Source organism: Mytilus trossulus, chromosome 6 (genome assembly GCF_036588685.1).
Source record: "Mytilus trossulus isolate FHL-02 chromosome 6, PNRI_Mtr1.1.1.hap1, whole genome shotgun sequence".
Taxonomy (NCBI): domain Eukaryota; kingdom Metazoa; phylum Mollusca; class Bivalvia; order Mytilida; family Mytilidae; genus Mytilus; species Mytilus trossulus.
In genome coordinates, this window is record NC_086378.1 from 74,546,771 (window position 1) to 74,607,718 (window position 60,948).

At 31.8% G+C, this 60,948-nt stretch overlaps 1 protein-coding gene across 1 annotated transcript; it reads right to left on the reverse strand.

The window, feature by feature from the left end:
• Positions 1–30,905: 30,905 nt before the first annotated feature.
• On the reverse strand, positions 30,906–48,406 carry LOC134721840 (uncharacterized protein C20orf96-like). The gene is made up of 12 exons (XM_063585091.1): positions 48,246–48,406; positions 46,287–46,434; positions 45,616–45,761; positions 45,260–45,318; positions 44,661–44,760; positions 43,882–43,981; positions 42,602–42,681; positions 42,006–42,083; positions 40,634–40,735; positions 38,729–38,794; positions 31,783–31,925; positions 30,906–31,121 (listed from the first exon to the last, which is right to left on the reverse strand). The coding sequence occupies exons 2-12, from the start codon at positions 46,405–46,407 to the stop codon at positions 31,061–31,063; spliced, it is 1,056 nt and encodes a 351-aa protein (XP_063441161.1). The 5' UTR covers positions 46,408–46,434; positions 48,246–48,406; the 3' UTR covers positions 30,906–31,060.
• Between the last annotated feature and the right edge of the window lie 12,542 nt (positions 48,407–60,948).

Below are 60,948 nucleotides of genomic sequence, written 5' to 3' on the forward strand. Positions count from 1 at the left end.
ACAATGTAAAACAATCATACACATTTCTAATCAATGGGTCAATATAAAGTGAAGCAGTTCGTTTGTCGATACGTTTGCCAAAACTAAACAAAATCACTGTATTTCAGTTGTGGAACAAACTACAGGACAGAAATGTTCTTTATTTATTGTCGTCGAAGGCCTAGAAGTGATTGTGGATGTAAAGGCTGTTGTTGGGGGAAATTGAATTGTCGATTTGGTAGCTGTAGAAGACACAGAAGGGATAGACAAAGAGGACGAGGGGAACGAGGTGGACGAAGGGGTCGAAGGATTTCTAGTTGTTTCTGTTCGCAATGTGGTAAGTATTATCAGTAAAATCGTTATATTTTGACATTCTGGTTATCCATATTATGATATTTCAAGTATAATTCATTTTCAAAAATATAAGAAATATCAAGAAGGTTAAGTTTGATTCATACATATAGTATGGATCTGGTTTTAGAAGTAATGGTAAATACTTAACTCAAACAACCTGGTTATGGCAAAGTATTCCTAACTGAGCAAGATTTTGATATACAGTTACATTTTGCTTCAACAATTCGTTGAACTGTACTTAAACATCGAAAAAATGTATAGTTTATTCTTCTAGAAATACAATTGATATGAAATGTAGTGAAAGAGGGCTTTAGATGCAAATTTATGTAAAAAAAATATCTAAAAGGCGGTGAGATGTGTGTATTTCAGACATGAAATTGCTTTGACTCTAAAATTCGTCCAAAAAATGTTGTTTTAGAAATTATATGTAACTGTTGTTATTGTTATGAAAATATTCTAGGCTTTTTAAAGTTGAAATCAATAATTTAGACTATGTAGCGTGTTATGAGGCCATAATTTTAACATAATCATCAAATCGTTGCAAAATCGTATTTGTTTTATTATAAATTTCAATCATTACTCAAACTTTAAAGAGCTAGAATCGAAAGAAATCAAATTAACATTCAAATTCATAAGTTAACTAATATACAAAGCCATGGTTAAAGAAGAAACAGACAAACAGAAGTACACAACAAACACAGTAAACTAAAAAATCAGACCAACACATATACCACCGACAACTGGGGATGATCAATTGTGCTCATCCTGCTCAATATGTTGAAACCATCACAAAATGATGATGAAAGTTGAAAAAAGAAAACACGATGAACCCTCTTATTCTCACATTTTTCAATTTTGATCACAGTTTTTAATTTTATTTTTTCATTTATAAACGACTGCATTCTCTAAAAGCTGTAGTTTTGTTTTGTGACTTTTTTGGATTTCTTTTGTATGTAAACAGTTCACAATTTATCTTTGAATCAGATTTGTCTCTCTTATTTTGCTAGCAATAGTTCGATACAAATAACTTTATATTTAAACGGAGAAGTGGTTTGATTGCCGATGAGAAAACTCTCCACAAGAGACTAAAGAACACAGAAATGAACAACTATAAGTCACCGTACGGTTTGATTATAATACATTTCAAATACATAAGAAACAGGGTTATATCTCAAATTGAAATAAAACCACAAAAAAATTACCCAGACAGTTTTGTCAACTATCAGCACAAATCGAGTTAAACACAATAGACAAACTATATAATAGGTCCGCAGTAAAATCATGCTTGGATAGATTAAATAAGAAAAGTATTTATAACGATAAATGTATATCTAACTCTTTCAGAAGGAGGAGGCCGACGACGTGGGCAGTCAGGGGAGGATGGACCTGACTAGAATTTTAAAAAGGCGATATAACGATACTGAACACAATGATATAAAGACTAGAAATAACTGTCTGTAATATTTCTTTTGTTATTTTTGTAAATGCAATCATTTGGTTTTCTAAATTTTCCCAATGTCTTTTGTTTGAGAGACGATAATACCTTAACGATAGTCTATTCTTGTAATGGAATTAAACTCCCGCGTATAATCGGATTCTATGGTTCCAAATACGAAGACAAGGGACGGGGTTGTAGAAAAGAAAACATTATGACCGTGGCTACTTGCAACTTCCGATAATTTTTCAAAGGAATAACTTTATCTTTATTATTTAAAACCTTGATATACGGTTGCGTTTTAATCAGTAACTCTCGAAAGTAGAATATTGAAGGAAATGCAAGATCTAAAATATTCTAAAAATCTCTCTTATTTTTTTGCAAACAAAATAAATTTCCTCCAATAATATATTTTCTGTGTAAAAAGCATTGTTGTAATCGTTGCCAATCTTTATGATAATATTTTTTAATATATTCAATCATAAAGTGTTCCAATGCAAAATACATTTGCCAAGTGCTGTACCACAAAAAATATATCTGAATATCTTCAGGAAATAGTAATTATACTATTTAGAAAGCAATTCCATAGTTATATAGGAACAATCAAATAGTGTCGGAGATAAAATGTAATATCAGCTGAAGAGTTCGACTTCAAATGCACGCATCATATATAAATCGCATGTACGAAATAGGTCACAAGCATTCATTGTCAATCATGTTTATGATTTTGAATGTAACCACTTAATCTTCAGTCCTGACATCGGTTGAGCAATATGAAATAGGTAAATAGCAGTAACTACTACTGAAATAAAAGATATAAACAACAAGTGTAGTAACAAATGAAGTCACTTGTATGCAACAATGTACGGAATTTCTTAACGTAAAATAGTTTTATTAGGGGAAGGGCCGCTGACTGACATCAAGGTGACAGGCAGCTCTCCAGTCATGTGGCAGTGAATCCCTATATAATCAACCATATTTTCCCCACAAAAATAGGAGGCCTGAATCCGCCCTTGTAATTAATAAATTATGGTTATCATATGACTTGGCTGCGGATGACAATGTCTTTGCTACGGACGATTGCCTTTAGAGTGTGTATAACATATATATTCCATTTGTATTTTTGTTTTTATTTATGTTCAATAATATACATAACTGTTAATGTTAGCTATAATAGTGGTAATTAATAAATTTAGGTCATCATACGGATGAAAATGCATTTTGCAGTCGTTCCTATTTTTTTATTCTGATCAATGATTTAATTTTTTTCCAAATTAGAACCCTAGTGTATTGTACATATATCAAGAATGTTTACAAATACGAGGAGGTCCAGGGGCAGATCAAGCTATTTTTAACCCATAAGATATGGGAGTCCAATCCTCAGATCTTCCCTTCCCTTATCTGCCACTCACGTAGACAGGATTCTTGAATCGAACCCTTTGGATGAGATGGCGTTAGGTTGGAGGAAATTAGAAGTAGGGCGGGAACCAGTTGACGAGGGTAGTAAAATAGAAATATTTCATGCTTCACAAAATAGTAAAGTTGAAGGAAGTGGGAATTACTCCATGTTTTCCCCCTCAATTATAAAGGCTGGAACCAGGTGAAGAGGTAAGGAGTTAACGTATGCCTCACTGACAAAAGAATTGTAAAGGGCGAGTGAATTTGGAATAATCCCATGTTCACCTCTTTAATTACAGTGGTCAGGGTATTAAGTCACTAAATGAATTGAAGAATAAAGTCACTTAACTAATTGAAGATAATTTTTAATTTGTTTTTGTTTCTAACAATTGCTTTACCCATTTTTAACAATTTTATAGATAGTAGTACTTTTTAACTCTTAACCAAACATCAGATAAACTTCAAACTTTTAAATTTAAATTTTTTGAAGATTTCAGCTTTATCTTTTTTTATACGCCTGTATTTGAAGACGGAACAAACTATAATATACCGTTTTCTGATCGTTCGTCTGTTGTTATCAGATGGTTCAATAACTACAACCTGATGTCACCATTTCACATGAAACTGTAGTGAATCGTTTATAAATAAATATCTATTGATATAAGCTCCCACTTGATTTTTAGAAATTTCAAATTTCATGTTTTGGACAAAAAGGGGGGGGGTGCAGTTTTCAGACTATAGCTCAAAACCTCTTTCATCAATTTCTATGAAACTTAGATGAATAGTTCAAATCTATTCATGTCAGGTCCCTTCCAAATTTTATAAACTTCAGATTTTACGACTGGATCATTTATTGGACTTTATTTATTTGTTCTCATGCATAGGATAGGAAATAAGAATTCAAATTTTCTTTCAGTTCTCCACTATTAAGCGAAATAGAATAGTAAAGTATCCGTTCTGGAGGGTAGAAAATATGAAAAACATTATCTGTGAAACTAAGGAAACGAATGTATTTTGAAGATGTTAATGATTTGACGGTTGGCTAATTGGACTCTGAATCAAACCACAATATGGGGTTGTGCTTTTCTCAGTAATCAAAATTATGCCTTCTTTTTCTGGATAATACACGTTACTGTCACATCCGATAAGTGTACCAATGAAATCGTCCTTCATACACATGTACCAGTTAGGTCGATTTCTTGGAGACAAGACATATTTACCATTGTTGATATTTGTGACTATCCACTGACCTTCAGTATCTGGTCTGGTTTTCGTTGATTCAACTCGTCCTCCTGTTTCTGTCATATAGACATACCAGGTTTTCCATAGTGCTGACTTAATATAGAAATATGGCTCATTCATGATATTGCGTTCAAATACAAATAAAAACCCTCTTCCCCAACATTTTGTTCACGGCCATGAAGAACACCTTTTTGATCCGATCCCATAACGATATACCGATCATTCCATTTGTCTGTTCGAAGCGACATGTTTCTTCCAACAAGAAAATCTAGATCATCTCCTTTAACCTGGAATAGGAACAATGCCGTAAGTACAAACAAACCTAATCCTTTCGCCATCACAAATACAGGGTAATTGGTACCAGTCTTTTAGTCTTCTATAAAAAGAAAATATGTTTTCATATAATATCCGAAACACATTTTACAAATATTAAGAATGTATTCAAAATAACCTTTGAACTGTAAATTTAATGAATCAATTACAACTATAAATTGTGAATTTATGTGAAATTGAAGCTGTCATAATCGACTAGGGACTCAGTCTGTTAATTAGAAATCTTCATATATAACAGACTTAACAGTCATCTACTGAACAAAAACTTATTAAAGATACGTATACCAGGCTTATGATTTTGTACACCAGATGCGCGTTTCGTCTACAAAAGATTCACACTGACTATCAAATAAAATATTTAAAAGGCCAATACAAATACAAAGTTAAAGAGGATTGACGACCCTAAAATTCCTAAAGGTTTTGCAAAAATAGCTGATATCTTTCTTGTGAAAACTATCCTCAGTTTATCGCACCAATGAGAGTTTCATAAACTGTTATTCATAAATATGACCATACAATTGATATGTAATGTCAACACAGAAGTACTGAATATCGGGCTGCTGATACCTCTACCAGCAGTGGTACCGACCCAGTGGAGGTAAAATATACTCATCAAATATACCAGATGCGTGTTTCATCTATAAAAGACCCACCTGTGACGCTCGAATTGAAAAAAGAAGTCCAAACTAAGTTCGAAGTAGAGTGCTTTAATCACCCAAATACTCCCTAATGTTTTGTCCAATAAAGCTAAAGGAAGCTATTTCTGCGGATAGAAATGAATAGTTTTTCCAAACAATTCAGATTTTTGTAAACTGTGATTTTATAAATATGACCATATATCAGAGATATTTCATATCTTCACAGACGTGCTGACTACTGGGCTTGTGATACCTTATCTAGCAGTAGAATCGACCAAGTGGTTGTTAAATTAACGCCCAGGCTTATTATTTTGCACGCAATATGTGCGTTACAAAAGATTCATCAGCGACACTTAAATCATAAAAGTTAAAAGCCTAGTGGAAAAGTGTATGTGTTTTTTTTTCATTTCAAAGACTTTAATTCAAACTGTCTGCGTATTAGTTAAGCGCACATCAAGACATGTGATTTATTGAAAAGGGGAGATGCGTTGTTTAAATTCCTTTTTTTTTAAAGATTGATTCCATGGAAAATAAAGGAATGTAGGAAAAAATAACACTGGTTCTATTATTGTTTTAATTTTAGTAAGACACTAGAACACACCCGTTATATCGCGGGTCCGTGACTGAATTAAAATATATAACTATCCGTATGCCTTATTTTAGTATTGGTATTGTCATCTGATAAAGTCATGCCGATTATAAGATGCACAGTTTTCTCTACTTTCAAATTTTTTCTGTTTAAACCCGTCGACCTGAAACCTATCAATTATTTATAATATTAATAATTTGGAAAACAAAAGGGCCTTGAATGGAGTATCTTTTACTAAACAGTATACAGCAAAATTATAAATACACCGTTAGGTGGTGCGCCTGTCAGGTGCGGAACGTACAGATAAGGTAATAGGTAACAGGTGAATATACTATTGGTATCGGTGTCGGATTCGATCCGGAACTTCTTAATTATTGGCAATATTAATTACGTGGAAAACAAAGGGGCCTAGAGTGGTGTAATTTTTAATCAACACTATTGTACTATATTAGTTATATGTAAAATTAAATTCTTTGATTCATCGTTTTTACGTGATGACGGCTGACAAATTGGACCTCGTAATTTTAGTATTATAGATGTTGGTTCCATGACATCACTACCGCAACGAAAGATGGAATGGTTCCACTTAAATTTGGTTGCACGATATTCGACGAATATTCTGGCCTGGTAAAAACTGAGCAAAATCACATTGCGCAAGAAAAGATTGATATATAAATACTCAATCCTTCAAAATACAGGACGACGCAGAACATATTTTAGTGCAAGAATGAAAAAAATCGTTATATAAGCCGCATAATCAGCAGCACTGGGTGAAAATATAAAATTTCATCCGCAAAATAACAAGTCCAGTTAGACTCATCCCGTAAAATAAAAATGTCTGTCCTGAATAGATATAGGAAGATGTGGTGTGAGTGCCAATGAGACAACTCTCCGTCCAACTAACCATTTAAAAAGTAAACCACTATAGGTCAATGTAAGGACTTCAACGCGGAGCCTTGGATCACACCGAACAACAAGCTATAAAGGGCCCCAAAATTACTAGTGTAAAACCATTCAAATGGGAAAACCAACGGTCTATTCAAACTTGTATAATATAAAAATAAGGAGATATGGCATGAATAACAATGAGACAACTACTCGTCACAATTCAATGAAGAATGAAGAATGAATGTAAGCAATTTTTTTAAAGGAAACCATGCGGCCTTGTTAAAACATTATGAAAAAACAATATCGCAAAATCGTCTATTTAAGAGCTCGACATACAAAACACGAAACGAAAAATAAAAATAAGAATAATAAAATATTTTACGAAAACAAATATATAGACCACTGAACCACATGCTCCTGAATGTTTGTTGTAAAATTTTGAACTAGTTTATAGAAACGAGATGAACGTGTGAGACCCACTTGATACAAGAGTCATAGATGATAAATGTAAGTCCTGGTTTATCAAACACATACATGTAATCTCTGATATTGTATGGAGAACTTTCGAAATTTAATCATATGTGATAAAAAGAGAATCTGTTTAAACAAATCGGTGGAATGAATTCTATGAGTAATAAAGTAGGTGGACTGTTTAAAATAAAACGATAAATGAGAAAAAGTATACACGTATCAATATATTTGACCTGTGATACAGTAGTTAAAGCTTTGGTGATGAAACAATTCATGATAACGAACAGTCCTGTTGTGACAAATTAGTAGAAAGTAAAATCACACAAATACTGAACTCAGAGGAAAATCAATACGGAAAGTCCATAATCACATGGCAAAATCAAATAACAAAACGCATCAAAAACAAATAGACAAGAACTGTCATATTCCTGACTTGGTACAGGCATTTTCAAATGTAGAAAATGGTGGATTAAACCTGGTTTTATAGCGCTAACCCTCTCTCTTTAATAACAGTCTCATCAGATTTGTGATTCAATAGTTAGAGATTTAGGAACGAAACCATACAGAATAAAAGTTAGTGCTGGTTTCACAATGCATTTTATTGGATCTGTGATATAGAAGTTGGCGCTTTTGAAATGAAACGATTGATGCTAAAATTATATTTAGGTTTTAAAAATAAGTATATATATCAGAAGTCTGAAACGACTTATACACAGTGCCTTAACAGTTACAATTATAGTATAGTAGTTAGTGCTTGGAAATTAATAAAATACATAATTGAAAAGGTATTATCGATTTTGTGTATGCGATATATCTGGTTCATTGCAGAAGAATACTATGTATAAGATGCACAATACAAATAAGATATTTGATTTTTAAAATGACTTTTTGATTAATAATTTAAGTTATATATAAAAAAAAAGAAGATGTGGTATGATTGCCAAAAGAGACAAAATCCACAAGAGACCTAAATGACACAGACATTAACAACTATAGGTCACCGTATGGCCTTGCTAACATTTTGTTGTTATAATGTAAAAACGTCTAAAAGTCATAACTGTCAACCGATATAAACGAACAACTAAAAGCATGCATTGTACATAACATCAAATGATTTTTTACACTAGAAACAATTTTTTTTCAATATGTGCTTAATCATCAAATTTGATTTCAAGTTTTGTTATACCAAGTTAATAAATGAAAGACAGGGAAAGTTTAGGAAACCGAGATGAAATGATATTAAGATGTTTAAGTGCATCCTTTTAACTTTGGAAGGTCCCTACTACGCACCTAGCTAGAACATGGTAGGGACCCTCAACATTTCAGAGGACGCGATAGCTTTTTACTTATTTCCGTAACGCACAAAACAATAAATGTAATAAACAATTTTTATAACTTCCGTGTAGTATCTAAGAATCAATATAATGAAGTTAAAACATGTCCGAACTCGAATTAAATATATAGTTATTTATGGTAATTTGTAGGTGCCGTATGTATGAAATATTACATTCCTTAGTTTGTCAATCATAAAATCCTCTATTAAATGGTTATTTCTATAACAAGGAAATATTAAGCTACTGTTGTTTTTTGTGTGTGAACATTGTAAAGTCTGCAACAGATTAGACTTACATGAATATGATGAAACATGCTGGGAGGTAATCAGATTCGCAGATTACACAAGAAAGCATGATTTATTATTACATCATAAGTTGTCCGATCAGTGTTGCAATTCACATTTAACATAAACTCAGCAAAGATATCTTAAGATCAAAACGGAAGAAGTGCGTTTTGTCAACTCATCAGTGTAGTTTTAAAATAAAAGTTGAAAAGACCGAAATAGAATACGAAGTTGAAGAGCATTAATCTGTTAATGACACACAATTCCAAATGATTTGCCAGATACGTTTAACATCTTCTATATCTGTGGTAGAAAACCCATAGTATTTCGAAATTCCAAAGTGTGGTAAACAGATATTTTTTACTTATTGCCATATCAATGATAATTTAAGCTTTTTGTCTTGCATCGATAAGTTGTAAATGTGAAGCTCGTTTTCGTTGTTGTTTACGTCGGCGACATCACTATTTTATTTAGATTTGATATTTATTCAATTTGAAGAGAATCACTAATGCTACGAACAGCGGTATTCTACTGTTGCCTTTATTTATGTCTATGATATTTTGTTTCAGCTAGAGTGGCATTGACATATTTCATGTCCATGCAAATCATCGGACTAAGTTCATCAGTCATTGGGTTTGAAACTTTTGCTTTTTTCAAACGTTAAAGGTTACAATTATATCACTGATGATAAGGACAGTTTGCGGGAAGCACTACTGATAAGTCAATGATATTTGGTATGACGTTTCATTGTGATTGACATATCTAATTTCCATTGAGATTATTAAAATTTCCCAGAACTCGCGCTCCATTGACTTGAATGCAAATTTAACGAGTTAAAGTTTGTGAGAATGTCAGTTTCATGTGAACCTCTCACATGAATAATTAGTTAAATTATGTGGTATGCGAAGAGGTGGAGGGTCGAGATCTCAAATAAACTCATCATACGTATTACCAAAGTTATTTCAACTGATCGGGCGGAGCTAGGTTTTTATTTGCATTAGGACAGTCTATGTTTGAAGATGTGTTATGAGGATGATTGCCGTTATAATTATTACTGATTTCTAATCACTTATCAGTGTTATCAAAGGAATTTACAAAAGAATTACTGGACACTTCATTGATGAGTTTATTCTACTACACCTATCTATAGATGGACTGGTTTATTATGAGCGAACCGGTTAAACTCCGCCCAGTCAAGTGAAATAAATCGAGTAATACCAGGATTAAAATTTTATGTTTGCGCCAGACGCAACATACTAAACCCCGTCTGGTTTTTGTTTCTGTCCCAAGTCAGGAGTCTCTGGCCTTTATAAGTTTTGTATGTTTTGGTTCTTTTTATCTTGGTTCATTTATCAAAATTTTAGTGTTACGTTCTTTTTTTTCTGAACTAATACCCAATTTTGTTTAGAGGACAGCTTAAGCCCGATTCCCGGTTTGGGATTTTCAAGACCTATGGGTTGCCTTGGGCTGTTTTCTTTTATTTGGTCGGGTTGTTTGTCTCTTTGACACATTCCCTGTTTTCATTCTCAATTTTTGTGTTATGATTGGCATAGAACATTAACAGGGAGATTATTTTGTCCCGAACCTTTAATCATAGATAAACCCCTTAGATAACAATTCTTATATCAACATGCTATACTACACTATCAAAATAACATACATGCAAGATATATCACTATGCCAACAATGCATTTCATTAAACATTATGTATCAATGTTCAAAGTGATAAAACTTTTAGCACAAACAAATACGATACAATTTAATTATATACAGGAAATACAAGGAATGTTTTAGTTTAATCAATTTCTTTTTTTTAAATATTCAAATAAGCATTGTACAGCTTATTTAGTTATCGGGATTTTGGATTATAAGTCGGAAATTTTGATAATATTATAAAACCGTTTCGGATAAAAATGATAAACATTGTCAAAATGTTCAGGCTGAAATCAAATCTGTATTTGGGTAGGTTGATACAAGTATTACGTTTTATACTATGTTAGACAAATAATCTTTAACATATAACTTTGTAAACAGGTTAATCATGAGATATGAAAGTCAAGAATTTTTCTGAGTAAGTTTAAACAAATTTCCAAACAAATATTCTTCACTGTGGGTAAGCATTCATCAGTCGTCACTATCCTACATATTAACAACTTTTGGTTATATTGATTAATTTAGAATTTTCATTGAAGGTGGAGCACGAATGTGTTGTCAATTAATTCATTAATATTCAAAACTGGTATTCCTTTGTACTATGTTCTAATTTGTAAAAGGCAATTGACGCTATGCAAGTAGTGTCTCCCTTGAACAGGTTCATAATTTTGTATTTATGTATAATTATTTTAATTAACTCAAATAATTACAAAATTTATAGATTCAATAGATTTCAGGTTTTGTTATTGGTTTATCAAAGACATTGATTCATACATTTAGTTTTATTATTTTGTTTTAAAAAGTTCAAACTTATTATATCCAGCTGTTAAGAACCTTGCATATTTTTTAAAGGATTATTCAGTTATGAACGTGACAATAAATCACCGACCATGTAAGACTGACACGTGAAATTATGGTCTTTCTTAACTTCTAAACTACAATAGACTTGGGTTAGGCCGTGTTCACATTGACCTAATCTCTATGTTGTGTTAGTGTAACTCACACGTTAACTATACACAGTTACGTTCCCATTGATAAAACTTAATGTTTACATGTAGTTTAAATCATGTTTTGTCTACATGCAGTCGATAGTCAATGTAGGCTTTGTGTAGGTTATGTGAACACAAATCTAGGCATTGAGAACATTAATATTACCATGTATATTTAAGGAAGAAACGATTTTTTAATAAAATTGATATTTATAACAATGATTAATAAAGTTCTTTATAAAAATATTTGTCTTCACTTGATAATTTCATTTGTTCTACAAAAAAAACTTCAAGTAGCTTTATAAATCCCTTATCGACAAGACTCAAAACATCATCACTGCTAAATACATAATTCATTTGCAAAGGTCTTTCCGAATCGACTGGACGTACACTGAAATGTTTGCTTCTGGTCTTTACTCAAACAACGATTCACTCATAATTGCATTACTGAAAAAGTGTGAGGTAAACATGTGTTTTGTCTAGTATCTCAGATCCGTCAAAATATACTTAGAAATAATTCTAAAAAAAACACCATCAATTGCTGCATACTCCTTGGAGAAGAAATTTAAAACAAACAGGAAAGATAGAAATGTAGTGATCCTTAACATCTCAATCCTTTTTCTTCGTCCGTAAGCACGCTGCTGCAGCCTACATTTTCTAATGTGTAATCGAGAAATCTTTAGTACAATGTATCTTTAAACTACTGCAAATCATCAAAATGGCTTTCATAAAGAGCTACAACTTAACTTCCAAGTATCAGAAAGGAGGAACGACTTAACTTCAAAAAGGGGGATGGTGTTTTTTTTTTGCGCGGACGTTTTTATTCAGTTTTTTTTCAATGCTGGCAATCAAATATTTTTTTTCAATATTCAACCCTATAATGTATGCGGAAACTCTGGATTTAGAATATTTTTTAATCATCTGTATGACCAGATTTTTTTAATTTTTTTTTTCAAATACGGTATCAGAATATTTTTTTCAGAAAAAATCCATCCCCCATCATTTTGAAGTCAAATGATCGTTCCCTAATATCTAGAAAAGTTGTCCGAAACGAACATTTAAATGGCATATATTTTCCAAGTGTGAACAAATCTTATGTACAGGTAACGAAACAAGTTATATAGATGTGAAAAAAAATAATGTGAAACTAGTGTACATTGCATTAAAATAAATGTAAACATGTTTACTATACATGGCGTTTGGTGTGAAGACGGCATTAGTGAGGCAATGTACTGTAACAGTGAAGTTTGCCTCAGACACTCACAGTTTGTTGCACATGTGTGCCTGATTGTACTAATAAACTTGTATTGTATTGTATTGTTGATAATATGAGGTAAAACATTCAGGTTAACCACACCCGTGTTAATAGACACATGTAGTCATTCTGCTGTCAAGGAAACACTGTTTTAAATTGTGTTTACATCAACTAACCTGCAGCAGCATTACTCCTGCTGCTTTTAAAAAGCATTTATTGTTTTAATATGTTGTATATAATTATGTCAGAATTCAAATGAAGCAGACATATTGTTTTAGTATGGTTGCATTACTTGATTCCATAAAGACAAATACATGTATGCTGTGTCATCCCTAACACAAGATGCATGTACACACAGACTCAATGACAGAACATCATAATCCCCATTTTATTCCTGAAACTTCAAACTAATGTCAAAAGCGTTAGTGAGGAGTTATGATTAGAACCTAAATAAGCATTTGAATTTTTATGAAAAAGACTATACATGAAATTATCTCTTGTTATATATTATATTGTTGAAGTGTTAGGAAAATTCACTAGAGTTATCTTACATTAATCACAAAGAGGGACTAGCAAACAATACTTAATTTGAGCCTTATAAGCATAACAACAATTTTCCATTAAAATTGAATGTTACTTTATTCAACCATAAGGACTTAGTTACCCATATCTACTTATTGTATTTGCAATTATGAATTTTGGTGACTTTAGATAAACCTGCTACATACTCTCAATTTTAAATACTGCCACTCTGAAATCGTAATTTTTCATACATGTACATCAGAGAAATGTATAGCAAACTATACTTACTTGAGTTGGATTGATCAATTAGATTTTTTCTCTTGGACTACAATTCGCCGAATCTAAAGGACTATGGGTAAGATCATTGACACCAAAATGAAAATAACGTTACGTCATTGGTCCAATTTCCATTGTTTTAGAAGGTTGTTGACCAATCACAAGGTATTGGTGTACGCTTTTTAAAATATTACGCAGTATACATTAGATTTCAAAACGGCGAATTCAATAAACCATGTTTCCAAAACTACTTTCGTAACCTTCACTGTGATCTATTAATGCACGATGCACATACATGCAGGGATTCTGGGATTTTCAGCAAATTGAGATTAAATAAAATACATAATACTTTTTTTCTATTCTAATTGATATACAATAAAAAAAAGAAATAATTCATTAAAGCTTCGGAAATGTATTAAATTAAAATTTAAATAAAAATTCCGCGAAATTTCATGAATGATTAAGCGAATTTACGTCATAGAAAAACACGACGTCATACGAATAAAACATTTCAAGGGAAAGATTATTTCGTTATCTGTACGCTTCAAATTCGGGTTATATCTCATTAAAATGAAGTTTTTGAGGTAGATGCTTTTTCATTTTAGATTCTGATGTATTTATTGAACATTTATGAATTTTAGAAAGTCAATATGGCGGCCAACTCCTTAGTTACGACCTGTCAATTGTGTATTTAATGGCAATTATAGTAGCCATTACACAAACAATGTAAAAATCGCAAATATTTGGCTTAAGAATTATAAGGATTAAACACATTTTTTTCTAGAGGCTTTTATTCAGTTTGCGCGCCAATCGCCCCAGTTTACACATCAATAGCCTCTTGAAAAAAATGTGTTTAATTGTATAGAGATATCAAAAGTATACCAAGATGGCTGCAGTAAGATAAGTTATGATGTTATTCTTTCACTTTTTTATTTCCATATATATGACACATATTTGACAACAATTAATACAGTAATATGTTATGTTCCTGTATTTGCACGAATCTCAATACAGATGTTCGAATGAAATCCTCTTTTACACATTTTATTAAACACAAAAGAATAGCAGGATTTAAATACAAATATAAGTATAACATGTTAACGATTGCATATGCAAAACAAAAAAGCAGAAAAAATTAAATCCTTCAAAAAAAAATGCACAACACGTTTCACTGATAAATCATTATCTAATTATTTCTGGGATATATAAAGTAAAATATGGCCAATGAAATTAAACGCTAATAAAGAAGTTTATAAAAGGTATGTCTTATGCTTTTTCTTTTCCTTCTGTCTTTCCTTTTTGATTGTTTATTGTTTGTTTATTTATCTTGTATTTGTATATATATATTATAAAGAATAAATATCTGTTGCAGAGCAAATATATCTGCGAAAACTTAGGTTTCTAAACCATAGGCAAAATTTTATATGCAATGTTATCCAATAGTAAATTTTATGACACATATCATCATTTAAAACTGGGTTTTTTTCTATCGATCAAAGTGTTGTAATTAAAATAAACTTTAACTTCCGTTTGCTAAATGGAAATATTTCTGCTAGTTATTGTAAGACCTGCACAAACACATAATTTGTATACTGTTCTTTAAATACAATCCTACACAAATTCGATAACGGGTTTGGAAACTGAACATAGTTTTGGTAATTTGAAATGCATAATAAGACTGTCATACAGGTGAGAGTTTTAGGTAGCTATAAAACCAGTTTAACCCAAATATTTATGATAAAATATTGAATTGAACAAAATAGATTATGAAATAAAGTCAAATACTAAGAATATGTATTGGTATATATAGGATTGGTTCTGGACTCGTTATATCTCATTCAAGTATCTGAACTGGATTGGTTCATGTAGAGAATATTTTATTAGAATTATCTAATTAGTAATAAGAATAACCAAAAAGATCTTGGAAAATTGGAGTATATACTTCACTGAGTCAGACATGAGAATACTTACAAGAGTCAGAAGACACAAAGGGATATTAATTGTCATTAGACGAAAACAGACTGACATATTCTTCATTTTATACAGGCATTATCTTAAGAAGTTGTGGCCTAAAATGTACTTGGGACATCGGTGGCCGAATGGTCTAAGAAGTCGACTTTCTGTATCACTAGCCTGTTAACACTGAGGTTGTGAATTTGAATCCCATACGGGACAGGTACAACCGACTCCATTCTTAATTGACTAAGATTGTTAGTTTTCCAACCGAAGGACGCGTGTTTTCTCCAGGAATTCCGGGTTCCTCGCCCTAAAAAAAACTTACTGCCAACTTATAGCATAATAGATATTTATTATAAATCCACAGACACCCATCAATACTTAAATTTTCATTCGTGTCATCCGTCCCATACAAAACGAAATATACCTTACTGTATGACCAGGCGAATTTGTGCTATAGTATCGGACAAAAACATTCGAGAAGTACGTTTGAAAGAATTAAAAGGCTATTTGACACAACAGTTGTACCCAGAGGGACTAATTGAAAGTGGAATACGAAAATCAAAATTTCTCACACTTCAAGAATTATAAACCCCGAAAGTAAAAGACACGGATGAAAACTTAAAGAAAATACCGTTCGTCAGTACACATGACCCGTATCTACCGAACGTTTTTAATACAATAAAATCAAACCTTCCGATTCTAAATGAACTCAACTGTTTTTAAACTGGTAATTTACACAATTTATTTTACTTAACACTTTGTGTGCATTAGCGCCAATCACATGTCAGAAGTAATGTTTCATTTCAAACTTGATTCAGTTTTTATTTTTCATGCCAAAATACGTTACTTATAGTATATATTTGCCTACCTTTATTGTACTGTTTTATGTATTTGCATCCTTACATTTTCCTTTTTTCGTACGGAAAAGTGTAATAAGCCTATCGTAATTTCTGCTTCTTGCTATTTTTTGTCTAGTTTTAAAACAAAAAATGCAAGATAAACTCATAAATCGTGTAACTATATATAAGGGGTAAATAAATACGGCTGTCAATTCTGATGCCTGTTGTGGTTTATTTTGGCTATTCCTACATTTTGAATTTTATTAGTAAATTATCAAAATGGTATGTAGGAGTTCCCCGAATTTTTATGTAAACAATGGGATTATGTAGGATTATGTTGTAACAACACTAAACTAATGAATCAAGGGAAATCTAGGTAGTTCTTGTCTAAATTGACATTAATCATAGCACTCACATAGTAATGCATTGCACATAATTGAACATACAAGAGAATACAAAATTTTAAACAATGTGTAGGAGATGTGAAATAGCATCTCCATACTCGACTGGAGTAAGCTCATTATCCTGTAATCTTGTTTTCAGTGTTTGCAGTCTGTCATCTACTTCCCTGTATTTTCTCTTTCTTGGAAAACGTTTCCCACCGGCTATGTACTGGATAAGTGTGAAAGCATCGATGGCAGGCTTCTTCTTGTCTCAACAACTTGATTATGCTGAAGATATTTGTGTGAGGTGCCCTAACTAACTTTTTAAGTTTCTATGCCAACCTTCTATATAGTTTGTTATTCTAGGACCTTCTGTTGTGTAGTGGTTCCATAGGCTTTGGTTGTTCTCTACCCAGAAGTAGGTTAAGTAGTCTGTAAAGATATGGGTTGGTGTGTTAGTATCTCCATCATCGATGCCCTCCAGTGCGTTAAACCAAACATCTACAACTGTATTAGGTGGTTAAAGTGACAGAACTGCAGCTCTTCGAACAAGTGAGTGAATGACGCCCTTTTCAATGTATTCAGTCTGCAAACCATACTTCTGTGCATTTCGCCAGATACAGTGAGTATATTGGAAAAAGCATACTTTAATGTTGATTCCTGTGGAGATTGAAATGTCTGCGTTTCTGGTCGTTATTTCGTTATCGAGGAATATCTTAGCTTGTTGTAGTAGAATGTTGAATTGGATACATAAATCTTGAAGAAAAGTGAGTAGCCTTGTGTTTATCTACTGATCTTTACGAGTAGGAATCTGTTAAGGTGTAATACCACCAAATCATGGTAGGTCACATCCGGATACATACGAAAGTAGGTCTAAAAAAATATTCCCTTGAATTTGACCGTTGTAGGTAATTAATCCTACATTTTATTGCAGTAAAACTATTTATGAGTCATAAACATATGTCTTGGGTATTTCAAAACACCATTATTTTTTATTTGTGATTTCTATAGAAAATTTTGTAATCTTGAGGTTACATGGTGACTAAACCTTGTTCACAGATAGAATAAGGGGAGAAATTTGATTGGTTAACTTCCAATTATGGTTATTTTCTTATATGCAATGAAATGTTATGTGAAACTTTTTCTATAGAACTGGACAGGATAAAACTTTACTCATGCCAAGTATTTCTTTATTTGAAACAAAGATGAATTCTACACAATTTTTTGAAAAGTGCAAATTTAAAAAAGACTAATAGGGGAAAATCAATGGTGGTATTACACCTTAACAAAATCAAAGTTAATTAGCCTGGCTTAATCTATTTGGCCAATGTATACACTTATCTATAATAATTAAGTACTTTTAGCATTACTTTTGATATTGAATTCATTTAAAAAAATCAATAAATGAAATTAATAAATTCTTTGAGGCTGGAGTTGAACGTGTGGTTTACTTTTGATTTTCTTTTCTCTACGTTTTTTCCCGACTTTTCAATGCTTTTATTACTTTTTCTTTTAAATAATTCTATTTTCCGGACTACTAAATGCTTTTACTTACTATTCTTTTGAATAATTTTATTTTCTATAAATTACATAATATTAAAAACAGTTCAGGGGGATAAATAAATTTCAGCAAAAAATTAAACCTTAATTTTTTTCATTACAAATTTTATTTATTACACTATTAGTTATTACTATAAGATATAGAACAAAAATCAACCCAAAAAATTGATTAGGTTTGACCCCAGATGACTTTCAAAATGTTTAAATCATTGAAAAAGCTCCAAATTACTTCCCTTTGGTGCAAAAATTACATTTTTTGGAACTAAATTTGAAATATCTTTATTTACTCATTGGTGACCTATATTTGTTATTATTATTTTCAAATTAGCTGTACATAAATTAAATAATTTAAGCAATTTCTGTAATTGGGTTATTTTTTTATTCCGATATTACCTCTATTTTCCTATTAGTTCAAAAGAAAAAAAGGACATTAAAAAAATGTATGCTTCCTCCGAAGGCAGATTGTGAGCTTGAATGAACGGTGTCTCCATTTTTTTATTTCATTTTTCTTTCAAGTATATGATAAAGTTCATTTATAAAAAAAAAATATAGCGAAATCCTATTATAGAAAAAAAAAAGATTTATACCCAGGAGCACCCTAAAGGAAGCCTGCTTGTCATGTGTTGGATTTTTTGTCAGATTTTTGGAATCCTCTGGTTTTATCTATTTGAATACCTCGAAAAAAATTGCTGGTCTTTTTGTACATCTTTTACATGTATAATGATAAACCATCTGTGAAAGTCTTATAAAATTTTAATTATTTCTTTATAGTTTTTAAGAACTTAAACATGTCAATGATAAAACTATGAAAAGTCAAGAGAGGAAAGTTTCCCGCCAAAATTTCAATGGCTAATATCTCGAAAGCACGGTAACCTATATATATATTTTGCTCTTTAGATTCCTTTATTTATCCCTTATCAATATAAAGTAGTGTTTTGAAAAGGTAATTGTTTTGAAACTGAGAAGCGAACTCCCTTAATTTTAATACTTGATGCATGTTTCAAACAAAAAAATCCCATTTTTTACAGGTAAATTTACCTTTGATCCAATTAGAAACTAACTATCAAAACAACATATCTTGCATAAAAAACATTTATTGTTCTTCTACTAATCTCTTATGAAGGAATAGCCAGAATAATAAAATACAAAATGTAGGAATAGCCAAAAGACACCGTCTGTTCTATCTCGGCATTGGTAGTGTGAATAAATCATCCAAAGTAGAAAATGATAGGTTTATTAAACTTTAGAACGGCTGATATATTTGCATACATGTTCTAACAACTATACAATTACCATAAGAAGCGTATGTACTAAAATAACATTATTTCTAGTATGTTTTGTAATAAATGCAAGGCTTACAGCTATCTGTGCTGCTTCTTATCTCCCTACTATGACGTTAACTTAGAAGTAACGGCGCGGCATACAGCTAAATGCACTGCTTCTTACTTCTAAGAACCACCGGGATCCTTGCTCTAGACCAAATGAAAACGCAAAGACTGATGGACTTGGCTTTGTGCTGGTAGCTATTATAATTTACCGGAAGTAAACATTCAAACTTATCTAGATATTAACTCTACCAGTTGCAAACTCATCAGTGTACACTTTCGAGTTAACGCTTGAAATATTAACCAAGTGATGACCTTTTTGACTTTAACAACAGATGACAAAGTAGTGCCATATTTTGTATTAATTACTTATTACAGCTTATTACTTAAAGAAAAATGTACTCAAATTGCTCATTGAATATACCTAAAACTAGGAATTACTTCTGATAACGTATATTAAATCTTAAAATACAAACGGTACAATATTTCATTCTTTTGACAATTACCCTGCAGTGTACATATTTACAACAAAGTCTCACAATTTTCAGTATCTACCTCAAAACTGTAAATGGCAAAACTGTATATGTATCATATTGAGTGAAATAGGAAATAGTAAGATGCAATGATTGATTTTTGACTCAATATCAAGAACAAAATAAATGATAAAACTTTAACTCTAGCCACTTTGAAATTATATGAAAGCTCAAATGTGATAGCTCTTCATAACAAATTTATAAAAATAATCAAAAATGGAAAAAAGGAAATATAATTGCGCAACATATTCAGGTAAAACAGAAAGAATTTTTTTTATTTAGATTTCAAGATTATCTATTTCTGAAGCATGCAGAAGATTCTACTTATCCTTGTTCCAGTTTTGCTCCTAGCTGGTGAGTTACACATTATTTTAAAGTTTATTTAAAGTATTTGAAAAAAGAGAGGAAAGGGTGTCAAAATATTGAGGAAAGATTGAGTACCTCAAACTTATTTTATCTTAACATGTCTGTGGTGTTGCGTTGACGGGTTGTTGTGACAATGACGTACACCTTAATTCTCCTTTTATGCAAAAACGTGTCGTTAATAATCATTATTGCAAAATTACACCCATAAGGATCGAGCAATACAAACAAACAATTGTACATTTTAAATACAATGCAATACAAGACAATGAAATACAATACAATATAATAGAACAGATTTTAAGAGTTCAAATTATAAATTGATGTATAAAACACAATCATGAGCTTGTCTGACATGAGTCTGACCCCTCAGTTTTTAAAGACTGCTTAATGAATTTCCAATATGACAAACAAGTTCAGGGATGGGTTTTATAATGTGTTTTAGTTTATTAAATGCATCAAGATGTTGAAATAATGGTACATAGTCTTTCATAAAAGCAAAAAACAATAGAATGCAATGATAGGTTAAAGTCACAATACAACAAGAAATTAAAGTCGTCATCTAGGTCTCCACATTTTTTACATAATCTTTGTGTTCTTGGAATGTTTATGTACCTTCTTAATTCAATACCTAGGGAATGATCACTAAGTCTAAACTTTGGGAGTAACTGCCAATGTATAAAAGTATTGCAATTTAAATATTCCTCAGACTGACAACTAGTTTTTAATTTCCCAAAAAGACAAAGATTGGATGAGGATTCCAATTTTGAAAGTTAACTTAATGTAGTTTTTTTCGTATTCCTCTGAAACACACTTTTTTAATACTCGATTTTAACACATTGTTTTTATTGTTTAAAAGGTACATTAATATTAGAGTAATTTTCTGAGTTCATTTTCATATCTATAATTTTTTAATATGCAAATGAGTACCAAGAATAAATTCCTGCGGAATGTAAATGTATGTGTGTTTGTAGATATTCTTTAACCAGGGGATTAATATCATTACAGTTTATTCTATAAAAATACATGAGTGTTTCAGTTTTTATAAAGAAAATCTACCTAATTCTGATCTAACACCTATGTTAGGGGCTGTCTTTTTCAGTCCTAATACTGTTTTACAAAATTTAGAATGAACCTTCTCAAAAGGATATTTTTATAATTGAATGACTATTTATCATTATATTTGTTTATGGGTTATACTCTCGACGATTAACAAACAAAAACATCAGAAGCTAAATGTAACAAAACAGTTGACTTCTATGGCATCTCTTCGACACGTGCGCATGAAAAATATTGAAAATTAAAAGAAATTCAAGCTATAGCACTTCAGCATTAACACCAACGTACTTCGCCTTAATAATATTTGCGAACTTCGGTTCCTTGCAGAAACAACTCGTTATATTTTGAATGCATCATTATCTACTCTTAGTACTGATTGGTGACCCCTATCTAGACGTTTCATATATAGACTTAGATTGACCTTCAGTGTCCAATGGACATTGGTTCCTTAAATCGACTTTCAATGTTATGTCAGGCTCTCAAACCCTGTCCAATATTTTACCCCTATAGTCGACATTCAATTTGACGTCATGCATTTCTGAAATGATCGAAGTCTTCACTTATCGATGCGACATGCTTGTGTTCATGCATGTTAATACCAATAGACAGAATAAAGTTGTACAGTAATATTCTTATATTTACAGCTCTTTTTTAGTGTTATGATCATTTGCATTTGGAAAATGTCTGTAACAAATTAGGAATAGGACAGGTTTTTTATTGAATAAAGTTAAAAACAAATTGTGACGTCATTGCAAATTTCCGTAAAAAGGACGTTGATTAGAAAAGACAAATAGTTTACGTCTATTTGTGAACAACAATAAAATATAAAAAAAGTCATATAATTGGCCATCGATTTGAAATCGCATGTTATAATGACGTAAGGTTTGGTAGTCGGTTTGAAGAACGTACATCGATAAGAGACCGGACTTCTATCTGAATCAAGAATCCGCGTACAAGCATATCTGCAGTGAATCAGTTTATTTGAAGTGAGGCAGTACGCTTGTCGATATATCCACCTATATACTAAACTTTATGACTTAATTTCAGTTGTCGAACAAACTACAGGACAGAAATGTTCTACAGAATATTGCCGTAAATGGCCTAGAAGTGACTGTGGATGTAAAGGCTGTTGTTGGGGAAAATTAAATTGTCTCTACGGTAGATGTGAAAGACGATGGGATTTTCAAAGTGGACAATCGCTTTATAGCTGTTTCTGTTATAATTGTGGTAAGTATCATTAGTGGACATATATTTTACATTCGAAGTTGGTTGTATTTAGTGTGAGCTTGAAAGGATAAGTCATTTTAAACAAACAACAAACAACAACAATTTTATTTTTCAATTAAGAAGCCCCGAGAAGCAGTACAATTATAGTTTAAATTAAAGAGTACAAAAAAATTCGTATTCGTATTCGTTATGAAGAAAGAGCTGCTTTTCTGGTCTTTATCAAACTACCTATTAACTTTATTATTATGTTTTTAAGGTTTATGACCCCTTCTGCAGCCCTTTTTGAACGAACTTTTCAAACTTTAATTGTATCAAAACTACAGATATAATGTATAATAGAGATAGGCCATATTGTACATATTCCAATGGGAAACTTGATGCAAAGCATTATTTTTTACCATTTCATTGCATTTAATAGAAAAAAGAGGATTTTGTGGCAAATAAATCAAGATTTTTGTAGAAAATCCACGTGTTGACCTTGATTTCATTAAAAGTAACTTATACAAGCATAAGTTTCTTTATTTACAAAGAAATCAAGTGCAAGTGTTTGCCTAAAATAAAAGGGTTCGATCAATCTTTCCTAATTTAAGGGCAACTAACCAGATTAGTTTCATTATATGTCTTGAACTTGCCATTCTGCACCATCTCCAAAACCAGTGTGATCGTATAGATTCAGCATAGCTGAATGAAAAATTATGAAAACTATTTTTACCATATCTTCTTCCAAATTATATCGATGTAATTGCAGACAATACAGTAGATAAAATATATTATGCACCTCACTGATATCATGACAAATGCAATTAAATTGTTTCAGGTGGAATTGCAGCACATGGTATCGGGCCATCTGAACCACCGGTTCCAGAACCTATTATTGTAGACCCAGGATCCACAGGAGGAGTTGGCGCTTCAGCCCCACCCTCACCTCCAGAATGAAGAACAACGAAAAGATGGGAAAAATGTCGGAACTGAACAAAAATGCTATAAAGTACTTTCTGTTATATTTCTTCTGTAATTGCTCGTAAAAAAAATGAGAATGGAAATGAGGAACATGTCAAAAAAAATGACACACAAGTTCAAAAGTCATAAATCGATTGATAGAAAACAATCCTGGGTTACAAACTAAAACCGAGGGTACCACATCAACTATAACAGGAAAACAACAAAACAACAAAACAACAGAACACCGAAGTGCTACAAAAAAAAATTGACAATGTAACATACATAGAAACGAACTATTAGAGAACAACTGCCATAATCCTAACTTGGTACAGGACATTTTAAGACAAAAGTGTGGGTTAAACCTGGTTTTATGGCTAGCTAAACCTCTGCGTTTTATGGAAATGTTAAATATACCGCTAAAATGACAAAATATACGGGAATACAGTAAAATGCAAGAACACACATGACAGATAAACACATCATACATAAGTAATATAATAGTACATCTCGACATGTAAACCCAATAATAACAACGAATAAGTACAAATTGATTTAGGACAGAACACACAAACCCTTTAATAGAATAACGAATTGGGTGTCACACGAATGCATCAACGTCACAGGTAAAAAACAAAACAATTTGATAGAAATCAAGACTAGGTTCCTTATTGTGTTATTTGATGTATTTTATGAAAATAACAAGTATATTAAAATAAGTTGGTAATAGTGCAACTAACTATGTCGGCCTTTCTTCCAAAATCAAACTGTGTTACACAAATAAATCCTGTGCACATAATTGTTTTTAACTAAAATCATACTAATGAACTAGGTGATTACTTATCTTTACTTTTACATACGAATAGAAAATAAAAGATAGAATCACAACTTTAAACGATAAGACACACAACAATATCCGATCAGTATTATAAACAAAACTTCGTAATTAAGTACACTAATGCTTGATGAACAAATACCTAGACACGTCTTATAGCAATGCAAATTCACACTCAGAAAAACAGTCATCTTTCGGGATAGGTCACGTTCGGTTATTAAAAGATCAAAGAAACAACAACCCTTCAAAAGAGCAGAAAACAGCGGAAGGCCACCAATGTGACATCAACACAGCGAGACAATCCCGCATCTGGAGGCGGGCTTCAGCTGATTCTAAACAAAAAAGTGTACTAGTGAAAATGGACATCACACTTTACTACAAAACATATCAATAAAAAAAAATTAAAACAGTTACTATAGTTAAACTATTTGTCTTCACCTCTTGAACATGCACATGTAGATAAACTCATCATAGCTACCAGGACTAAATTTTTTATATACGCCAGACGCGCGTTTCGTCTACAAAAGACTCATCAGTGACGCTCGAATCCAAAAGAGTTAAAAAGGCCAAATAAATTACGAAGTTGAAGAGCATTGAGGACCAAAATTCCTAAAGTGATGCCAAATACAGCTAAGGTAATCTATGCCTAAGGTATACGTCGTATGGAACGTTTATGTTTACAAAGAGAGACGATAATACTTTAACGGTTTGAACTCGTTATGGAAATAATCTGCCGCGAATAATCGCATTCCTTGATGTCAAAAACGAAGACAAGGGACGGTATAATAGAAAAGCATATGAAACGTGACCCATAAGACACTTAAACACTATAGTAGTCAACAAAATCATGATATCTTCCGATAAGCTTTCAAGTAATATCTTCATTCTGATAATAATTTTTTTTTAATCTGTAACCTTCTAAATTAGAATATTGTGTGAAATGAAAAACCACGAATATTTTTAAAATATCTCTCTTTCTAAAAATGTACTAGTATAAGTTTAATTCATATATATTTGTGATTATTAAGTTTCTCGTTTATCAATCCCAAAAAAAGTCCTTTAGCAAACAAGCAAAATTTCGTTTAGGTGTTGACATGAATATCAATAATTTGGTCATATTAATAAATTTTCTGTTAACAAAACTTGGAATTTTTCCAAAAAAATAAGAACTTTCTTATCCCAGGCATAGATTACCTTAGCCGTATTTGGCACAACTTTTTGGAATTTTGGATCCTCAATACTCTTCAACTTTGTACTTGTTTGGCTTTATAAATATTTTGATATGAGCGTCACTGATGAGTCTGATTTCCTCATAAAGTCAACCTTGCCTGAGGGAGTTGAAACCTTATTTTCTTTATAATTTCAAAATTTATCGAAGTACAATTTTAGATAGGTTGGTTATAAATGATGTCAGTACCGAAGTACTGAATACTGAGCTGATATCCTCAGGGACTGCTAGTCCATCAGCAGAGGTATTGAACCAGTGCTGTAAAATAGTGAAAACAACACGTTTAATAATTTTAGGCGTTAGAAGCGTTTTTCTGGATTCACCACCATCAGGAAATCATAAAACAAAATATTTGAACGCCGAGGATGTACAAGTACTGAAACAGTTGAAGAGATTTATGACAAAAAAATCCTGGGGAAAAGCAGATTCACAATTCCATATGATCAACTTTGCTTGAGGGAGTTGAAACCTTTGTTTCTTCATAATTTCTAAATTTATTAACAGACAACAGTTGGTTGTAATTGTTGACAATCTTTATGAAAACAGTAGTATTTCTTTTACATTCAACCCTCAGAATCAACCATTATTTTTCTAATGTAAAAAAAATCATTTGAAAAGTAATAAAAACAATAACAAACTCCGGTGAATACTCAAAACGAATGTTCATAATCAAATGTCAAAATCAAAAGCTCACACATATCAAACGAAGGAATAACTGCCATATTCCTGACTTCTGATATAGAAAATTGTGTAGTGAACCTGGTTTTATAGCTATAGCTACACCTCTCACTTTTATGACAGTTGCTTAAGATTCAATTGCATTGGCACAATTTGTGAACAAAAAATATAATAGGTAAAATTGACATATAAAGGGGTACAATAATCTTCATTGTGTCATAATCTAAATCACTATAAAAACAAACAAATATGTCAACAAAGAAATAAAAAAGGCATCTACACAAAGTATATAAGATAAATTATCAAAAATGAAATAAATAATTAGCTTCAGAAAATAGATTTTGACTCGGACTTCTCTTGACCTGAATTTTAATGTGCGTATTGTTATGCGTTTACTTTTCCACATGGCTAGAGATATACGGGAGGGTTGAGATCTCATAAACATGTTTAGCCCAGCCACATTTTGCGCCTGTCCCAAGTCAGTGGCCTCTGGCCTTTGTTAATCTTGTATTATTTTTAACTTAATTTTCTTGTGTATAATTTGGAGTTTAGTATGGCGTTCATTATCAATGAACTAGAATATATATTTATTTAGGGGGCAGCTTAAGGACGCCTCCAGGTGCGGGAATTTCTCGATGCTTGACCTCCTGCTGTTGTCAGTTCTATGGTCGGGTTGTTGTCTCTTTGACACATTCCCCATTTCCATTCTCAATTTTATTTATATCATTTTGAAATCAATACTATAATTACAGTAACAATAAAATAGTTCGACTCCAAAAGCACTTATCTCACGCAACATGGCATCGCTAAATTTTAATATCATCCAGGTTTATGACTTTAAACAAATGCACCATACTGTAAGGTTTTGAAAGTCTCCACTTATTCTTCAGTCTTGACACCGATTGAGAATTATAAAGTATGTAAATAGCAGTAATTAATCAAATGATAGATAAACATTAAGTGTTAGAAGGAGGAAAGATTAAAAATGACACTCCATAAATTTTATGACACCATCACGAATTGGTACCATATACGTCGTCTTGTCTTTTTAAAGTACCAAACATGATCCATTCGCGAATATGACTCTTTTGCTGAGTGTGATTTCACTTTGTCACGGTATTTGTAATCCAACATTCATGTATTTAGCTATGTATTTTATTTGTAATTCTGATCGGATATTGTTAAATGACTTATCGTTCGTAGTTTCTATTTGTTTTTCTTTTCGTATGTAAAAGTAAAGATATGTAATCACCAAGTTCATTTCTAAGATTTTAGTCTAAAGCAACTATGTGTCCACTTTTCATTTGTTTTAATTTTGATTTTGAAAAAAATAACGACATAATATAATTAATTGTCTAATAACTAACACAATTTTATATTAATATTCATGCAATTGTAAAATACATCACATAACAGTAATAAAGCTGATCTTGAACAGAATAAAAAATTCCCTGAAAGTAGCTAGCTAGTGTGAAAGACAGTTCGTGGTTCTGTTGTGGTGTTTTTGTGTGCTGTCCTATGTTTTACGTGTTCGTTTTTATTCTGTGGTTAGCATGTCGAAAAGTACTATTGAATTGCTTATTTGTGTATTTCTCTGTCCTGAATGTTCTGGCATTTATTTGTACTGTTTTGGCATGTAATGGTGTCATTTTAGTGTTAAATTTATCATTTTCATAAAAGTGCTAAGTTTGGCAAGCCACAAAACCAGGTTCAACCCATCATGTTTTCTTAAACTGTACTGTACTATGTCGGGTAAAAAGGCAGTTCAGTAAAACCTGTATAATCCTGCCGGATACAGGACCGTAAATAAACTGTTATCACAGAGATATGTCTCGCCTTTTTGTAATTTTGGCAATGAATTGTGCCAATTAATGCTTATACAATTGCAAACCAAATATCAATGACCTACCACAAGTGGATCCCCATAAATTGACCTAATCACAAACTAATACATGTAATGTAAGCAAACCAATCAAAGTCAATAGACCATGACTGAGGGTGCGGAGCCAAATAATCTCCATGGCAATGAGATGTGACAATGCTAATACATCTGCATACCAATTATCATTGATGTACCACAAGTGGATCTCCACAAACTGACCTAATCACAAATTAATACATGTAAAGTAAGCAAACCATTCAAAGTCAATAGACCATGACTGAGGGGGCGAGCCAAAAAATCTCCATGGCAATGAGATGTGGCAATGGTAATACATCTGCATACCAATTATCATTGACATACCACAAGTGGATCTCCATAAACTGACCTAATCACAAACTAATACATGTAAAGTAAGCAAACCATTCAAAGTCAATAGACCATGACTGAGGGGGCGGAGCCAAATAATCTCCATGGCAATGAGATGTGGCAATGGTAATACATCTGCATACCAATTATCATTGATATACCACTAGTGGTTCCCCATAAAACTGAGCTAATCACAAACTAATACATTGTTGACACCGTCGCCGACGCCGGAAACAGCATACCTATGTCTCGCTTTTTGACTCCGTCAAGGCGAGACAAAAAACGGCCAGTTCGGACAGTGTGCCGTTGTATTTAGGTTTGCGTTTTGACCAGAAATTATTAACTTGAATGTGATGTCCGATATATAGCACTGTAAAAGTTCTGTCCAATTGTAAATTAGATTATAAACTGATAAATTCCTCGAATTTGAAATATTATTTTAACCTTATTTTTATATATATTTATATATACTCATTTGTCAATAAACCTCGGTAGCATCAGTCTCCGACTTGTCATTTGCACTTTCACGTTGTGTTAATCGTTTTCATTTGCATCAGAATCCCTGTATTATTTGAATTGTGATACAAGAGTTTTGTTTTACTTCATTTCCAACGTTGGTAAAAGTCAGAATTTTATGAAACGAAATTTCATCTCGATCAAAACATTGTGGTACAGTGTACAATACCCATGGATTGTAGTCATCCGGATGATCTTCATTATCAGGTTCAAAATTTTGGGACTTCACAATAGGGAACCCAAGATTTCGGAAATACGAGTTTCTTCTTCTTCTTCTGGTATACAGTTACAGCTTCATTAATATTGAAGATTACGAACTGCTAACTTTAATTACTTACTCCGCAATTTGAAAAGAATTATACAAGTTACAACGTAAATTTTGTCCCAAGGTTCCCTCTGTGATATATTTGGTGTGTCTTTTAATCTTTTTTACACTTTAATAGTTTTTTCAATAATACAGCTCACTAAATGTTGTACCACTTGTAACAGTAAGTTCCCAGTTTAACACTTGCATGGCTAATTGATTATCATGTACAATCATCTTGTAAAAACAAATATGTTTTGATTGCATATCTCATTTTAAATTAATCAGAAAACCCGGTTTTGACAGGTAATAATTCATGTACATAAGGGTATTGTGACCGAATCATTAGACCATAATGACCTTAAAATTAGAAATATCATATCATATTGAACATGTTTACTTAGTTTCAAGTTGATAGGACTTCAACTTCATCAAAAACTACCTTGACCAAAAACTTTAATCTGAAAACAGGACGGCTGGATGAACAGATGAACAAACCAATAGACAGATAGACAAACAGATGAATGAACAGACGCATAGACCTAATAAGAATGTGTCCCTAGTACACAGATGCCCCACTTGACTATCATTTTCTATGTTCAGTGGACCGTGAAATTGGGGTAAAAACTCTAATTGGGCATTTAAATTGGAAAGAATATATCATAGGGAACATGTGTACTACTTTATCAAAAACTACCTTGACCAAATACTTTAAGCTGAAGTGGGACAGAAGGACAGACGAAATGACAAAGGAACAAATGAACAGACTGACAAATGGGCGTACAGACCAGATATCAAAATCTATTGTAGGTGGAGCATAAAAATATAATGCCCCTAAGTGAGGGATAAAAGAGGGAAAGATAATGAGGAATGCATTTTAAAACAAACAACTAATGGGTTATTGTATGATAATTTAAAAGGCAGTGGGTCCACTTCTTGTATACAAAGTGATAGGTCCCCTTTTCAAGATAAAAATTATGTGAATAGGTCAGTAAAACTTTCAAAAATATATGATAAGGTCAATAAAAGTTCCCATAACTTCGTTGGTCATCTTTCTTGGTGGTCCTGGCTGTGTTTTATCAACCAATTTTCTCTCTTTTGGCACTTTGGTATTCCACTGTTACATTACAGAACAAACAAAACTCAAACAATATGGGAAAAGGTATACATTTTTTTTAAATCTAATTTATAAGAAAAGGGTGGGGTAACAGAACCCAGCAGCATCAAGCATATTATATATCTTCAATAATACTAGGAATAGCTAACAAATCTTTTGTTCATATTTACTGAAAAATTCTGACTTTACATCAAATATATTAATCAATGTCAGTGTAATTTTTTACATAAATAAAATAAATACAATTATTAATACACTCATTCTATTGACACATGCAGTCATCCATTCATATAATAAGATGTAAATGCTATATTGGTAACCACTGTTGAGTTGGTATATCAAGAATAACATCCATGTCAGGGGTACATCTGAAAAAAGAAATATTGTTTATTAACTATAAATTTCTTCACATTTCAAATTAATTTTCAAATTTCTACTGTACTCCATTTGAAATAGTTTAGGATTGATTGATGTTGTTACATGAAAAGATAGATCCAGTCTAGTATAAAATGTGATACATATAGTATATGCTGTCCTGAGATAGACAAAGAGTGGCCTTAAGAATTAACAGTGTTTGGTATTTTGAAAGACATCTTGAAAGCTCAATGATATTGATGTCGGAAATAACTATGAGGTATTTGGCTGTAATAGCTTTAAAACTTCTTGGTAATTATATGTAAGAATATATTAAAGTTTAAGATCAACAGGAAGTTTATAAACAATAAATGTGAATCAACATTACATGTATACCATACTATCAGAAAGACTGTGGCCAAATTTTTGTAAACTCTCATATGTAGTTTCGTAGAAAAATTTAAAGAAAGTGACATGGTACTGACAGATGAAAGGACAAGACTCAATGAAAGACAGAGGGAAGAGGTCTGCCAATATACCTCCCTCCTTGTGACCAAGAGTATAATTAGTTGACTCAAATTAAAAGAAAATCTATAAAATATTTCCTGCAACTTCTGTAAATGTGAAACATAAACTTCAATATATACATTACATAATCTACAAAGTACTACTCACTTTTCTCTTTGTGGGAAGAATTCTGGGAACATTTGATATCTAGTGTTAGTTTTTGGATCTCTGAGTAACCTTTGGACTTCTTGTTCTATTTGTCGGTTTTCTTGTTTTAACTGCTCCTGATTCTTTCTGTGAATTTCTATTTCCTAAAAATACAAGTATCAAAGCATTTACAAGCTGATCATTTGTTAATTACATCGAGCTCTGTCCATTAAAGTAACTAAGAAATTTGCCACATACATCATGAAAATTCAAACTTAAACAATTACACATGAGAATGAAGCATGAGGCATGAGGCAAAACCCTTCACATTAAATGAATTAATGCTGTCTGTGTAAAAGTGAAATGTTGATTTCCAACAACTAAATCAATTTATCAGTTAAATGCAGAAAAATAAGTTAACAAAATTCTCAGTATTGATTAGGTATCTATTATGATGAAACAGTTGACTAAGTTTTGTAAAATTTCATTAAGGGTACAATTAAGTTATTTAAGTTCAGACTGTACCTACATGATAATTGCAAAAAAGAACTAATTATATATATAAGTAAAATTGAGAATGGAAATGGGGAATGTGTCAAAGAGACAACAACCCGACCAAAATAAAAAAAAAACACAACAGCAGAAGGTCACCAACAGGTCTTCAATGTAGCGAGAAATTCCCGCACCCGGAGGCGTCCTTCAGCTGGCCCCTAAACAAATATATACTAGTTCAGTGATAATGAACGCCATACTAATTTCCAAATTGTACACAAGAAACTAAAATTTAAATAATACAAGACTAACAAAGGCCAGAGGCTCCTGACTTGGGACAGGCGCAAAAATGCGGCGGGGTTAAACATGTTTGTGAGATCTCAACCCTCCCCCTATACCTCTAACCAGTGTAGAAAAGTAAAAGCATAACAATACGCACATTAAAATTCAGTTCAAGAGAAGTCCGAGTCTGATGTCAGAAGATGTAACCAAAGAAAATAAACAAAATGACAATAATACATAAATAACAACAGACTACTAGCAGTTAACTGACATGCCAGCTCCAGACTTCAATTAAACTGACTGAAAGATTATGATTTCATCATATGAACATCAGGCACAATCCTTCCCGTAAGGGGTTTAGTATCATACCATCATAACATATATGAGAAGAACATAACCCGTGTCATGCCAACAACTGTTTTTAGAATAAATGTGTTTAGTTCCGACGCAAAGACCTTATCAGTGACTCAATATTAACGCCAAAATATGCAATCTTTAATGACTTGACAACAGTATCGTAATTATATCCCTTCTTAATAAGTCTATTCAAAGGTTTTGTAAGTTTATGAGGTGAATACTGACACCTTTGTGCTTTATAAAGAATATTTCCATAAAAAATTGGATGTGAAATACCTGAACGTATAAAAAGTCTGCATGTTGAGCTATATTTACGAATGATGTCTTTATACCGATGATAAAATTTAGTAAATGTTTTGACTAGTTTGTGATATCGAAAACCCTGGTGTAATAATTTTTCAGTAATACATAAATTTCTCTCGTTAAAATCTAAAACATTGTTACATACACGAGCGAATCGTACAAGTTGAGATATATAAACACCGTAAGATGGTGACAAGGGAACGTCACCATCTAAAAACGGATAATTAACGATAGGAAATGAAAAATCATCCCTTTTATCATAAATTTTAGTATTCAGCTTTCCGTTAGTGATATAGATATCAAGATCGAGGAAAGGGCAGTGGTCATTGTTAGTATTAGCTTTATTTAAAGTGAGTTCACCAGGATAAATTTCATTAATATACATACTGAAGTCGTCATTATTGAGAGCCAAAATATCATCCAAATATCTAAAAGTATTATTAAATTTGTTTATCAGATGTTGTTTTGATGGGTCTTTGCTTATTTTTGTCATAAATTGTAACTCGTAACAATACAAAAAGAGGTCCGCAATAAGTGGTGCACAGTTAGTCCCCATTGGAATTCCGATAATCTGACGATATACGGAATCCCCAAAGCGAACAAAAATGTTATCTAGTAAAAATTCAAGGGCATATATAGTATCAAAGCATGTCCAATTAACATAGTTTTTTTGTTTATTGCTACTAAAAAATGATCTAAAAGAGTTTGAACATATATATTCACATTCTGATTTTTTGAATGCCCATTTAATTAGGTGTGTGAATTTTTTCTTAATGAGAATGTGAGGCAATGTGGTATACAGGGTAGAAAAATCAAAACTTTGAACAGATTCAAAATCACCAATATAAGCATGCAATTTATCAAGTACTTCCAACGAGTTCTTGACACTCCAAAAGTAATTTATTCCACTATTTTCGAAGGCCTTATTTGAACAATTTATTATAAAGTTTTTAATTGTACCAAGTGTGCTGGTAAGAATAATAGACAATTTAGTAGTTGAACAATGGCTTGAAGACGAAATAAATCTATATTTGTAAGGGGTTTTGTGTAGCTTCGGAAGCCAATACATAATTGGAACTTTCATTGTATTTGGCTCTGCTTGTAAAGCGGTGGCTAAAAGTTTATGTTTGTTAGATTTCGTTTTCTGAAAATGGAGTCAGTTGGAATGTTGGTGAATTGGTGATTTCCTTTTTCAGAACCTCGATGTAAAATTTACGTCAAACAATAATAATATTATTAGCAGCTTTATCGGCCGGGACAAAAACAAATTCCTTGGCTAGTTCTTTTAGTTTATGTTTGATACGAGAAATAGGTTTATTGTGGTTATTGTTAATAGTAAAATGTTCTTTAAAATGTTGAATACGTATATCAACTATCTTCATTACTGAATTAAAAAAAGAGTCCAAAGATTTTTTGTCAGCTTTTTCCCGTTTTATCCATTTCATACAGTAAGTATGGAGTGAGTCGTGGATGATATTACGACACTCATTCCAATTAATAATTGACGGGGGACGATATTTAGGTCCTTTACTGAGAAATGATTTTAACTCTCGGTCTTGAACGATGTTAAGATCTCCTGTTATAACATGGGAAATGGGTCCATAAATATATTCGGAATTACTGCAATTACATGAAGTAGGTGTATTTTCACTGATATTAACATCTTTACACAATTGACTATAATTAAACACAAATTTCCGGGTAGATTTCTTGTAAATATAACAAATAAGAGGTAGCTCAGTATTGTCAAAATATCCAGGAATTTGTTCTTTAACAGAATGGTCGTTAAATATACCGGCAATATTTACAAAATCAAAGCCTTTATTGACATACTTAATTTTAATAAAATGTTTTTTATGATCTTCAGGGCGATCAATTTTGGGAAATAATTTAGAATAACAATATGCCATAATAATTTGAACAATTTCATACTTAGGACTGCTATATGAAATTGTGTTGCAATCCTCCAAAATTTTATTTAACTTATTAACCAGTAATGAACAGAGTTTTGTTAACAGATAATGTCTGCCGTTATTTTTTGAAATAGAAATTAAGTCCGAAATATTGGTATGATTGGCCCGAAATTTTCTTTGATTGCGATATGTTCTACAACCGTGAGAACGGTTTTTACGAACAGTTTTAGAAACAATATCCAAAATGTTAACGGAATTGGTTCTAGATATATTACCAATTCCCATGATATTATCATTTAGACCGAGAGGGTAAACTGTCTGTAATTTTTTAATCCAATTTAATTCAATTATTTTCCGTGATCGTACAAACTTTGAATGCGATTCACCAGGCTGCTTATTTACTACTTCTAAAGGTTGAACTGCTAAATATTTAAAAGGATGGTTGTGCTTCTTAAGGTGTTGGTAAATGATACTTTTGAATTTATTAGGTCTTTTAAAACGATACAGATGTTCTTGAGTGCGTTTTGATAAATATCTTCCAGTTTCTCCTACGTACTGAATACCACATCCCGGTTTGTTTCATGTGAGTAAATAAATAATACTGTTTGTTTTTCAAGTAATATCAGTTTCAAAATTTAAAGAAAATGTGCGACCATTAAACGTGGACCTTACCGTATTGTTGGTGGAAAGACGGGGACATGTAAGTCATTTTTTGGCATGACACTTATCGATAGAAGGGTAACCACGATTTTTATTGTTAAAAATGTTAGCGATGGTAGTATTTTTAGATAACCGATTTTGAAAATTGAGACGTGTAGATACCCTTTGAACAAGTTTAGTATTTAGTATTTTTCCGTTTCTTAGTTTCATAATTGTTTTGTTAGTGAATTACATAATAAAGGAGCAAAGATTGGCGTCCAGAATATGAACCAGCATACAATAATTAAGTTAAGTAAAAGTGATAAATTTGTTAGCTGAAAATGTCGAACGCTATCAGTATTAATTACCCGAAAAAGATAGTGTATATCAGGGTATGACTGATGGCTGACCAATTAGTAGAATGGGGCTGAATATTGAAATACTACTTTTTGATAAACATTCCTAAAGTAATGAACTAGAGCAGTTCTCGCTCGGACACACACTCCATAATCTAGTATATTATAAGAGTATAAACCTGAAGCACGGGGAGGCACTCTACTGCCTCCACACGGCACTAAAGACAAACTCTGTAAAAAATAAAATTGAGAATGGAAATGGGGAATGTGTCAAAGAGACAACAACCCGACCAAAATAAAAAAAAACACAACAGCAGAAGGTCACCAACAGGTCTTCAATGTAGCGAGAAATTCCCGCACCCGGAGGCGTCCTTCAGCTGGCCCCTAAACAAATATATACTAGTTCAGTGATAATGAACGCCATACTAATTTCCAAATTGTACACAAGAAACTAAAATTTAAATAATACAAGACTAACAAAGGCCAGAGGCTCCTGACTTGGGACAGGCGCAAAAATGCGGTGGGGTTAAACATGTTTGTGAGATCTCAACCCTCCCCCTATACCTCTAACCAGTGTAGAAAAGTAAAAGCATAACAATACGCACATTAAAATTCAGTTCAAGAGAAGTCCGAGTCTGATGTCAGAAGATGTAACCAAAGAAAATAAACAAAATGACAATAATACATAAATAACAACAGACTACTAGCAGTTAACTGACATGCCAGCTCCAGACTTCAATTAAACTGACTGAAAGATTATGATTTCATCATATGAACATCAGGCACAATCCTTCCCGTAAGGGGTTTAGTATCATACCATCATAACATATATGAGAAGAACATAACCCGTGTCATGCCAACAACTGTTTTTAGAATAAATGTGTTTAGTTCCGACGCAAAGACCTTATCAGTGACTCAATATTAACGCCAAAATATGCAATCTTTAATGACTTGACAACAGTATCGTAATTATATCCCTTCTTAATAAGTCTATTCAAAGGTTTTGTAAGTTTATGAGGTGAATACTGACACCTTTGTGCTTTATAAAGAATATTTCCATAAAAAATTGGATGTGAAATACCTGAACGTATAAAAAGTCTGCATGTTGAGCTATATTTACGAATGATGTCTTTATACCGATGATAAAATTTAGTAAATGTTTTGACTAGTTTGTGATATCGAAAACCCTGGTGTAATAATTTTTCAGTAATACATAAATTTCTCTCGTTAAAATCTAAAACATTGTTACATACACGAGCGAATCGTACAAGTTGAGATATATAAACACCGTAAGATGGTGACAAGGGAACGTCACCATCTAAAAACGGATAATTAACGATAGGAAATGAAAAATCATCCCTTTTATCATAAATTTTAGTATTCAGCTTTCCGTTAGTGATATAGATATCAAGATCGAGGAAAGGGCAGTGGTCATTGTTAGTATTAGCTTTATTTAAAGTGAGTTCACCAGGATAAATTTCATTAATATACATACTGAAGTCGTCATTATTGAGAGCCAAAATATCATCCAAATATCTAAAAGTATTATTAAATTTGTTTATCAGATGTTGTTTTGATGGGTCTTTGCTTATTTTTGTCATAAATTGTAACTCGTAACAATACAAAAAGAGGTCCGCAATAAGTGGTGCACAGTTAGTCCCCATTGGAATTCCGATAATCTGACGATATACGGAATCCCCAAAGCGAACAAAAATGTTATCTAGTAAAAATTCAAGGGCATATATAGTATCAAAGCATGTCCAATTAACATAGTTTTTTTGTTTATTGCTACTAAAAAATGACCTAAAAGAGTTTGAACATATATATTCACATTCTGATTTTTTGAATGCCCATTTAATTAGGTGTGTGAATTTTTTCTTAATGAGAATGTGAGGCAATGTGGTATACAGGGTAGAAAAATCAAAACTTTGAACAGATTCAAAATCACCAATATAAGCATGCAATTTATCAAGTACTTCCAACGAGTTCTTGACACTCCAAAAGTTATTTATTCCACTATTTTCGAAGGCCTTATTTGAACAATTTATTATAAGGTTTTTAATTGTACCAAGTGTGCTGGTAAGAATAATAGACAATTTAGTAGTTGAACAATGGCTTGAAGACGAAATAAATCTATATTTGTAAGGGGTTTTGTGTAGCTTCGGAAGCCAATACATAATTGGAACTTTCATTGTATTTGGCTCTGCTTGTAAAGCGGTGGCTAAAAGTTTATGTTTGTTACAGATTTCGTTTTCTGAAAATGGAGTCAGTTGGAATGTTGGTGAATTGGTGATTTCCTTTTTCAGAACCTCGATGTAAAATTTACGTCAAACAATACACATATTGATTAACTATAGAACACTGAGGGGGGGATGTAGCTCTATACTGTAACACAGATTATTTTTGCTGATACCTTATTTCATGTTAAGCTCTTTCTATCCCTTTTCACAGTGATTTATTATGTCATTTTCAAATTTGCTTGAATAAGGAATGATCTAAGTAATACATATTTACACGACAATATATATTCACATTATTTTTTCTACTCACAAAAGTAAATGGATCACACAAATGAATTGGTTTACAGTATGATATTCATGCTATCTTATACATTATATGACTAACCTTTGACATAACCATATTCTGTAAAGCCATATCTTTCAAACTAGGATGCATCATGGATATTGCTTTCTGAAGAAAAAAAAACTTTTGATGACATATAAAATCCTTTATATTCATCAACTTCACTTCAAAACAAAATCAAAGATTGAAAACTCATCACCTGTTTTTATTTAATATGTTTGAAGCCTTTTGATTTTCTTTATTATGATCAAAACTAACATTTTATAGCTGTCAAAGATGTTCATGAATTCTTAATAAATATGGCAGGAAATGTCCAACAAAGATGTTATGCTACAACACGTAAATTCATCATTTCTTGATAAAGATTTGAAACCTTTTTTTCCTAATTATGATTTGTTTTCTTGCATATTATGATGACTCATATCTATCTGCCACTACTATACACCTAAATTAGTAACACAGTACATCTGAGTGCAATTGGGGTAAACAGTTTTCTTGAAAAATCAGTTGTTACTTTGATGCAATAACATAAGCATTAATATTGTAACCAGACATTTACAGGAAAGAGCACATATTCAAAGTCCACTTAAAGTAGTTTTTAAGAGAATGTTTCCATAGTACACAGATGCCCAACTCACACTATCATTTTCTATGTTCAGTGGACTGTAAAATTGGGGTAACAACTCTTTTTAAAATTAGAACGATCATATCATAGTGAACATGTGTACCAAGTTTAAAGTTGATTGGACTTCAAATTCATCAAAACTACCTTGACTAAAAACTTTAACCTGACAGAGGAACAGAAGAACAGATGGAGGAATGGACTGACGAATGAACAAACAGACAGATTGAAAAACATACTGCCCATAAATGGGACATTAAATATTATCATGAATTATCTATCTATATTCAATATAATTAATTATAAAAACCCACTCCAAATGAACTAATAAATGAATCATAGTTAAAATAAAGTAGAAATTTGGAATTTGCCTGAAAGATAAAAATATTTCTTCCTTTAACAGATTTTAATATAAAAAAAAACTTATATAGGGTCAGTAAAATAATTCTTGTGTTAAAATTATTGACTACAGATATCAGTTATAAAAAAAATGTCTTTTTGAGGAATGATTGTAATATTTTTTCTATGAAGAAATACCATCAAAATTGTGATGCACACTGAAAAATGTGTGTATATTAAACATTGCCAGGAATCATTCCACTGGTTTTAAAATTTATAAATATATTTGTTTTCAACATCAAGATAGCTTCATTTATGAAAATCTTTTACTTTAACTTATAGGTCATTGTTTTTAGATTTCATATTCTTATCTTTGAGAAATATTATTTCAATTTTCTAGTTTGATGATCAATTTCCAACTAGATTTAGAAATTTCAGGAAACCATATAACTATATCCCAGAATGACCCAATACTAATTATATAACTACCAATAAATAAATGTCACCTTGTTTTCAATATAAAAAGAGCCATTTTTTATCTGAGGATAAAACAAATTATTATAAGCCTTGTTTTAAATGTATGTTCCTTCAGACAACTATAGTTTGAAGCATCTGTAGTATCCTGTTGTCTTGAACATTTTGAGAACATTTTCTTAATCTAAAAAAATAATGATAATTTTGGAAAATTCTCATGAAAATGATTTGACTTAATTTTTTCTGCAATTTTGATTAATTTATTCTGTAAACTGTTCATTTCTGCAATCATAATTGCATTCATCAATTCTTGAATTTTCCTGAGTTAATCTTTATGCTTTTGCACCCAGTTTTTTTCTGATCTTTAAGTTTTTCACATTTTTTTCTAATTGTTCTAGAGTGTCTATTTAAAATATTCACTTGTTATTTCAATTATTCTAAATCTTCAAAGACATGTCAATAAAATGTTTCATTGGTAACATATTCTATTATAAGCATCTTTAAGTCTTAACCTCAGTAATTTCTTTTGTGATTGCCTGTGATCTTTTTGACCTATCCTTTTCATACTTGGATAATTCTGTGTAAATTATGTGTTCTAGGTCTTCTTGGTCTTCCTGTTAAAGTAAAAAAGTCAAACAGTAAAATCTTATAAGAAATCAAGATATAATTTAGTAAACAGCTAATATTCCAATAAAAGTCAGATGATGTAGGCTATCTACATCTATGACTTTACCCAGCTGTTCATTGTAGGGTCAACAAGTAAAACTGTGAGCTACCGCTCACTGATGATACCCCCGCCGCAAGTGGATGATATTAATAGTATAAAAATATGCAAGAGTTAGGTAAACAGTAAGTTGCTAAGTGATGAATCTGAAAACGCATCACACAATATAGTTGACTTACATTTACCCTAATACCAAATTTCAGACATCCTTGTATTGTGGTTCCTGAGAAAAATGTGACGAAATTTTTCAATTTGGCTATCATGTGTTAAATTATACAAGTGTTTGGTAAACAGAAGGTTGTTGAGTGACGAATCTGAAAACCCATCCCCTAGAATAGCTGACTTATATAAACCCTTAAACTAAATTCCAGAAATCCCTGTATTGTAGTTCCTGAGAAAAATGTGATGAAAATATTCATGGACAGACGGACTGAATGACAGAAGGATAGACAGATAGAGGAAAATCAGTATAACCCCCTTTTATAAAGCAGGGGAATAATAAATTGTAGCAAGCTTAATATATAAACTAACAAGGCAGTAACACAGGCATTGCAAAGTATTTTCCAACAAGTAAAATTTATGCAAGGCATAATTGACTTCTTAAGAACCCTTGCAATAAACATTTTATCAGTATAAAATCTGTACCAGATTGATCAAAGTTGATATAATCTTTATTGGTTTTATTTTTTGTGTTTTAATGCCACTTTTTAGCACCACTATTGGAATATTTCGTGGCAAACAGGTTTTTTTGGTGGAGGAAGCCAGAGTGCCCGTGAAAACTATCTATCTTTGAAAAATTGCAAACCTAGTCAATTATAACTGGATTCAAGTGTACCCACAAGAGCTGGGTTTCGAAATCACAATCTTAGTGTTGACTGGCTAGTCATTAAAGTATGAACTACTTAGACCACCTGGCCACAGAGGCACCCTTATCTTTATTGACAGAGGCCTTTTACTCATACTACTGGTTACATCCTTGAGTAAAAAACACATACTTAATCAAAAGTTATTTGTAAAACTACCAAGATTAAGACCGATAACTCTAAAATAACTGTTATTTCATCTGGCAAAAAGACCAACTTTATTTCTTTTTTCTAAACTCTTGATCTTTTTTAAAATATTAAACAAACCTGAACCTGAACTAAGAACCTGAGACAAACCTGATTTGATATCTTCAAACTTTGTATTTCTTTCTGAAGTGTTGCAATCCTCATGGCTTTCACAGGGTATTCTTTATCCTAAAAAATACATTTTAATAGGTATAAATAGTTTGCTTTGATATAGGTAAATGATGATTGTCAATAATATACTATTTGATCTTTAGAAAGGTATACTATTTTGCAGACTGATGGGTTTTTACTGCTTATAACTTTAATTTTAATTATCTTCTTGTAAAATGTTATCATTGGGCTTTAAAAAGACATGACCATATCTTGGTTCTTCATGTTTCCTTTGTTACAAGGAATAGCATAAATGCAAGTTGCTTGAATAAATAAGTATACTATCACAACAAGAGTGGAACCTAATTTTTACATCCCTCTAATTTTGGCCTCTAAAACTAGTGTGCAGTGAATATCCTGGTGTTCAGGCTGAACCTGGTAACCATGATTTCACATTTAAATTTCACAATCTGTAATACATACTGGTAGGACTATTTACATGTATCAAAATCATCTTCCTATATTGTGCCCAATGACAAATATCTTATACATGGAATATGATGAAATAGAACTGCATTCAATTTGGTTAAACTCACTTTGTAATTTAACAACGTATGCAGTTGTTCTTGTTTATTTTTCAGTTTTCTATCTAAAGCATCCACTTTTTCTTCCAAAGCTGAAAAAAGCAAAATACTAATAAGTAAGAATAGCTGATCTTTTTAGTTGGAAAAGCAGGTTGGATTTGATTTTATAATAAGAATGGATCCCTTCATTCTTGAATAAAGTTTTTGCTGGGAATTCATTACTTAGGCAATATAAACCACAAATAAACAACCCATAAACAAACAGCATTCCAGGTCCTACTTGGGTATTAATCAATGAAAATTACAATTGACAATTGTACATAAAATCACTTACTGTGTTAAGATTTGTCACTTAAAACTGAAGAGTTTAAACTAACAATTTTTGAAACAAACAAACCTGCAGATTATTTGAATTAATCATTAAAATGATGCAATCTGCAGTAAATGTTGATAGGCACAAGAAAACAGTGCATGAACTAAATGTGTCAAGTTTCATGTCATTTTAATAAAATATATATTAGATTCCAAATACAATGAAACAGTTTCACAAACTTTTTCATTAATGGCCTTTATAAACTGAAGTATATACTTGAATGGAATTTATCTTAATTTGTGGCATTAGAATGGAGATAATTGTATTGTTATCTTAGATTGGCCTTCCTTAAACTTTATTTTTCTGTTACAAAAATCTTTTTAACTAGCTCTGCTAGGCACCACTAGGTAAACTCAGTTTGAGACGGTAAAATGTGCATCATGCAAATGCCAAGTTTAAAATACAATATACAAAATAAAATTGAGAATGGAAATGGGGAAAGAGACAACAACCTGTCAGTTCATTCCATAATTCAAAATAGACTTCAGACTTCTCTTGAACTTAATTTTACTGTGCCTATCGTTATGGGTTTACTTTCTACATTAGCTAGAGGTAAAGGGGGAGGATTGAGATCTAAAAAAAAAACATGTTAAACCCTGCAAGATATTTGTCCCAAGTCAGGAGCCTCTGGCCTTTGTAAGTCTAATTTTTAATTTTAGTTTCTTGTGTATAATTTGGAGTTTAGTTTGACGTCCATTATCACTGAACTACTATAGATATTTGTTAAGCGCCAGCTTAAGGACACCTCCAGGTACAGGAACTTCTCCCTGCATTGAAGACCTATTGGTGACCTTCTGCTGTGTTGTCTGTTCTATGGTCAGGTTGTTGTCTCTTTAACACATTCCCCATTCCCATTCTCAATATTAATTTTTAAGACAAATACCAACACATTTATAATCATATCCAATTTTAAACATACCTGATAATATCATCTGTGTTCTCTGTGTTGTCTGGTCTAATTCATCTTTTGTCTCCTTATGTTCTCTTGAAAAGTTTGTATTTAAAGTTGAGATACCTCCCTAAAAAAATATCAATAAAATACTCATTTAAATGAAAGAATAAGGCGAATCAACTCATCTGTTTCTATTTTTGGATTGTTGGAATGAAGCCTTTTTACTCAACTTAGTATCAAATGTTTCAAAATTGAGAGATCTAAGTCTAAATAAGTTCTAATTTTTTTTTTCCTTCTTTCATATTTTTGTGTTTAAAATTCAGAAAAAAGATTAAATTATTTTTTTTAAACTGACAGCCATTGTGGGGCATATTGGCCATGTGTAGTCTAAGGATATAATTATAAATAAACGATTTTATTTGTATAAAGTGGACTCATTTATTTTTTGTGGATTGCTGAAAACTTGCATATTCGTGGAAACTTGATTATGTGGTTTTGCCAATCTCTGTTTACAAATCCTATTGAAAACATTTGACATTCCTGGTACCCACGAAACCCACAAAAAATTGGTATTCAACGTATAATAATATTGAATGGAATCCACAGTATGTAAATGTAAATCAATTAAATCAAAATCAATCATGTTATAACTTTGTTTAACCTACATGTATCTTTAGTTGTTTTTTTTTATTTTGTTTGAAAATTATATTGCATTTACTCTGCTCATTTGAGGTACCATGATTGGCAAATAAAATATTTGTTTTGTTTTTTTATTTTTTCTATCCTATATTCTGTAATTAAGTTACCCTGTATTTTTCATATCTTCTCAGTAAAGCTTTTACATCATCCAATGTACCATGTTCTTCTGTTTCTACAGAACATCTGATCTTTATGTTCTCATTTAATCTATCAAGAGGTTAAGGAAATACATGTTCTGTTGACTTAACTGTTCATTTTCATTTCAAACTTGGTAATATTATTAATTTAATACTGTCATTCTAATTCCTTAACTTGTCCAGTTCTGTAAATTTTCAGGTTGATTAGCAATGATATAAATTATTTCACAGCATTTTTTATTAACTCCCTTTAAATAAAAGTATAAAATATAAAAGGGTTTTATACAATTGGTATTATAAACTAGGTTTCTATCTATACATTTTCTCTTAGATTAGAATAGACAATAATTTTAAAGGGCCGCTTTTGATTTAGATTGACTTTTTTTATTTTTTACAATTATGTTTGTAAAATTAGTTCAACTGATGAAAAATGATCACTGCATAACATACTGATTTAGAAATGTTAGGCCTGTTTGATGCAAAAGATTCATTCAAAACCAAAATAACCCAAGTATTATGTTAATTTATATAGAAATGCTCTATAGACAATCATCAGACAAATAGGATACAGTTCAAAACTTCTTTTCTTGTATTCTTCATTTGTCCTCCTTCTAGTCTTTATTCTGAGCTGAAAATGAGAACATATTCCTGTTTATATTGAAAACAATTGTGGTATTACACCTTTATATATTCACACAGTACTTTTATGTTCATACATTTTTGTACTTCCATTCTTCAAAATTCACTTTTTCTTGACCAAATTCCTACAAAATTATAACTGTCCACTTATTTAACTGAAATTATGGTGTACACATGACTCAAAATGCATATTTTTTTAATAAATATAAAACTTTTCCTTTTTAATACGGGGAGAAAATCCTGCCCCCAGTTTGCTACCCTGAGAATTTCCTGTCAAAGTATTTACCTCTAAAATCTTAATTCTCTCTGTTCTGCCTTTATCTAGTTCAGCTTGTTTAGCTGCCTCCTTCTTTTCTCTGTAGGTCGGCACATGAATACCCTTTGAAGGTTCTGCAGATTTAGCTCTCAATCCAACAAGAAAAGATTTACTCGCTGAAAAACATAACAATCAAAAGTTAATTTTAAAAAAAAAGTAAAATAATCTGACACATTATTAGGCTTATTTGTAAAACATCTTACCTTGAGTTTCACTGTTAAAAAGAATTGGCTAAAAATGCATCCATGTAAATTTCAATTTTCCAATTGTTTGATTACAGTTCTCAAAATCTGATACTAAAATTTAAGCTAATAATTTCACTTCTAATATAGAAAAATTTTCATGAGTTATATATAATATGCATTTTTCCTGATATTAAATTGTTACAGTCAATAGAAATTGGAATACAAGTCTTCTCAACATACATTTGTACATGTATATCCTTATTAACTTTAAAATATAACAAAAAAAATTAATGTTAATTTGATAAATTATTAAAATTTCCATCAATCCTTAATATACTTATATTCTGTTTCATAGATCATACTATGCTATATTCTTATTCAGTAAAAGATAGAAATCTAACTATGTGAACCACCTCGTAATAAAGGGATTAAAAAAATCCCTAAAAATATACCAACCATCAGGTTTTACTAGAGTTTTACTTGGTTTACTTCTTCTTGTCCATTGTTCATAATCAGCAAATTCTAATTTACTGTCTAAATTTTTCATTAAATCATCCTTAACCGGTGCACTAGCCATCTTGCATTTGTCTCGTAATTTGTTTCTCTACAAATAATTGAACAAATGATAAAATAAATATATGAATAAAAATAGAACTAGCTATAGGAAGATGTGGTGTGAGTGCCAATGAGACAACTCTCCATCCAAACAACAATTTAAAAAGTAAACCATTATAGGTTAAAGTACGGCCTTCAACTGCATGTTATGGTTATTGGCTAATTGCCTTGGAAACATCAAAGTGTCTTTTATTTATTTGTTACTGTAATGAATATTTGTTTAATTTACAATCCTTACAAAACTTATACTACAAAATAGGTATCCATAGGTTTTATATCATGCATATGATGAAGACATAATCTTTTGATCATTTCAATTCAGGTCTTAAACTGGCATGTCAGTTACTGCTAGCTGTTTACATTGTATATAGAAGTCCTTTGTTTATTTATGTATCATTGTCATTTTCTTAGTTTCTTTGTTCCTTTAATATATATATATATATATATATATATATTCTGGCATCAGACTCAGAATTCTTTTTAATTTTCATTGCACATTTTGTGTGTATTGATGTATATTTCTTTATTCTATATTTGCTAGAGTTATAGGGGAGGGTTGAGATTTCAAAAAACATGTTTAATCCGCCACATTTTGCACCTGTCTTAGGTGAAGTTAGGTCAGGAGCCTCTGGCCTTAAAAATGTTAGGATTTTTAATTCTAGTTCATTTATATATTTTGGAGTTTAGTATAACATCTATTTTCACTAAACTAAGTACTTATATTTGTATTGGGGCAAACTGAGGCCCCCAGGATTTTCTTGCTAGGTTTCAGACTCATTGGTTGCCTTCAGCTGTTATGTTCTCTTTGGTCGGGTGGTTGTCTTTTAAACATATTCCCCATTTCTATTCTCAATTTTTTTCAATTTTGGGAACACTTTACCATACATGCCATTCATTCTTGTACTTGCTTAATTTTGAAAATCTCCATGAGGTTCAAGTTCATGAAAACATTTTTTAACCAGGGATAGGATTATGTTTTTGAGACTTTTAAAGGCAATTGAAACAACAAACTGTAAAACTGAGCAATTTAAGAATTTGTAAACGGAGAGCACGAATTTCATTACAAAATTGCTTGTCTCCACCTGGACCTCTGTGTTACAAGGCAGCGCTCTAACTGACTGAGCTAAAGAAGTACTTTCTTAGCTCATCCGCTTACGGCTGACTAAGTATCTACTAAGTTTTTCTAAGGGAAGCAATCCCGTCACACTTCCCCCACCTCAAGAGTCATAATTATACTCTATAATGATGATATTTTTTCATCTTTTTCTATTCATATTTAAACCTGGCTAGGTAACTCTTCTAACCATGGGTTATTATTGTTGGGCGCCAATGTAAACGGAGAGCATGAATTTCATTACAAAATTGCTTGTCTCCACCGGGACTCAACCTGGGACCTCTGTGTTACAAGGCAGCGCTCTTACCAACTGAGCTAAAGAAGTACCTCCTTAGCTCAACCACTTACGGCTGACTAAGTATCTGCTAAGTTTTTCTAAGGGAAGCAATCCCATCACAAACTCATTCTTTGTCAAGACTGTGTTGCATTGCAATTGGAACCAACAAGAAGACAATGTGTGCACCAAGTCAGTTGAGAGCTTCAAAACAGCTCTCCAATAGACGCCCTCCCTCTAGTAGAGTTAAAGCAAGAAATGGTACCTTCGATGTAACGATACAGATAGTTTATTTGTCGGTTACATCTAAACAAACACCGTGATCATACAATCAAACCCGTGTACATTCGTTTTTGTGTTGGAATTACTTTCATTTTCTGTTTTTACCAACATTTGTAAATTGAAATATTACCTATTATTTTGCGTTATTATTATTGAGGCAACAACGACTTTGAATGAAAGAGCTAGAACGCATTATGCGGTAAAAATTCCTAAAAGTCAGATTGACATAATTTTTTGAGAAATTTGTTCGCCATTTGTGTTTTTGTTTCCATAGTACTAAGGAGAGCGATTACAAGGGCGATAACTCACCGGGATTTTTAAAAGCCAACTCGCCCCTCAGGAAAATCGCCACACTCCGAATCTCCAAACTTTTTCAACAACTCGTCCCACTTTAAAAAAAATTAAAAAATTTAAAGGCCCCCACTCTTGTACCAACTCACCCCACTTATAAAAAGGCAAAATCCAGTCGAATATAGGTCTGACAACTCATCCCATTTATGAAAGGGTAAAAATCACGCTGACAACTCGTCCCAGCAAAATCACGCTGAATGGAGGTCTACCAACTCGCCCCACCTTATAAATAAATATAAAGAATGGAACTGTGTACTGAATTCAGGCCTGTCAGCTCAACTTCTTATGAATTAAATAAAAGCTTTTAACATGTTTAAAAACATTTGAAATTTAAAATTTTGGTCGCCTGTAAACCTTATCATTAACCCCGGCCCCATGTTTATGTTCCAAGTAAAGATCACATTTTCAGTGGTTGTCGATTTTTACTATATATCATATATCTTTCTTTTACGTATTGTACATGCAAAGTGATTTTCTAATTTGAATTGTTTTAACCATTATTATCACTGTGCTTAAACGGCCGTGGGTAACTTAAGTTACCCACAGCCCAAGATGGAGCCGCCTGGCTTCGGTTAGGAAGTTTTCTCCTATATAATTACAATACCATGAATACAAAAGAAATGTTCAGTAATTAAAAAGTTAAATAAATCTTTTAGGAAAACTCTGCAATGTAAAACGAGGTTTGTTACTACAAAATAAACGATTACAGCACGATTTGCCAAAACACTGATGATGTCCGTAACTTCAAAATAACTTGTCCGTAACTTTTTCCCTTATACCAATAGGGATGTCCGTAACTTCAACATAATGTCAGTAACTTTCAAAGAATATTTATTCATGGATGTAATTATTTTAAAAAAGAAATGATAAATAACTAAAATACCGAACCCATAGGAATATTCAAACGGGAAGTTCTTTATGGAATGGCAAAGCCAAAAGCTCAATTTAACACACCAAACGAATGGAAAACAACGGTCATATTCCTGCCTTGGTACAGACATTAAAAAGAAAATTACAAAAATACTGAACTCTGAAGAAAATTCAGAAAGAAAAGTCCCTAAGGCTTATCAAATGGAAAAATCCCTCAACCCAATGGATAACAACTGTGATTTTTTTTTACTTGGTACAGGTATTTTCTTATGTAGAAAATTGTATGGCAAAATTAATGTATTTTACATTCTACTGGCTTTACTGTATAGGTTGTAAAATGCTTAAGTTTTTTAGATGATCAATCATGACATGCAGGTTATAAATCTCACCATTTCCAACTGTAGAAATTACATTAATAGTGAACATATGAAAATCAGCTTTAAAAGAGAACAAGTTCGGAGGTCAATCCTTAGCAGAAATACATAGATGAATCAGTACAAACCTCTAAAGAAGATATGTATGATATGATACCCGATCTTATTTAATCCCTGAGGTCAATGAAACTTTTAGAAGATTTTAAATCTACCTTTATTGCTATAATAAACTGACACCTGATCAACAATATAGCCTTCCATCTATTCCGCATCTTCGCTAGCCAAGGGTTACGAAGAGAGCGAAAGTGGATCGTAACCCTTGGCTAGCGAAGATGTCAATGTCGTAGATATTGTCATTTTTTCTCTTACAATCAACAACGCATCACACTAGATATAGTGAAGAGACCATACTTTTTTGTCTAACAATTCAGAAATTATTTAAAGGAAAGGATATAATTTCTATCGCGGCTACACAGGCCAAGGACTCATCAGTGAACAATCTATAAAGCTAGAAGAATGTTAGATAAATTTCGCCGTACCGTCAGATCCCGTTTTATCCCGGGAATAATTTTTAAAAAATTTAACGGAAAATCCGTGACACTCTAGTTTGCTTTTTTCTCTTGTTTAGTTTGAAGCATATCGTTATTGTATAAATCTATGTAATAATTAAGGGGTTTGATAGTGTTTATTGTCCTTTAAGTGTTGAATTTGTTAATCTTACAATTTTGAAAAAAAAGTTACCCACATCCGAAAATAAAGTTACGGACAGTTTGATTATATTTGACTTATAAGTTACGGACATCTTATGCAATTTTTAAAAGTTGGCTTCGCTAAAGTGAAGTCGAAATTCGAAATTAAAAAAAATTGTAGTGATGGTAAGTGATTTCTTTATTCAAAAATCCTATTAATATTTACATAGATCATGAAAACGCTGCAAAAAGTAGATTTCGTATCAACTATCATCTAAACGAATTTAGAGTCCGCCATCTTGGGCTGTGGGTTAAGTTACCCACGGCCGTTTAAGCACAGTGATTATGTCGGTGCTTTTTTTTTAGTTTACTATTTGGTGTATGGGGTTTGCTCATTTTTGAAGGACGTTAAGTGGCGTATCGTTTGTTATAATGATATCATTTTAAAGTCATTTGGTCTCTGGTGGAAAATTGCCATATTAGCAGTTATACTCTATTTTATTTGGATATTCAATATAAAATGTTAAAAATGAGGAATCATAAGATTGATTTCAAATGCATTGGCTAAAAGAACACATAGCCAAATAAATATAAATCTAAATTATCAAACATTTATTTACATGATAGCATATGAATTGTCTAGTACCCCTTGTGGCTTATGTAAATGGGAAAGTATACTTGAATCAACAGGTAAATTGTTGACTTCTTAATTCTAATTACTCTAATATAATTCTCATGATTTGCATATCTATAAATACTTGAATTGGATTGGTCAATTAGATTTTTTCTCTAAGTTTACACTTCGATAAACCATGTTTACGAAACTACTTTTGTTACTACTCATGCGCGATACACAAGCTTGCACATGTTGCAGTGATCCCGGGATTTTCAGCAAATTGAGATTTAAAAACAATTGCATAACAGTTGTGACTATTCTAGTGCATATCTATGCTAACCCCAAAAAAAGAGCCTATATGCGAATTTTCACGAACTTGTAAATACAGGATCAAAACTGTATCGTATGCCCTTAAGACACTGGAAGACCAAAGAATTCGAATCCATGCCATTTAATTTCACATTCAGATATATTGATGATGTGCTTTCCATAAACAATCCAAACTTTACTGATGGATTTCATGATTTCATTTCATACACTAAGAACTAGAAATAAACGAAACAACAGCCACGTCTTCCTCTTCCTCATTTTAAGAATTGTCCCACGAATTTAAAATACACGGTCATCTCAGTACCAGAAAATATGACAACCGAGACGATTTTTATTTTGAAATTATTAATTTCCCCCATGTTAGTAACAATATACCAAGTTCACCTGCTTATGGGAGATTTTTTTCCAAACCTATTGAGTATTCACGAGCATGCAGCAACTACTCAGACTTTGTAAAATTAATTAACGCCACCAGTGTCTGACCCGAAAATTTACGAACCAGGGATATATTAAAGAACGTCTCGTCTTTGTTCTAAAAAAAAATTATCAGAAGGTCCCAATACATTGTGTGACAATATGATGGGCTTAAAATATATAAATATAAATATATATATTGTATATATTTGTATTTATATTTATGATTATATATTCTCAAAATGTTTATTAAATTGAATAAAATAAATACAGGGGAATATCTATTAAGAAAAACATGACCTTGTAAAAGGTTGTTCAATTGACCGCTGGGTTGCATATAACATGTTTACATGCAGACCAGGTGGTGACATATAGCAATAACAATTAGTTATAACACTGGACATACGTGTATTCTTCGAACATCAATTTCCAGGTTGGTCAAAACATGTCAATTAGAGTCAACTTAATAGATATTCATCCCTGTATCTTTAGAATTAAAACTATAATGGTCAAGTTAATAGAAACCTTGACGCTGTTTATATTCTGTATATATACTTTTATCGCACCGCGGGTAAATTATCACGTTGTGATTGGTTTAACGCCGTCACGTGGTGACCCCCTATGAGACCGTAGGGGGTTAGTAAGTTTCATAGGGGGTTCGTGACGCGGTAATGGTGACGTCATCTATTAATGTTGTTGTGTTTTGTTGTTTATTTTACAACAAAACGCAGCAGAAAAAGTCTAGCGTGCGATAAATTCGTTATACGGTTAACTACTGACCCCCTACGGATCCATAGAGGGTGAATAAAATCCACAGGGGACTCGGCCTCCGGCCTCACCCCCTATGGATTTTACTAACCCTCTATGGATCCGTAGGGGGTCAGTAGCGAACCATATAACTTATAGTGTATTTTATTGTATTGGACACATCGGTCTAGGCAACGTTAATAAACTTATAGCAAAATACCATCTTGTTATAAGACTCTTTTTGGTGAACCGTGACAGGACGAATTCTGAAAATACTAAGGTACGTGTGATATTTTATTTGATAATCTTAATTATTATATTCTCAAAAATGGCTGAACAAGAATTTAATGTAGGGTTAGTTTTTCAAAATTTAGCAACACAAGTTCAAAGTCTTACTTAAAGTTAACTGCAAACGGTGTCAATACGATAGTTGAAGGTTTTGATGGTTCAAATTCAGAAATATTTTCTCAATGGATTCGTTCAATAGAAAAATATGCAATGATTACAAATTTAAGTCCATTGTAAAATGATATGTTATCAAACATCTATAGGGCCAGTAAGTGATTTCATTGCTAGGTGGTTAAGAGAAACCGATCAGGAGAATAATAATTGGGAAAATCTAAAAACTCAATTGAATTTTCGTTATGGGCATATTCCTGATGCATCATATGCATTTGAGCTTCTGAATAAGGTTAATCAAAAAATTGGCGAAAATGTTCCAATATTTGGAGAACGAATTTTAACTTTGGCAACAGATGCTTTTAGGGGACAAGATATCAATCAACCAATAGTTCAACTTCAATTAGTCAACTTTTTCATAAACGGGTTGTATCAGGATTATTTGAGAATGAAAATAATGCGTGAAAATCCACAAACTTTGGCTCAAGCAGTAAACTCAGCAATGGCTGAAACACAATTACGGAGAAAATTTGACTTAAAAAAAAATAATGGTAATGAGCGTAATATAACACCAATGGACATATCGCATTACCGAGAAATAGGTGTGAAATGTAACAATTGTAACAGATTCGGCCATAAGGCAAAATATTGCAGGGATAAAACGAAATTTCATGTAAATGCAGTAAGTTCGCGTGCCGAATTACATGTACCCCGAGGCAATTTTAATGACAATACGATAGGTAATAATGCAAATACATATCCTAGAAGGTTTAATTCTGTACAAAACAATTTTAATGACAACATGATAAGTCATAATGCAAGTACATATCCTAGAAGGTTTAATTCTGTACAAAACAATTTTAATGACAACACGATAAGTCATAATGCAAATACATATCCTAGAAGGTTTAATTCTGTACAAAACATGTCTGACTTGACAGGACAACAAAGAAGAACATTCTTCTGTTGGAACTGTGGTAAACCAGGTCATTTTGAAAGAAATTGTAGAGCAAGATCAAATGAACAATTTAGAAAACCAAGGGAAAATTTAAACTAGGGCGGTCTCTTTATGCTGAAGCCAATAGGGAGACTTTTAAGGGAATTAAGGGAAATAAGATGTTTGAGAGAAAAATTAATTATGGATATACAAAACCTGTATATAATATATATGAATCATGGTTAAATAAAAAATAAATAACAAATCAACAGATTTTAACAATGCATGTTCTAACAATTCTACCTATCACTGGAATAAAAATTATTATAAAAGATCTAACAATTGTAATTCAAAACCGGAAACAAACAAAGAAAAAATGGCGCGAAATTTTTCAAAACCGGAAGTAAACAAAGGAAATATGGCGCGAAATTCAAAATTCAGCGGAAATAAAAAGGTTAGAGCGCGAAATTCAAATATACAAACTAGAAATATTGAAACTTATCAAGTACGAAAATCATTTAAAAATGTATCAGAAAGCAAAATTGAAAATGAATCTGAACAAGTAGAAACATTTGAAATTAATTTAGCGGGAAATCCAAATTCTTGTTTGATTAAAATTGCACATATGAAAGTTAGAAGTTTAATTGACAGTGGAGCTTCAGTATCTTTATTGCATAATAAGATTTACAATTCAATTAAGGGATTACCAAAATTAGAAAAAAAGAAAGTCAATTTACAAGGAGTTAATGGGGCTTCTTTAAATGTTTTAGGAAGTATAAATTTAGACTTTAACATGAAAGGAAACAAAATGAATCATACCTTTTATGTAGTATCTGACATGAACAGAAATGTTATTTTGGGTCGTGATTGGTTAGTAAAATTTGGTGTTAGAGTTTATTTTGATTTGGGATGTTTAAGGATAAATAAAACTTATGTACCACTAGTGGAAGATATTCATATAGCTTCAATTGTTAGGCTTGCTCAAACCACTGTAATTAAACCTCAGACAAGTAATATCTGTTATGTAAAAGGTAATAAAAATTATACAACTTCAAGTTCTAAATCTTTTGAAATTTCACCAATTACTAAGGGGCATTTGAGTTATCAACCTGGGTTAATGGTTGCTAATTCAGTTGCAAACTTTAATGAAAAACGTCATATGCCAGTTCTTATAGTAAATACTACGAATAAAACTTATAAGTTTAGAAGGGGCATAGCAATAGGAAGGGCTTCACCAGTTTTAGAAGAAAATGTTGTCTCACTTGAATCTACTCAAGAGCACTCTGAAATTGAAAATGTTTTTGAAACTGATCTTAATGTGCCTGATGTTCATAGGGGTAGGGTGTTACAAATGTTGAATAACAATAGAGATGTTTTTGCTTTTAAGGATACTGAATTAGGTCAAACTGACACTGTGAAAATGAGAATAGATACAGGGGATAATCCTCCGGTTCAATTGAAACCTTATCGAACTCCATTACACAAAAGAGAAATAGTCAATAAAGCAATAACTGACATGTTAGAAGCAAACATTATAAGAAGATCAAACAGTAACTATTCCTCACCAGTTGTTTTAGTTGATAAGAAAGACAAAACTACACGTTTCTGCATATATTTCAGATCCCTGAATTCTTCTACTTTAGCAATCCGATATCCACTTCCGGTTATCGATGATATATTGACACTTTTAGGGGCTGCCAAGTTTTACACATTAATTGACCTCAGGGCAGGATTCTGGCAAATTAAGATGGCGGAAGAAGATAAATCAAAAACAGCATTTGTTTGTCATAAGGGACTTTTTGAATTTAATGTTATGCAGTTTGGATTGCAAAATAGTCCTGCTGTATTTAGTCAATTGATGGAAATAGTTTTACAAGATCTAAGTTTTGCTATCTCTTATATAGACGATATTTTGATATTTTCTGAAACTTTAGAAGAACATTTTGATCACATTCAACAAGTATTTGACAGATTGAGACAACATAATTTGAAATTGAAATTAAAGAATTGTCAATTTTTGCAGGAAGAAACTAATTATCTAGGTTTTAAAATCAATATCGACGGTGTAAAACCGGACGATGCTAAAGTTGAGGCAATAAAAACATTACCAAACCCTGTTACTGTTAAGGAGGTAAGAAGTTTTATAGGGGTGTGTTCATACTATAGACGATTTATCCCTAATTTTTCAAAGATTTCTATACCTTTAGTTGCTTTAACTAAAAAATATGCTAAATTTCAATGGGATGATGAATGTCAAAGAGCTTTTGATTTTTTGAAAGATAGTTTAACTGTAACTCCTTTATTAGCATATCCAGATTTGAAGAAACCTTATGTTTTATATACTGACGCTTCTAATGATACCATAGGTGCATGTCTTACGCAACCTTGCGAAGAAGAAGAGACTCATTTATCATGTTTAAGAAAAGAAAAACCTATTTACTTTTTATCTCATAAATTATCAGATACACAGTCTAGGTGGTCTACTATTGAAAAAGAAGCCTTTAGTATTCATTATGCATTACAAAAATTAGATCATTATCTTCATGGAGCTGAATTTATTATCAGAACTGACCACAAGCCTTTAAAGTACTTATTGCTTTCGCCTTAATGTAACAAAAAATTACAGCTTTGGGCTTTAGGGATTGCAAGTTACAATTGTAAGATTGAATGGCTAGCGGGGACTGATAATACTATTGCTGACTATCTTTCAAGAAGACCTCCGGGTCAAGAAGGCAATCAAAATCAAAGTGAAACAATTGAAGTAGATATAAGTGACAAGGCTTTTCAAATCAATACTTTGAATTCAAATGAGTTCAATCCAAAAGATTTTGCAAGTTGTGACTATAAAGAAGATGATCAACTTAGCGTTAAGGAATGCACGATTCTTGGTTATGACATGAAAATTGAACAATCGTTAGACATAGAACTTTCGGAAATTATTAATCAAATAAACACAGGTAAGGCTTCAAAAAGTGTTGATAATAAACATATTATTATCAATGATATACTTTATTACATTTCTCACCCTGATGATGATTTAAAGTTAAGGCTTTATATTCCATTACAATTACGAAATGAGGTCATCAAAAGTTATCATGATAATCTAAGTCATTTAGGAATTGACAAATGTCACGATTCAATTAGGCAAAAATATTTTTGGCCAAAGTTATATAAAGAACTTAATTTCTATATTAATTCCTGTGTTATTTGTCAATCTCAAAGTGCATGTAAAACCAAACCTTTATTACAAATATCTGATATACCACCATTTCCATTTGCTAAGATAGGGGTAGATTTATCTGGACCTTATCCTACATCATTGTCAGGAAATAAGTATATTGTAAGCTTTGTTTGTCATTACAGTGGGTGGCCTTTGGCTTTTCCTGTTCCAAATAAAACTTCGGAAAATGTTGTTCATTTATTAATTGAGGAAATAATCCCAAACTTTTCTGTACCTTTAGTTATAGTGTCAGACAATGGCGGTGAATTCACCTCTAAAATATTTGAAGAAACTTTAAAAGAATTAAATATAAGTCACATAACAACTTCTTTTTATCATCCACAGGGAAACGCGAAAGTGGAAAGATTTCACAGGACGCTTCATGACGTCATGGCAAAGAAATTGCAAAGCGACGCGTCTACTTGGGACGTATGCTTAAATCAAACAATAGCAGCTATTAGGTTTCATAAAAATGAATCAACTAAATTTTCTCCATTTTTTCTTTTATACAATACAGACCCAGTTCTTCCGATTGACAACCTATTGAAACCTGATGGAAATATGTAGGTGAAGATCCGCACAAGATTTTGTTAGAACAACAACACAAATCTTTCATTTTAGTTCATAGAAACTTGAAAAAGTCTAAAGAAAAACAAAAACAAAACGCAGATAAAAATAGACAAGAAATTAATTTAGAAATTGGGGATCCGGTATATTTCAAAAATCATTTAAGAAAAAGTAAATTAGATACTAAGTGGAAACCTTATTACAGAATCATTGAAAAAACTTCTCCGGTAACATTTGTCCTTAAAAACCAATTAGATGGGTCTGTCGCTAAGAAAGTCCATTTAGAACACCTTAAAAAAGCTAAGATTGATGAATGGGTTATTCCCACAAATCTAGAAGGTAGGCAATTAAGGAAAACAAATTATGTTGTACCTCCCGAGGATAGTGACGGTAGTGATAGTGAACTTCCAGTTGCTAATCCACGAGAAAGACTCATAAATCGTTACCGACAAGAACGAGAAACATCTTCTGATGAGGATGATATTCCACTCGCTGAACTTAAACAAAAAATGGCAAATAGAAACCGACGTGAAAACGAAGAAGACAAATCTTCCGTCACTTCCGGTTCAAGCGAAATGTCGGATAATAATAGTTCCGATGGGTACAATTCAGAACGCAGTCAAAAAATGTCTGTTGGTGAAGTAAGAATACCAAAGAAAACTAAACGAACTGTTAAAAAGTCTGAAAAGAAAGACGAATTAATTTTAAGTTTTCTCTCAAACATTTCTAGTTATCTTAATAAAATGAACGACTAACATGTCGTAGACGTAGGCTTCGTGATGATTGTTTTTAAATAAATATATGTGTATATAAAATAATTTTGTTTTGATTAATCATTCTAATTCTCGCTTCAGATTGCTCGCTGAAAAATTGTTGATTGTTAAGAAATCCTATAAATATCAGTAATCTCTGAATCACAGCTTTGTTTATGAAAAAGGAAGGAAAGTGTTGGTTGAATGTCAAACCTTTATAAAACAATTTTTCAGTACTAATACTAGAGAAAAGTTTATCTTATTAGTTTATTGTTTTTGGATTTGAGTTTAATTTTTTTAATCTTATTTTAAATAGATAACATATCGATACTTTATTTTTTTCAAAATTGAAGCAGTTAAAACTTGAGGACGACTTTGAACTATAAAATTTAGTAAATGCATTGATTTATTTTAATGCTATATTTATAGATATTTTGTTATTAATATATTCTTAAGTTTAATAATAGGTGTTTAGCCAAGAGAATTTAGTAATAGAGAGATTCAAATAGTCACACGATACCTTGGTGGCGATCAAATGGTGTCAACTGATGTTGAGGGCGATGGTACTGCCTACAGAGATGTTAAAATAGCTTCTGCACCATTACTGAGAACCAGCCACTAAGAACCATTATCCAGTATTGGATATTGGCTTTGGTCATTGGACACAACGCATACGTTTAGATGTACATAAAACTATACGATCACATAACTTTATTGGTAGAGGGAATCGTTCTACAGCATCACAGGTAGATTTTCCTGTAATGTTTCAGCCGGTGATAACTGAGCAACCTAGTCAGGGACTCTGAATTACCAGAGTAGGTAAGCTAGGTCAGTTAGGAGTAAATCAACAACGGATGGTGGATCACATGAAGGACGGATGGTGGATCACATGAAGTGCGGATGTGGATCACATGAAGTACGGATGGTGGATCACATGAAGGACGGATGGTGGATCACATGAAGGACGGATGGTGGATCACATGAAGTACGGATGGTGGATACGTCGAAGTAATAAACGACGGATGGTGGATCACATGCAAGTTGGAATGATTGCAGAACTTCTAAATGACGGGAATTGGCGTTGCAGATAAACAGATGGATTGTTGGAGTTGACAACGGCGATCAGAGGAGCAGTTCACTGGAGTCGGGGTTATGAAGACGGTCCGTAGTTGATGGTTGCGCCTTTTTCTAGAAATAAGAAGTTCCGATATTTGATATTACGAACTTAGTTATTCACACAAGAATTGTATGAACTATACATTGCTGAACATTTAGATGTTGTTGAACTTTTGAAATGATTTTATTTATGAATATTTTTTGTTGTTTTTAGGGAAATTTGCAAGCATTCATATTGTCACCAATTTTAACTAAAATATAAATTATATTTCTTAAGAAAGGGAGGAATGTGACAATATGATGGGCTTAAAATATATAAATATAAATATATATATTGTATATATTTGTATTTATATTTATGATTATATATTCTCAAAATGTTTATTAAATTGAATAAAATAAATACAGGGGAATATCTATTAAGAAAAACATGACCTTGTAAAAGGTTGTTCAATTGACCGCTGGGTTGCATATAACATGTTTACATGCAGACCAGGTGGTGACATATAGCAATAACAATTAGTTATAACACTGGACATACGTGTATTCTTCGAACATCAATTTCCAGGTAGGTCAAAACATGTCAATTAGAGTCAACTTAATAGATATTCATCCCTGTATCTTTAGAATTAAAACTATAATGGTCAAGTTAATAGAAACTTTGACGCTGTTTATATTCTGTATATATACTTATTGTATTGGACACATCGGTCTAGGCAACGTTAATAAACTTATAGCAAAATACCATCTTGTTATAATTGTTGATAAATATTCCGTATCAACTTCACAAATAATTGACGATGGTCTTGAAGTATAGATTCTTGGTACTGACGTTGTGTATCTTCTTAATAACGAGTTATAGTATTCTTTTATTTGTCTTTTGGAATATTACTTTTACTGTTTAGTCTGTTTTTGGTGGTATCCATTTGACGTGGATCTGTACCGTCATTGTGTTATTGTTCTATGATAATTTTTGCATTCTTGTCTATCATTTTTGCTAATATACTTTGTCTATAGTATATGCCTTTTTGTTTTTCTTTCTTACACATGACGTGGTTCTGTACTTATAAATCTCGCCATTAAGTTATAGTGCTAATGTATACGTTTGTTTATATATTTCTTTGTTTTTATAGTTATGAAGATAATAACACAATGTTGACTGCTGTTCCCCTATTTTTGACAGTTTTATCTATTATGTCTTTGTTTTGTTCACACATTGTTGTCAATATAATGGAATTTGATGCGACTTTCATACAAGTGGGAGGTTTATTTAGCTTTAAAACCAGGTTTAATCCACCATTTCTACATAAGAAAACACATGTACCAAGTCAGGAATATGTGAGTTATTGTCCATTCTTTTGTTGTGTGTGAGCGTTTATTTTTGCCATTTTTTAAAATTAGAGAATTTCCGTTTTTCTCGGAGTTCATTATTTTTGTGATTTTACTTCAAT

Bases quoted from the DNA above. Each gene is read 5' to 3' on its own strand.
- LOC134721840 (XM_063585091.1), bottom strand. From the start codon at position 46,407: ATGGCTAGTGCACCGGTTAAGGATGATTTAATGAAAAATTTAGACAGT. The intron at 45,319-45,615 runs GTAAATACTTTG...TCTCATTTTCAG, and splicing joins AGAGAATTAAGATTTTAGAG to CTCAGAATAAAGACTAGAAG. The intron at 40,736-42,005 runs GTTTGTCTCAGG...TTACTTTAACAG, and splicing joins GTTTGAAGATATCAAATCAG to GAAGACCAAGAAGACCTAGA.